This window comes from Notolepis coatsorum (assembly GCF_963971535.1).
Source record: "Notolepis coatsorum genome assembly, chromosome: 7".
NCBI lineage: Eukaryota > Metazoa > Chordata > Actinopteri > Aulopiformes > Paralepididae > Notolepis > Notolepis coatsorum.
The window spans coordinates 83561055-83633143 of NC_140171.1; positions in this window are offsets into that span (position 1 = coordinate 83561055).

Below are 72089 nucleotides of genomic sequence, written 5' to 3' on the forward strand. Positions count from 1 at the left end.
CAGCTGCCAGATGTTCATCAGTGAGAGAGGATCTGTACCTGGACTTGGTAAACGTCATGACTGAGAATGTCTGTTCACATATGTAGGTGGATCCAAAGAGAACCAACATCTTCTGAGCATGTCTCCTAAGCGTATACTATGCGTGTGAACGTTGACGTGAAAAAAAAAGTTTAAAAAAATATATATATATAAAAAAAAATATTTTATTTTATTTTTTAATTTATTTATTTTATTATCATGTAATCTTTCGCGGGCCGGTCAGAATCATCCCGCGGGCCGTATCCGGCCCGCGGGCCGTACAATGCCCAGGTCTGATCTAGGGACATCTATTATTAGGCTTGCTTAAATTGTGAAACAAAGGAGAATATGAATTATGATTTTTATTTGCATCTTTGACAGTGAATAACACCATGCGAAAAATGACCAGACATGAAAAACTGCCACTGATCCCGTTCAGTACCTTCTTGAGATCATGTGTACAAAAGATCTACGAAAATGAATAAAGGGAAGATGATTAAACAGAAGGTTTTGTAGATACAGTACTGAATTCTCCCATCCGGACCAATGCAATTTGAAATATTATTATAGAATAGCAGGCTTATATGTTACCTTATTATAGCCAATTCGCACATTTATGGATTGTGCCAAATCTTATATTGCAAATGCCCGAGATCAATTTGGATTTAGTATCACCAGGCGTGCATAAGAACAAATAATGGGCTTCCGGTATGAGAGCGGAAGAGTAGCACGCATGCGGTGAGGCTCCTGGTCAAAAGAGCGAAAAACGGAGAAATAAGGACCCGAAAAGTAATTAAAAATGAAGATGCAAACGAGAAGGAAGGAGGAGAAGACAAATATGAAGGAAAGAGAAATGGAGAACTCACAGGAAGAGGAGAGTTCGATGGAGCAGAACCCCCGAGGTGAGACCGAGAAGGAGCAGGCGGAGGAAGGGGGAGTCTCGGCTGAGACAGACAAGGAAATGCCAGGATGGGCCGTGCTCATGCAGGCCGGGATATTGGCGACCATGAAATTGAACTCAGACACGATGCAGGCGAACATGAAACTGAACTCGGACACGATAAGAAATGATATTGGGAAGTTACGGGAGGAATTGAGGAAGGAACAGGAGGTGAAATGAATACAGAAATCAAAAGGGTGGATGAGAAGATGGCGGAACAGGACAGTAACGTAACAGAGGTACAGACTAGAACGGTGCAGATGGAGGAATGGAACACAGAGATACACGAGGTGTTAACGTGTGCGATTCAAAAGCAAGAACAGATGGAGACAAAGATATCGGACATGGAGGGGAGGTCACAGAGAAATAACATCAGAATATGGGGATTGAAAGAAGGAGTCGAAAGGGGAATCGGTGATCCAATATGTGGAAGAGCTTATCAAGGAACAACTGAAGGAGACGGGACTGGAAAAAATGGAGATACAGAGAGCCCACAGGGCGTTGGCTCCGAGACCGAAACCGGACAGACCTCAGAGGGCGGTGATTATTAACTTTCTGAGGTTTGAGATTAAGCGGTGGCAATAACATGCAGGTCCTACGCGGGACTGAAGAGAATTCTGAAAGAAAACGGAATGAAATTCCAGTCACCCATGACCTCGCTAAGGATTCACTGGAAGGAAGGGACGGTGACATACGCGACGGCGCGGGAGGCGGCGGAGGAGATGACGCGACGGGGATGCAGATGGCGGAGGACGGAGAGGGAAGGAGACAGGAGGGCCAGACGCGGAGCCTGCAGCAGAGATTGGAGGGGGCACGCAGATGGACCAGAGTGGGAGATCGAGGCCCGGGAGAGGAGGGAGGAGAGAGGAGAAGGCCGAGGTGAGACGTGACAGACCGAAGGCGGAGACGGACGAGGAGGCCAGAGACGGAGAAGGAGGGGAGAGGAGGCGGGAGGAGACGAACGGATGAGTACACGCGCTAGAGATTGAAAAACTATCCAAATAGAGACAAAATATAGAAACTGAAATAACATATACATAAACACACATTCCCAGGTAGAGGCAGGATATAGGAACGAACATAACGTATACATGGACACATAATACACAGGCCGACGGAGGAAATAAATGGAAATATAATTAGGTATGATAGACGGAACACAGAACATATTGAAACAAGTACATAGACACACGCTGAGAGTAACACAGTTGGAAGGGATTAAGGGGATAAATGGACATCACATAGAAAATAGAGAGGAGGAAAATAAAATAAAAAGGGGTACACAGAAGACACCACACACGGGTTTGGGAGGAAAGAGGGACATTGGAACATATGAGCCGCATTGAGGGGGACCTAGGAAATGGGGGTCTTTGATCAGAATGAAGGACAGAGCGCTTTTGACCAGGAGCACGACAGCAGTAAAAACAGTAAGAATGCTGGACAAATATGACGAGCGGTTGGGGGCAAAGGTTTCAAACCCCCAAGCCGTCAGGAGGAGGCCTCTCACTAGGAGAGCAATTACTCCTCACCCACCAGCAGGGGACAGGGGGGGACACAGGGACCCCCCGAACGCCTTTATTTATTATTATTTATGTTAATCATTATATGTATTCGGTAAAGAGAGCGGAGGCTACAACCGGAGGGGGGAATGAATGTGACATGGGGGGGACTGACAGACGAAAGAAGAAGAAAGATGACAATGGTTAAAGGTATAAAAATGATGTCGTTAAACGTTAATGGAATGAATAATGCAATAAAGAGGGGCAAAGTGATGTTGAAATGTAAAAAAAGTTAGATGGAAGTGATTTTTCTGCAGGAGACACATTTGGTAGCACAGGATCATGAGAAACTGAAGAGATTTGGATATGAAAATGCATACTATAGTTCCTTTAAACGGAACCTGAGGAGAGGAGTAATCACGTTAATCAAAAACACAGTCAAATTTGAATTGATCAAGGAAGTAAGAGACAAGGAGGGAAGGTTTGTTCTGGTGAAGGGGAAAATGGAGGGCCAAATGGTTACGTTAGTGAATGTTTATGCACCCCCAGAGAGTGAGAGGGATTTATATGAGACCATTTTTGATATGATAGTGATGGAACTAGAAGGGATATTGATATGCGCGGGAGATTTTAATGTAGTACTGAATCACGACCTAGACACCACGAGTACTAGAAAAGGACATGCACCAATCAGTAGATATATGAATATTCAGATGACGGAAATGGGAATTACAGATGTTTGGAGGGGGATGCACGCCATGGACAGGGAATACACACATTACTCACACCCGCACATGACATATGCGAGAATAGACTACTTTTTGATGACGACGGGGGACAGTTACAGGGTACGGGAGAGCAGAATAGGAGTAGCGGACATATCGGATCACAGTGCCATATATCTGACAGTAGATCTAGAAGGGAGACGGAGGAACACAATCTGGAGACTAAATGTAGGAATATTAAATAACAAGGGGGTGGTGAGTCAGATCAAGGAGGAGATAGCCAGATATAAGGAAGAAAATGACAACGGGGCGGTAGATCCGAACATTCTATGGGACACACTGAAGGTGGTGATAAGGGGGAAATTGATGGAGAAGACAGCAATGCTGAAGAAGGCCAGAACGGAGACATATCACAATCTGATAGGGAAGCTGAAGAAGCTAGAGGGGAGACACCAGATATCAAAAGAACAGGAAACGCTCGGAGAAATCAAAGAAGTAAAGGCCAGGATAAATAGGGAATTATTGACGGAAATAGAAAAGAAAGCGAGGTTCATGAAGCAAACGTACTATGAAGGGGGACCAAAAGCGACCAGACTGTTGGCTAGGAGAATTAGGACGCAACAGAAGTTGAACACGATACACACAATAAGGGATACAAAGACTAATGAAATATTGAGAGACCCAGCTGAAATAGAGAGGACATTTAGAGAATACTATGAGAAACTATACACACAGCCAAAAGCAGCGGGAGAAGAGGAAATAGAAGCATATCTGGAGAAGCTAGAGATACCATCGATAGGGAAAGAACAGAATGAAGAATTAAATAAAATAATTACGGAACGAGAACTGGAAGAGGCAATTAGTAGAGCTAAAAACAACAAGTCTCCGGGGAGCGACGGATTCCCATCGGAATTCTACAAGACATTTAGAACTGAATTAGCACCCATGTTAGGGGCGGCGTTCAGACACACGATGGAAGAGGGAAAAATGCCCCCCTCGTGGAAGGAAGCCATAATCACCACGATACCGAAGGAAGGGAAGGATAGGGAATTATGTAGTAGTTTCAGACCTGTGTCCATACTCAACGTGGATTACAAGATGTATACATCGATAATATCAAAGAGATTTGAGACGTTTATGCCAGACATTATAGATGAAGATCAAACTGGATTTATTAAAGGAAGACAGACACAGGACAACGTGAGAAAGACACTACACATAGTAGAGGAGATACAAAAACAAGGTGGTAGCGCGGTAATGATTAGCCTAGATGCAGAAAAAGCATTCGACAGTGTGAGCTGGACATTTTTATATAAAACATTGATGAGGTTCGGACTGAACGGGAGGGCGATGAAGATGATCAAGGCGCTATATCAAGAACCGACAGCGAGGGTTAAGGTGAATGGCAGCTTGACGGATAGAATCAGATTAGAGAGGGCTACCAGACAGGGATGTTGTCTCTCACCGACGCTCTTCGCCGTTTTCATAGAACCACTGGCACAACTGATCAGACAGACCGAGGACATTAAGGGAGTAAGGATAAAGGGAACGGAATATAAACTAGGCCTATTTGCGGACGACGTGATAGTATACATGAGGCAACCAGACAAGAGCTTCCCGGCACTGATGGATCTACTGAAGGAATATGGCCACTACTCAGGATACAAACTAAACGTGACAAAGACACAGACCTTAGCATGGAACTATACCCCAACGACGGAAATTAGAGAACAGTACGGGATAAGATGGGACATGGACAAGATTAAATACTTAGGGGTGAACATCACGAGAGGGGTGGAGAAACTGTTTGAGGCGAACTATACACAGATAAATCAGAACATCAAGAGAGACTTAGAGAGATGGACAGTAATGCCCTTGGACTTCAATTCAAGAATAGAGGTCATTAAAATGAACATACTATCAAGGTTACTGTACCTATTCCAGTCACTACCGATACAAATACCACAGAATCAATTCAGGGAGTGGGACAGACTGATATCGAGGTTCATATGGGCGGGGAGAAGACCACGGGTCAGATATAAAACACTACAACTACCAAAGGAAGAGGGAGGGATGGCAGTACCCAGCCTACAAGATTATTACTATGCAGCACAACTGAGAGCAGTGACGTGCTGGTGTAACGACAGATATGAGGCAAGATGGAAAGACATTGAAAAAGAAGGGGAGGGATACAAGGTACAAGCTCTGGTGGGAGATAGGGAACTATTTAAAGAAAAAGAGGGACTATTAGATCCAATCACCAAATGCACCTTGACTATATGGAACAGAGTAGTAAAAACACACAAATTGGAGAAGCAGTCAGGGGTTCTGAGATGGGTAGCACATGACAAGAGATTCAAACCAGGGAGGTTAGACCATGGATTCAGAAGGTGGGAGAGGGGGGGGGCAACAGCGAAATGCAAAATGATAGAGAAGGGGGAAATGCAGACACTACAAAAATTAAAGGAGAAATTTGGACTAGAAAACAGGGACCACTTCAGATATCTACAGGTTAGAGACTACTACAACAAATAAATAAGGGGGGCCAAAGACGAAGAACAGAATGGAACAATAAAGATGATAGTATGGGCATACGAAGGGGGGCAAGGAAGAGTAATATCAGCAATATACCGGCCTATAATGAACAGCAAGGGACACACGACCGATTACATAAGGGAGAAATGGGAGAGAGAGCTAGAGATAGAAATAACAGGGAAGGAATGGGGGAACATATGCAAGGTGCAACATTCAACAACAGGATCGAGGATATGGAAAGAGTTTGGATGGAAAAACATAATCAGATTCTTTATAACCCCAGAGCTGAAGGGAAAATATACACCAACACAAAGAGCATGCTGGAGGATGTGTGGGAAGGAGGGGGCAAATCACACGCACATATTCTGGGGATGTCAGAAGCTGAAGGGGTATTGGGAGGAGATAGGGGAGGCAATGATCAGAATATTAGGATACGGATTACCACAAACAGGACTGGTGCTTTACTTAGGAGACCTGACACACGAGGGAATACAAGGGGGGGACAAATATTTAATAAAGATAATGTTGATAGCGGCCAGAAAAGCAATAACGTGACTGTGGTACAAGGAAGACCCACCGACAATAGCACAATGGGTAGGAATAGTGGAAGAGATACAGGATATGGAGAGGATAACACACATGCTGAGGTTACAGGAAGAGAAATTTGGAGAAAGATGGGGTAAGTGGGAGGATTACAAGGGGAACGAAAACGCCATCACAGAGGAAGAACCAAATACACCACAATAGGGCAAAGGGTAAAGGAGGAAAGAGGTTCAAAGAGGGTATCTGAACCCATGTCACACACTTAATGTTTTCTAATTTCATTTTGGTTTAAGGTATGACAACTGTTTTATGTTTTTTATTTGCTTAAGTCAGTATTCTTTATTTTTCGTCTTTTGGATATACATTTTTTTTATTTATTATTTATGTCTGATTAATAGTGTTGTTGATGTTATTGTATATGTCGTGTTGTTTGTCTATAAATGTTTAATAAAAAAAATTAAGTTTGGGGAGCTCCAGTAGCTCACCGCGTATCTCGGCGCTATTTCTGCATCGGGAGGAGCCGTGCTGCGTCACGGTTCTGGTTGACTCCGAGTTCGATTCCCGGACCCGCCGTCATTTGCCGAATGTCTTCCCCTGTTCTCCCTCCCGTTTCACTCTACAACTGTCGGTCATGCTTGACCAGAAAAGCGATAAACGCTAAAAAAAAAAAAGTAAAAAAAAAAAAAAAAAAAAAAATTAAGTTTAAAAAGAAAATAACAAATAATGAAATCTACTGTATGTACAGTAGCTTTTTTATTTTTGCCAGGTTGCCACCATTTTGAAACTAATTTCAAATCTAATTGTTGCTACATGCTAGAAATAGGGGAGACAAACTAACTGCACTCCCATATAAGCCAATAACGTTAAGTTTTGTGGTTTATTATCCAGAATGGCGCTGCTCCGACCGGCTGCCTTTCTGTTCGCTCCGTCGAGACTGTGCTTACTTTTGTTAATTTTTATAGTTTTAAGAGTTTTATTTGCACCAACTGTTGGTGCATTATATGTGTATGACCGTCAGTCACTCATTGACATTGGATTAAGGAAAACTTACCGACTGGATTGCTCTCTGGATCGGATTGCTGAACAACATCAGTGGCCAGCGGAGATCCTTTGTTGTGGCCGAGGCAAGGAAAAGGCACCACATTGCCCAGCATATTGTTGGCCAATGTGCAATCGATAGGAAACAAACTGGACGACATCAGAGCACGGATCCAATTCCAGAGGGACATTCGGGACTGCAACGTCCTCTGTTTCACAGAAACTTGGCTGTCTCCAGATGTCCCAAACCATGCAATAGAACCGGCAGATCACTTCTTCGTTCTCCGTAAGGACCGAACGGCAGAAGAATCACTAAAGACGAAAGGAGGCGGCATTGCTTTCATGGTAAACAAGGAGTGGTGCGATATAGGCAACGCAAAGGAATTGTCTAACCACTGCTCCCCAGACCTGGAGTTTATCACGATCAAATGCCGACCCTTCTTTCTCCCGAGGGAGTTAACGTCCATCATCATGATCGGAGTATATATCCCACCACAAGCGAACACTGGTGCCGCACTTTCAAAGCTACACGACGAGGTAAATAAACGACAGATAGCGAACGTTGACGCTGCCATTTTGGTTCTGGGCGATTTCAACAGCGCGCGTCTTAAAAAGGTGTTGCCGAATTTCTATCAGCATGTGACCTGTCCCACCAGAGGCGAGAACATATTAGACCATGTATACTCGCAATTTAAGAATGGGTACAGGTCACAGGCTCTTAGTCCTTTCGGCAAGTCGGACCACACCGCCATCTTTCTTTTGCCAAAGTATAAACAGAGTCTCAAGCGATCGCGAGAGGTTAAGCATTGGACTGTGACGTCAGAGGAGACACTCAAGGCTGCACTTGAATGCACAGACTGGAATGTATTCCGTGATAACACAGCCAATATTAACGAATACACTGAAACAGTGCTTGACTTTGTCTGTACTCTGGTAGAAGAAACAATCCCCTCTACCACAATTAGAATCTACCCAAATCAAAAGCCCTGGGTAGATAAATCCGTCCGTGAGGCTCTGAAAGTGCGCACCTCACCCTACAACACCGGGCTTGTGACAGGCAACATGGATGAACACAAGACGGCAAGATACAACGTCAGGAGAGCAGTAATAGAGGCAAAACGGCGTTACAGGGATAAAGTTGAACTTCAGTTTGAACAGGCTGACTCTAGAGGTATGTGGCAGGGCCTCAGAACAATGACAGATTACAAAGGCACCTCCCTCAAACTGAACAGTGACATCTCCTTAGCAAATTATCTCAATACCTTCTATGCGAGGTTTGAGGCTGTGAATAACAACACCAGCCTACAAGCCACGGCAATGGGGGGGGGGGGGGGGGGGTCTGCTGATGGAGACTCAGTGTTCAGGGTAACAGAGCATGAGGTGAGGCGGACCTTTAAAAAAGTGAATATCAGGAAGGCAGCAGGACCGGACGGCATCCCCGGCCGCGTCCTAAAAGTCTGTGCCGACCAACTGGCCCCGGTATTCACTGACATCTTTAACCTGTCCTTAGAACAGGCTGTCATCCCCACCTGTCTGAAGAAGTCCACCATCATCCCTGTACCCAAAAAATCTACGCCTGCTTGCCTCAACGACTACCGCCCTGTAGCTCTCACCTCCATAGCCATGAAGTGCTTTGAGAAGCTAGTGAAGGGCTACATCTGTTCCTCCCTCCCCATCAACCTGGACCCCCTGCAATTTGCATACCGCCCTAACAGGTCCACGGAGGACGCCATAGCCCATGTGTTGCACACAGCAGCATCACACCTGGACAAGAGGCAGGGGAACTATGTGAGAATGCTGTTCATCGACTACAGCTCAGCATTCAATACCATAGTCCCCTAAAAACTCATAGCCAAGCTCAGGGACCTGGGCTTGAACTATGACCTCTGCCAGTGGGTCTTGGACTTCCTGACGGGCAGACCCCAGGTGGTAAGAGCAGGCAACTGCACCTCCTCATCCATCACGCTCAACATAGGGGCCCACCAGGGCTGTGTTCTGAGCCCCCTCCTCTACTCCCTGTACACAAATGACTGCGTGGCACAGCGGAACAACAACACAATCATCAAATTTGCTGATGACACAGTAGTGGTCGGCCTGATCTCTGCCAACGACGAGAGGGCCTACCTGGAAGAGGTAGAGAATCTGTCACAGTGGTGTCAGGAGAACTGCCTCTCCCTGAACGTCAGCAAAACAAAAGAGATGATTGTGGACTTCAGGAGGTCGGGGGTCAAGGACTACAGCCCCCTCAGCATCGACGGGGCACCGGTTGAGAGAGTGAACAGTTTCAAGTACCTCGGAGCCCACATATCCGAGGACTTGACATGGACCACACACATTGACAGTGTTGTGAAGAAGGCACGACAACGCCTCTACTTCCTCAGGCGCCTAAGGAAGTTCCAAGTCAGTCAGAAGATCCTTAAGAACTTCTACTCATGTACAATAGAGAACATCCTGACTGGCAACATCACCTCCTGGTTTGGGAATAGCACTGCACAAGACCGTATCAGACTACAAAGAGTGACACGTTCAGCCGAACGCACAATTGGAGGGGGGCTTCCCACCCTCCAGAACATTTACAACAAGCGGTGCAGGGGTAAGGCTAAGAGAATCATCATGGACTCCAGCCACCCGAACAACTGCCTCTTTGAACTGCTGCGGTCAGGCAAGCGATACCGGAGTCTTAAGGCGAGCACAGAAAGACTCAGAAGAAGCTTCTATCCCCAGGCCATCAGGCTGCTCAACGAACAATAAACACTATGCAACAACCATCAAATGCACACAGCACACACACCCACACGCACACACTCACTTAAACAAACAACACACTGCAGCATCCACTCTCCACACTTTAGATCACCTAAACACACTTTACACTTTATATTTATTGGTAAAGGATTTGCACTACAACTCGTACACCTTACTGTAAATTGTACCTAAATTGTACCTCATCCCATTTCTGCTCTGCACTATATAGTATTGTATATTAGTACATTGCATAGTATATTGTATGGTAACTCAGTTACTTCTATTCTGCATCGAACATTGTACATATGTCTATACTGAACACTGTGACCTCTATTTTTACTTCTATTCTACATGCTATACTATTTTATTTCATACTTATCTTGTCTAGCACAGTCTCTGGAGCGTAACAGTAAGAAGCATTTTGTATAAAAGTATTCTGTACTTCTGTATGACAACTATTAAAGAAACTTGAACTTGAGATATTAAAGGTCCCATGTTTTGCTATTCCTTTCACTATTTGGGCAATGTTACAGAATTCCTGTGAGTTTATGGAACACATCTGTAAGGTTTTTTTCAAAACAATTTATTGTTTTGTATTTCTAATCAAGTACTCTAAGGGCTTGTGTCCATAGGGGACGTTTTATGAGTTGTCAGCTCCTTTCTGTCATTCATTTCTATGCTGGAGAAGCGTCAGGCGCGCTCCTCTTCCCAGCGACGCGCCTCGCGTTTTATGAGCTCTGGGCGGCAGCGTTTTTGGTCGGAGCGCTCTCAGCTCATAAAGTTGAAACTCGTTCAACTTTTGGGAAATGAGCACGCTCATCTAAGTAACTTCTTTTTCCCCAACCAATCAACATCGAGCAGGTGGGCGGAGCCGCTGCGGCGCGAGCCTCAAGCAGATTGAGCTCCATGTTAGACATCAAATTATTTTGACATCGTCTGCGTTTATCATTTGACATAAGAAATGGCTGATGAGAGGCTGATTGTTGCAGTGTCGGACAATCATTTAAATGACATGACAATGAAGGGGTATCATGACAACAATGTCAAAAATAGAGCCTGGAGAGATGTCTCTGTTCATTTGGGGGTTTCAGGTGAGAATTATTAATTGTATTATCATGTTGGGTTGCTGTTAGCTTGCTAATTTCTTTGTAGTTCATCATAATTTACCTCAATCAATCAATAAAGCAATTCAATCAATACTAACGTTAGCTAATAACTGTCAGTTCGTATTATCTTAGGTTGATGTTAGTTTTCTGTTTACCTTGTAGTTATGTTAACTAGCTAGCTGAGTTTTAACTGCCAGTTCAATAACGTTAGTGGTACCATGATTTGAAGGTTCTAACTGACATTTTTGACATTAGTTATTGTGTCCTAAACATTTTGTTATTGTTAAAAGTAAAGCTCTGACAAGTGTCCTTTATGTATATGACTGGTTGAACACCTCAAATTGTTTATTTAAGTAAGATATCTTTGTCTTATTATATCAACAGTTGAGGAGTGCAAGAAAAAATGGAAATACCTAAGGGACAAGTATTTGAAGGAGAGGAAGCAGGAGAAGGAACAGAAACGAAGTGGAGCAGGGGCCACTACCCACAAGAGGTGGAAGTATATGGCCACCATGGGGTTCCTGGCACCTCACTGCAAGGAGAGGGCCACAACATCGAACCTATTTTTTCAGGGAGGAGAGGATGCAGAGGTGTCCAGTGAGGTCATGGCCCTGCTGAGGCCAATGACGTCGCCCCAAAGAGAGGTAGTGTAGCAAGTGTTTAAAACATACCCTAGTGTATTACCGCTGGACTATTTCCCATATGGGTAAAACTCAGGTAAACTTAAAATGTTATCTTTTCTTTACAGGTTGAGGAACGTGAAGAGGAGGCAGCAGGCCCAGCACCTCCCCCAGAGGAGGAAAACCCTCCATCGACCTCTACCTCGGTTCCATTAAAAAGACCCAGAAAGGGCACACAGCCACTTACACACTATCAGGAGAGTCTGTTGTCAACAATAGACAAGGAGGTGGATGGAGACGAGCATTACATGCTGAGCTTGGTACAGACCCTCCGTAGGCTCTCGGACTATAAAAAGAGGCTAGCCAGAATTGGCTTTGAGAAATGACTCTTAGATTTGGAGTTTGGCCCCGAGATCGAGATGTAGATACATATTTTTTCCTTTTATTTATTAAGCAAATGCTAGGATGCAGTTGCTCTTGTCTTGTGTCATAGGAGCTCTAGTAACCTGGCGTTACAGATGCAATGTGACTCTGTGATCATTCCTTCCTTTAGCAATCCATTTTTGCTTGTTATTATAAAATTGGTTAGTGCAATCTTACTGATTGTATTTCATCACATGAATCTGACAGTTGCTGTGTGTGAAGGCATTTAATTAGGTAGGGATGTGTGTAGCAGCTGGTTTGCTGCCAATGGTAAGAAGCAGGGCACATTTCATCCAAGTATCTCATCTCTTGCTTGATTCTTGTCTGCTTCTGATATACTGTAACATTCCTAGGGCCGGCCGGTTATGAAAGGAACAGTGAACATTTCCTCTCTCCTAACATTGGTCTCCTACCTCCTGACAGTGGTCTCCTACCTGGTCTCCTACCTCCTAGTGGTCACCATCAGATGGGCCAGATGAGACAAGCCACCATTTTGTGTTTCTTTGTTATTGTTGATTTGATTGCTTCATGTTTGTTGTGCTGGCCTTTTCCCTTCCTTGTGTAATGGTCTTCCCCTTGTCTGGTTGTGGTTTGTGATATTGCCTTTGTTATTGTTGTGTATTGGTTTAGTCTAGTTTGTGGTGTATTGTTTCTGTATGTTTGGACTGGCCTCACCAGGTGTTGTCACTTATAATTAGCATAGTATTTAAGTATGTCGTCTTCCTCTGTTCTGTGTGGCAACATACTTCCTGTTCCTCCCCGTTCCTGCCCTCGTCATGTTGCACAGCACTGTGTTGTCATTCTGAGTAAGTGTTTTGTTGTTTACTGTTATTTTCCGTATTCTCAAGTTCTGTTTCACTAGTACCAGCACTGCTGCACCGTTTATGTTCTTTTGTTATTTGTAGTTTAGTCTTGCCTTCTCTCAGTTCTGAAATAAATAGAACACCACCTTTTGTGAAGAGCAACCACCGTCTCGTTCTCTGTCATTTTGTAGTTCTGGGCTCCTCCATCCTTCTGCTTACTGGGTTCTGTTCTCCCCCTAATCATAACAGTATACAGGGAATTAGCAGAATACATACTTCATAACATATAACATAACATGCTGGCATCTAAAATATATACATAACTAAAAAGATGCTACAGCATATTAGCAGAGGTAAAGGTCATATGTATTATGCATTATACAAACAAACGCAACACAAGGCGGCAAACCCCAAGTCATAATCAGGGAGATGTAGATTTTTTTTTTCAGGATTCAGTTATAGCTGTTTATACTTGCCGTTACAACCCTGATGAAGGACAGGAACCCTGGATCAGAGTAGCAGTTGGAGAGAGGGGGGGGGGGGGGGTTGTAAAGGCCAAATGGATTATTATTATTAGTATTTATGCGACCGTGGGGTGGCGCTTCTGTTTATATGAGCGCCAGGTACACCGACTAAGGTTTTGAGATGAGTAGATGGAGTCAGTTACCACCACTATGTGTTTTCTGGCATTTCCAGCCGTGTTAAACTTAGTGGTTATCCAGTGACATCATTTTTCCATCTCTCATCTTTTTTTATTTATTATTATATTATACGTTTTTATTAGAGGTTGCGTATTGTATGTACTTGTTCCCTCATCTAAAGAGTTGGGTCCATAAGGCTTTTCCAAACCATAGCGTCTTTGTGTTATGTCGGTTAGAATATTTAGTTACGTTTTTATTAGAGGTTGCGTATTGTTATGTACCTGTTCCCTTATCTACACAGTTGGGTCCATAAGGCTTTTCCAAACCATAGCGTCTTTGTGTTTTGGACATGTGGGTTAGGGTAAAGGTTATTTTATTGATTTTTTTTTTTATTTCGGGAGGTTCTATTTGTAGAGTCCGGGGGTTAAGTGAGTCATCCAGTTATGCCAGATGTGCTCTCCCGTTCTCTTGGTCCAGTGGATTCCATCCCTGATTGTTGTAAATAATCTTTGGTCTAGTTTGGGAAGGCAATCCACCATACCCTCAATTTTTTTCATTTAGGGTGTTACTATTTTGTTTATGGGAATGTCCCATGTTTGTGTCTGTGTTAATAAGTGCTGAGAGGAGGCTAGCACAGGGGAAGGCCGTTCGCGCGCTTGTAATTAGTTCTCTAAAACTCTCGTCTAGGCTTGCGGTGTTGTTCTGATGTTTGTTGTTAATGCCAAATGCCAGTATGACCACCTCGACGTCGCCTGTGGGTTCAGTTTTATTCTTAAGTATGTAGGCCGCATGCGGGTGGGCGGCTACGTGGCGTAGTGGGCAAGGCGCTCGCCACGAATGACGGAGACGCTGGCTTGCCTGTTCGAGTCCAGCGCTCCACATTGCTTTCAGTTTAGCTGGCTGTCCGTACTAATACACATTGGCCGTATTAGGGGGTGGGAAACTGATGGGTGGGGATTGGGCGTTGTGGACAGCGACTCCTACAGGTCGGTTGGTGCGCCTGCGCAGTAGAATCAGGAAGTGTCGGGGGCAGCGTGAGCCTCCCACGCGTTACTCCTCGCCACTGAGAGATCGAGCTGCGCAGGTGAAAAGATGCGACTGCTGTTACCTCAAATACCGGAGGGGACTTGTGCTATGTATGACTTAGTCCACATTGCAGCCGGCTTGTGGGAGGCAAGAAACAGCGTTCGTGACAGGGGAGGGTTGAATTGGATGATACGAAAATTGGGATGGGAGAAAATATAGAAAAATGGGAGAAAAAGTGGATAAAAAAAAATAAAGTATGTACTGTAGGCCGCATGCTTGAGATTTGCTCCCGGGTAGCAGTCGACCTGGACCCTTTTGTTGTGGATGGTGGGTAGGTTGGCCAAGTTAGAATCACCCATCACTATGAAGGGTCTGGTTGGTGTCAGGGTCCAGTTGGTTTTATCCCCGCGGTGTAGGTGTCTTGTGTATTTTGGTCCTATGTTATCGGTTAGGGGGCTGGGTTGGTGTGTTTTAAGTGGCAAGTGTTTGGTCTCAGGAATCCCTGTGTCTATGTGTGTTGGCAGGGGGGTGATCTGGTGTTTGGGGTTATTTTTTGGCGTGTGTGTATCTGTGTGCGTGTTAGTATTGGGGTTTGGTGTGGATGGCCGCTTTCTCTTTGGGGCTTCCGTGTCTGGTTTAGGTTTCGGTGTGTGTGTTGATTTTAGTGTTAGGACTAGTTGTGTAAAGTTTTGAAGTACCCCTGGAGCCATGGCTGCTAGTCTGTGTCTGGACCATGCTATGGTCACATCTGAGGCCTCTAACCAGCGCAGTGTGTTGAAATATTGGAGCTCCTCAAGGGCGGTTGCGTGGGCCTTTGCGTATTCTGAATTTAAGATTCTTATTTTGTTTAGGAGCCTATTTCTGCTGTTGCTGTATATACGTTCAGAGGTAGTTAGGGTCGGTGCCGATGTGTTAACTAATGTGAGTCTGTGTGCGATTTTATCCAGTTGTTGTCTGGCATTGCTCTCCTTCTTGTGTAGGTTGCAGTAGGCTATTAATAATTTTTGGAAGGTCTTGCATATGTAATGGATCTCGTCCCTGGGAGCAGGTTCCATTTTTAGTGTGTGTGTGTGTGAGTGTATATATATATATATATATATATATTAGGTTAAAGTTAGTGTTGAGGTTAGGCTTAGGTTAGGGTTAAGATTGAGAGTGTAGGAGAGGGAGAGAGAGTGTAGGAGGGTTAGGGTTAAGGTTAGGGTTAAGTTTTAGGGGTGTGCTTTTTGCAGTATCTGTAGAGAGGAGTAGAAGAGGAGGAGAGGAGGATTAGTGAGTGTATTTACATTTAGTCATTTTGATAGGCTTTCATCCAAAGCGACTTACAAGTTCTGTACGATTTTTATATATTATATATATATATATATATATATATATATATATATATATATATTTTTTTTTGAGATAATGGTTGAAGAAGTGCATCTTTAGTCGACGTTGAATATATAAGGAATACCCATCACCATACTAACACCAACCAGACCCTTCATAGTGATGGGCAAATATATAAGGAAGTATCATTAATTAATAGTTACTCTATTGCTAAACGTTTCTTGGTCCAACAGGAGCATTGTTCCCTAGTGGAGTAAACTAAGTAGGTGCTTAATTTAAATTTAGGGTAGTTAAGTTATAGTCTATGTAATTTCTAGGTGAAGGTCCAAGTAATATCTAGGTGATTTGACATACGGTAGGCTATTTGGAGAGACGTGTGGTGTAGTAATGTGCTGTAGTGCTAATACTTACCTAAGTATACTTACCTATACTTATGTTGTGTTTTTATATATTTAGTTACGTTTTTATTAGAGGTTAATACAATTTTGGGAGGTTCTATCAGAGGACGCTGTCCTGCCAAGGCACTCGGCCGTCTGGAGAGGAGAAGTAGCCTGTGAAGGTCTCTCTCACTGCAGCTGCTTCTCTGGAAGCATTGTTGCTGCCGACCCTTGGGATGTTCTGCACTGTAGTGTGGGGATTCTGGGGAACACCCTCTCCGTCACAATCCCAGCGCAGGAAGTTGTGGAGGATACAGGTGGCCTTCACCACATGCTCAGCAACCTCTGGGGACACTCCGAGAACCCTCCTGTAGAGCCTCCACTGGGCGGCAAGGATCCCGAAGGAGCACTCCACCATCCGTCTCGCATGCAATAGGCGGAAGTTGAAGATCCTCCTCTCGTTCTCCAGATGTTGGCCAGGGTAGGGCCTCAAGAGGTTCCTCCGAAGAGTTAACGCCTCATCTCCTAGGAAGACGTGTGGCTGGGGTCCGAGGTGGTCTGCTCCAGGCAGGGGTCGATCCTCTGGGAGGTTGAGGTTCCCACGCCGCAGAGCAGTGCCAAAGGCTGAAGAAGCCAGCGTGCCTCCATCGCTGCTCTTGCCATAGGCACCCACGTCCACCACCGTGCACCGGTAGTGGGCATCCACCACTGCCAGAAGCACAATAGAGAAGGTCCCCTTATAATTAGAATATTGGCTTCCACTGGATGCTGGGGCTTGTATTGCTATGTGCTTCCCATCAATGGCACCAAGGCAGTTGGGGAATGACCAGAGCCTCTCATAGTCCCCGCAATTTTCCTCCAGGCTTCAGCCCCTGGTCAGAGACCATACACTCCCATATGGCCTCACACACACTCTGCACAATCCGGGCTACAGTGCAGAACCCCACTCTGTAGCTGAAGGCGATAAAGCGTAATGAGTCTCAAGTTGACAGATACCTGCAACATAAAAAAGATACATTAGAGAAGAGAACACAAAGAGTAATACTAGGATACATTGCCGAGTGGCAGGAAAGAAAGAGGGAATATATAAATTAAGCTTAATGGTGGTCCAGAAACCGGAACCACCCACGTTATCTCCGAACGTTATAATGAAGACCTGACGAAGAGCAAACAAAAGATAGAAGGGTTAAGTAGCGACCACATTCCAACATTCCACACACACCCCTGTGACAGCCAATCAGGACCCATACACTAAGTGACAGCACTAAGTGACAAGGGAGACAGGTGACAGTAGCCAAGTGACAGATGACAGAATGGTGGGTGGTTCACAGACAGCAGTCAGTGAACCAGAACGTAACAGTACCCTCCCCCGACGAACGGTACCAGACGTTCACCTAGGGGCCTCGGGATTCAGCCGCCGGAAATCAACGATCAGGCTGGGATCAAAAATTTCCCTTTGAGGCACCCAAGAACGCTCTTCTATCCTGTACCCCTCCCAATCCACCAAGAACTGAAACCCCCTACCCCTCCGCCTACAACCCAGTATCCTCCGCACCGTGTAAATGGGCTGACCACCAATAAACCGAGGCGGAGGAACCGTAGGTAGTGGCGGGGCCAAGGGCGATGAGAGGAATGGCTTCAACAGGGACACATGAAATGTCGGATGAACCCTCATCGAGCTCAGAAGCCGTAGCCTGTAAGCCACAGGATTCACCCAACGCACCACTTTAAAGGGGCCTATGAAGCGAGGAGCCAGCTTCCTGGATTCCACCTGGAGAGGGAGATCCCGGGTGGAAAGCCAAACCCGCTGGACGGTAGACCAGAGCCGGACGGCGCTTGCGGTTAGCCTGCCGCAGGGTTCTAACAGAAACCTTCTGCAGGGCCGTTCGGACCCGCTTCCACGTCCTGCGGCAGCGAGCCACATGTGCCTGGGCCGAGGGTACCTCCGCCTCCTGCTCCTGCTCGGAAAACAGAGGAGGTTGAAAACCATATTGACACTGAAAGGGAGACATACCGGTAGAGGAGGAGAGAAGGGTATTATGCGCATACTCAGCCCAGGCCAACCTCCTACTCCACGTTGCCGGGCAACGTAACACCTCAAGACCCCCTCCAGGTCCTGGTTGACGCGCTCCGTCTGCCCGTTCGACTGCGGATGGAGCCCAGACGAAAGGCTGACAGAGGCGCCGAGGCCGGCGGCAAACGCCTTCCAGAACCTGGAGGCGAACTGAGGACCCCGGTCCGACACGATATCCACTGGAAGCCTGTGGACCCGAAAGACATGCTGTATCACCAGATCAGCCGTCTCTCGGGCCGAGGGAAGCTTGGGAAGAGGAATAAAGTGGGCCGCCTAAGAGAACCGGTCCACCACCACCAAAATGGTGGTGAACCCATCTGAAAGGGGGAGGCCAGAAATAAAGTCCAGGGATATGTGCGACCAGGGCCGTTTAGGAATAGGAATCGGCTGGAGGAGACCCGCCGGTGCACGGCGAGAGGTCTTACTGCGTGCGCACACCGGACAGGCCACCACAAAGGAACGCGTATCACCCTCCACTGTCGACCACCAGAACCTCCTACGGATAAATTCCAGGGTCTTAGTGGCCCCAGGGTGGCTGGTGAGGGATGAGGCATGTGCCCACTGCAGCAAACGTGAGCGTGCCGCCTTGGGCACATACGACCGCCCCGGAGGGCCCCCACCAGGATTGGGCTCCCGTGTCAGCGCCGATCTTACCACCTTATCTATGCCCCAAGACACGGGTGCCAAAATCAAGGCTGGTGGAATAATGGTATGGGGCTTCTCCTCCCGACCAGGAAGATCAAACTGGCGCGATAACGCATCAGGTTTGATGTTCTTGGAACCGGGCATATAGGAGATGGAAAATCCAAATCGTGTGAAGAATAACGCCCACCTGGCCTGGCGAGCGTTAAGGCGTTTAGCCCCTTATGATCAGTCCAAACAATGAAAGGATGTGCCGCCCCCTCTAACCAATGTCTCCATTCCTCCAGTGCCAATTTGATTGCCAACAACTCCCGATTACCCACGTCATAGTTACGCTCGGCCGCCGACAGACGGCGAGAAAAAAAAGCGCATGGGTGCACTTTCCCATCCTTTAAGCATCTCTGAGAGAGCACCCCCCCCCCCCACCGCAATGTCAGAAGCATCCACCTCCACAATGAAAGGAACCTCTGCATCGTGGCGGACCAATACAGGGGCGGAGGTAAACCGACGTTTGAGATCGCAGAAGGCCGACTCCGCCCTAGGCGACCATTCAAAGCCAGGGAGAGAGGACTTGGTGAGAGCTGTTAACGGATTGGCTAAGGCGCTAAAGTTGCGAATAAAGCGCCTGTAAAAATTAGCAAAGCCCAAAAAACGCTGTAACCCCTTGAGCGACGAAGGCCGTGGCCAGTCCAAGACTGCACTAACCTTGGCTGGATCCATGCGAAGATCACCCTTCGTCAACACAAAGCCCAGGAAGGAAACGGTATCAGTGTGAAACACACACTTCTCAGCCTTAACGAATAGTTGATGCTTGAGGAGACGGTCTAGCACCTCTCGAACGTGCAGTTGGTGTTGCACCATATCGCGAGAAAAAATTAGGATATCATCTAAGTAAACAAACACCGACACCCCAATCAAATCTCGCAGCACGTCGTTAACCAGGGCTTGGAAGACTGCCGGAGCATTAGCCAAACCAAAGGGCATGACCAAATACTCATAGTGACCATTAGGCGTATTAAATGCAGTCTTCCACTCGTCTCCTTCTCTAATCCTGACCAGATTGTATGCATTACGTAAGTCAAGTTTAGAAAAGACCTGCGCCCCCTGTAAGCACTCAAAGGCAGTGTCCATGAGAGGTAACGGATATCGGTTCTTGATGGAAACGTCATTCAATCCCCTATAATCAATGCACGGACACTGACCCCCATCCTTTTTTCCAACAAAAAAGAAGCCAGCGCCGGCAGGAGATGTGGAAGGACGTATGTGCCCCGCAAGCAATGCCTCCTCAATGTAGGTGTTCATGGCCACGGTATCGGGGCGTGAGAGAGAGAACATACGCCCACAAGGCGGGGAGGTACCGGGTAGGAGATTAGTGGGACAGTCATATGATCTATGAGGCGGTAGTGCTTTAGCACGTGTTTTGCTAAAAACGTCTGCAAGGTCCCAATAGATCTTAGGAACCCCTATCAAATCGGGATTAGAGGGTATGACAGAATCTGCGACGCTCCCCACCATCCTGGAGAGAGAAGGAGGAGACAAAAGAGAAGAGGGGGGGGGGGAATGGGCAAAGTCTCGCCGAAGACCGACTTCACGTCGTCCTCCGTTGAAAGTTCGCCCGTGACCCAGTTAATATGACGTTTGCAAGAAGCCAACCAGGGATGACCCAACACCACAACAGAATAGGGGGAGACAATAACAAACAATTGTACCCACTCCCACCCGCCACCCAGATGTGAACAGGAACTGTACGTTGAGTGACGCTCCCACTGCCCAGGGGCTGACCGTCCAGGGCGTAGATGGGGACAGGAACCCCCAACTCCTCGACCGGGATCCCCCACTCCCTCACCAACCCCAAGTGTATAAAATTGTCCGCCGCCCCTGAGTCAATGAGAGCCTTAGTTCCCCTAATGCTACCCCCACAGTTAACCGCCACCTCCAAAAAAGTGCGTGTGTCAGTAGGTAGTGCTGAGGTGAGCCCACCTGCTGGCGCCTTCTCAGGGCCCAGCGGGGCACCTCCCCTTCCCGACTGGCGCCGAGTCGAGCCGGCCTGGTCCCGACAGCTGCCGAACCGATGACCAGCGTCTCTCTTCAATGAAGCGCCGCCGCTCCTCGTCCAAGAGAGACAGCGCCCCAAGCTGCATGGATTCATCACCCAGTGGCCCACTCGTGTAATGCAGGAAGCTGTCAACACCGGGAGGAGAAGGGACACGTACCTGGGTAGTAGTTTCACGCTCCCGTTCTCTCTCCCGATGTCGATTGTCCATACGAATGGCCGTGTTGATGAGCACTTCCAGCTGCTCCGGGATCTCACGCACGGAAAGCTCGTCCCTCATCCGTGCGGAGAGCTCCTGGACAAACAAGACAACACAGGAAATCTCCGGCCAAGCTGCCTCCCGAGCCACGATCCGGAAATCAATGACGTAATCTGAGACAGTGCGGAGGCCCTGCCGGCAGGCGAGAAGCCGCCCACCGGCCTCAAAGATCGAGAGTACTCGGGAAGTGTCGAAGACTCTTCTCAACTCCCCGGTAAAGGCGTCCACACTGTTGCAGATTAACGACCCACTTTCCCATTTGGCCGTAGCCCAGGAGAGTGCTCGACCGGTGAGAAGGGTAATGATATATGCGACCTGGGATCTGGAAGAGGGGAATGAACGTGGCTGCAGCTGGAACACGAGTGAACACTGGGTGATGAACTCTCTGCATCCCTCTGGTGATCCCGCGTAGCGGCCCGGTGGAGATAGCCGTGGCTCCTGGGCCCGCTCCTGGTGCCCAAAAGCTCCCCGACCCTCTTCGCTGCAGAGCGCCGCTTCTCCCGGCACCGCCTCTGCCACCGTTGATCTTACTCCTGCCACCTCGCCTTGCGCCCTCTGGGCCGTGAGCAACGCCGAATGCGCTGTCTCCTGCGACGTGATGACGGGCCCGCCCAGCCGAACCAGCTCGGTGTTGACGAGTTGTTGATGTCCGTCCATTCGCTCCAGCGCACTCTTTTGTGCCTGGAGCATCTCCATGATTGCATCCATGGAACTCTGATGATGGTCAGGTCTTCTGTCAGGATGGAGGTAGGTGAGTTCCAGTTGTGGTATGCAATCAAGGAGACGGAGAGGGTGTACTCTTAATAGTAAAGAACACAAAGAGTAATACTAGGATACATTGCCGAGTGGCAGGAAAGAAAGAGGGAATATATAAATGAAGCTTAATGGTGGTCCAGAAACCGGAACCGCCCACGTTATCTCCGAACGTTATAATGAAGACCTGACGAATAGCAAACAAAAGATAGAAGGGTTAAGTAGCGACCACATTCCAACATTCCACACACACCCCCGTAACAGCCAATCAGGACCCATACACTAAGTGACAGGGGAGACAGGTGACAGTAGCCAAGTGACAGATGACAGAATGGTGGGTGGTTCACAGACAGCAGTCAGCGAACCAGAACGTAACACCAATCTGTGTTTTGTACATTTGTTGTCTTTGTTGTTTCGATTGTTTACACTGTTTTAGTGTTGTGTTCCTACTGTCTGTGATTTGTAAATGTGTTCTTGTCTTGTGTGTCTCAGTATTGTACATTTGTTTCTAGTTTATTCCCCTGTGTTTCAGTCTTGTGTTAGTTCTGTTACCACAGCTGTGTCCATTCAACAATCACCCTCTTGTCTCTAATTAGTGTTTGTATTTAAGTGTTGTCGGCCCAGCATCCATTGCTGGGTCATTATTTCCTGTTACCCTTGTTTCCGTGTTGTCATTCGTGAAGCTTCCCTGTATCCTGTGTTTCCTGTCATTCAAGTAAAGTCTTTGATTATCACTACGCCGTCTCCTGCCTGCTCTCTCCAAGCTCCCCTTGTTTAAATCTGCATCTGGGTTCCATTCATCATGCCATCTAAGCGTAATCGTAACATACATGGGTGTTCCAGGTTAGTGTGTTATCGACAAAAATTCCAAGATATTTATATAGACTCCTGGCTTTAGTCCCAGACCTAGGATCAGATTTCCCTTACATAAGCTTAACAATTCGTACAATGGGAAAATAACTGAACCTGAATCTGTGGCTAGTATCTCTCTGGTGATCATAACCATTCATTTCTAAAGCCAACCACCATTTTTAAAAGCAACAACCACATTATATAGCGTAGTGGCTCCCACTCTGTTCACTCACTGGAACATTCCCTATCACATACTGTGAATTTGAAAACTTTCCGCCACAATGCACCTACACCTGTCCGGCCACGCCCACATCCGTCCATGTATATAAGCGAGGGTTGTGACCGTACTTCCACTCTTCCCTTTCTTTCACCTCACAGAAGTCCGTGGCTACAGTGCACACTTCGCAGCGTTAAAGAAAGTTAGTTAGTTAGTTAGTCATTTTGTGTTGCTGTCTTTTTTCTTTTTGTCTACTCTCCCTTTAAAGGAAAAAGTTAAGAATGACATCACCACCGGGACCTGGAGATTATCGTTCAGGCCTCCACCAGCGCTTCACAGTCGCGACCTCCTCTGTGCGCCACGGAGGTTCCCTGACTCCACGTTTGTGGCAGGCAGGTGAGCGTCAGCGGCGCGCAGAGCTGGGCAAGCGTCGCCAGGCAGCCGTCGAGCACCCCTCCCCAGTGAGATGGCCTAGCTCCGGCTCCAGCGTCCCCGCCGGGAGACAGTCGGCTAGTCCGACGGTCTCTTTGGTGGGTGATGACTTGCGGCGCAAGCTCTCCGCTTCTGCCCGCTCCCGTCACTCGGCAGTGAGTGGCAGGGGTGGGTGGTCTAGCGGTTGTGTTGGATAGGCAGGGCCCGAGGCGTTCGGTTCTGCGGAACAGCTGGCTCCGAGCAGGGATTCCTCCGTTTCCTCTCCGTTGCATCCAATGGAAACGGAGGATTATATGGAGGGGGCTGGGGAATTCCTGTTCGACGCCCCAGCGGAATCAGAGCCACCTCCTCAGGGAGTTTCAGAGGAGGCTCTGGTTTCGTACTGGGAAGCCTCGTACTCCGAGACTGAACTAAACTTGCCAACTCCGAGACGAGACGCCCCTTCTTCAGCGTCGGCTCCCACCTATCAAGTGGTCTGAGCTACCCGTGCGCGAGGGATGCCAGCGAGGTGGAAGAGAGAACGCAGGGAGAGCTGCATGCTCTCTTTCCCGAGCTAATGGCAGTGGCTGCGCGAGCAAACAGAATACCGTTGCCAATGCCCCTGCCGACACCTGTTCCCAATGACATGATAGGCCATGTCTTTCAACGCCGCCCACAGAAGGAGCCAAGCGTTGTTTACCCCTTCTTCCCATCTATGGGGGCCTACGTTTCTCGGGAACAGGTGATCCCCCGCATCGTCGGCCTATCCCCCACCTACATGCCATTTACGCAGGTGGAGGAGTTGGTTCAGGGTTTAAGGGACGGGGTGCCACGGCTTGACAACCCAATGGCATCTGTCCTTTGCCCCGAGAGGGTGTGGGAACCAAAGAAGAAGCCGCTTCCGAAGGGGAGGTCGGCCCGGCAGCTGGCCTACTGGAGTGACCAGGCCTACATCGCGCTGTACATATCTCTTACCTACTCATTTACATTTTGTCATTTAGCTGACGATGTGAGTGGAGAAGTTTCAGCTGGTCGTCAAGGACAACACCAAGATTCTTGGCAGTCGGGGATGCGGCCACAGCTATATTCTCGACTGTGATGGAAAGGCTGGTCAGGGGGGAGGATTTCGCCATCAGGTGTTTGAGGTGGTTGGTCGTCATCCAGGCAGAGATGTTGGACAGACAGGTGGAGATCCGCTCAGAGACATGGATATCTGAGGGAGGAAAGAAGAGGAAGAGTTGGGTGTCATCGGCAAAGCAATGATACGAGAAGGCATGAGACGTGATAATCTTACCCAGAGATTTAGTGTAGAGGGAGAAGAGAAGGGGTCCAAGGGTGGACCCCCTGGCGACACCCGTCCGCAGGGGGCGGGGGGCCAACATGGTCCCTCTCCATGACACTAAGTAGGAGCGGTCATTGAGGTATGATGTCAGCACAGAGCCAGCCACTCCCATTCCTGCGAGGGACACGAGGAGGATCTGATGGTTGACTGTGTCAAGTCAAGTCAAGTCAAGAGTTTTATTTGTCACGGCATACGAGTATACAATGAAATGCGGGTGGTCTTGCCCGCAACGATGTGCAATGCAGTGGGTACAACATATAATAGAATCCAATACAAAAAAAATTGTGCAATAACAGGTAACAGGTAACATGGTGTGACATCAAAATCGGTATCTGTACATAATTATTTACAGAGCATATAGGACATGCTAGGTAGCTTTGGTAGTGCAATACACTGTTACTGTTGCTAATACTGATTTAAAGTGGCCTTTCCTTTTGGCAATAAGTGTGAGTGTGTGCGCATGAGTGTGTGCCCGCTCATGTTGAAGTGTTAAAGTGGCTGCTAGTGTGTGAGCGTGCACAGCGTGCGTGTCGTGTGTGTGCACATGTGTGCTTATGTGTGGATAGTTCAGTGTTCTCAATGTTCATTGTTCAGGACTCTGATGGCCTGGGGGAAGAAGCTAAGCCTAAGCCTCTCTGTCCTAGTAGCTGGGGTTCGCAGGCGTCTGCCTGAACTCAGCAGCTGAAACAGGCTGTTATTGGGGTGGTGGGGGTCTTTCATTATTCTGCAGGCTCTGGATTTGCACCTCTTGTTGTATAGAACCTGCAGGGGAGGTAGTGCAATACCCGTGGTACGCTCGGCTGAGCGCACCACTCTCTGTAGGGCCTTCTTGTCCTGTGCAGTGATGTTTCCGGTCAGGATGCTCTCTACATCCCTGATACTCAGAACTTCCTTAACTGTCTCAGGTGGTAGAGGCGCTGTTTCGCCTTCTTTACTACTGTGTCTATGTGTGTTGACCATGTCAGGTCCTCTGAGATGTGGACCCCCAGGTACTTAAAGCTGCTCACCCTGTCCACGGTAGCCCTGTTAATCATCAGTGGTGTGTGCGTCTCCTGCTGTCCTCTCCTATAATCCACGATCAGCTCCTTGGTTTTACCAATGTTCAGGAGCAGGCTGTTGTCCTGGCACCAGCATTCCAGTACCTCAACCTCCTCCCGGTAGGCCTTCTCGTCGTTGTCCGAGATCAGCCCCACCACCACCATGTCGTCTGCGAACTTCACTATGGAGTTGGAGCTGAACTTGGCCACACAATCGTGTGTGTAGAGTGAGTACAGCAGGGGGCTCAGAACACAGCCCTGGGGGGACCTGATGCTCAGGGTGATGGTGTTGGAGGTCTGACCCCCCACCCTGACCGCCTGGGGTCTCTCGCTCAGAAAGTCCAGTACCCAGGCGCTCAGGGCGGAGCTCAGACCTAGCTCGATCAGCTTGTCCACCAGTCTGGTGGGGACTATGGTGTTGAACGCTGAGCTGTAGTCAATGAACAACAGTCTCACATAGCCCCCCTTCTGACGGTCAAGGTGCGAGAGGGTGCTGTGCAGTACCTGGGAGACCGCGTCGTCGGTGGACCTGTTTGTCCTGTATGCAAATTGCATAGGGTCCATATCACTGGGGAGGGAGGCACAAATGTGATCCTTGACCAGCCTCTCGAAACATTTCATGACCACAGAGGTGAGTGCCACCGGTCTGTAGTCATTTGGACATGTTGGGGAGGGTTTCTTCGGTACAGGGATGATGGTAGACATCTTGAAGCAGGCAGGGACTCCGCCAGGGATTGATTAAATATGGCGGTGAACACTGGGGCCAGCTGGTTGGCACAGGACTTGAGTATGCGTCCTGTTATGCCATCTGGGCCAGCAGCCTTCCTGGTGTTCACCTGCATAAATGCTCTTCTCACACTGTGTTCCGACAACGAGAGAGCATCCCCGCCCCCCCGCGGTTGCCCCCCCCCCCTCCACAACAGCCGGCGCGCCAGTGACGTCACTAGCCGGAGAGCCAGCAGCGCCACTGTCTACACCAAACCGAGCGTAGAAGGTGTTGAGCTTGTCCACGAGGGAGGCGTCGTCGCTCCCCATTGAGGGGGCGCTGACTTTATAGTCAGTTATTGTCTTCAGTCCCTGCCATAATCCTCTTGTGTCGTTTTGTGCCATTTGTGTCTCCAGTTTGTCAGCATATGTCCTCTTAGCAAGTTTAACAGCCTTGCGTAGAGTATAGACTGAAGCCTTATTGTAACTGAGGGGTACAATTCCCTGACTGTATTGTTAGATATGATACTTACTACCACTACCTCTTGTACTTTAGACTCTGGCCACCCAGTACTAGGCATAAATAATTATGGTAAACACTCCCACGTAGATGAAACGATCCAACACAAATGTACCAAGTCGAAAGTCTGCGTTTAATAATAATTAATACATAGCAAAAGGTATGTAGAGCAATCACTTAATTACATTTATGATTTGAAATAGGATGCACTTTTATGGCAAATGAGTATTCGTTGGTATATCAATAGAGAACGTCCAATCTCTGGTGGCGCAGGCGGTAAATATACAACCTGGAATATTTAAGGAATAATAGCAATGATACTTTAATGATTATAGAACTGGATACACTAGGGGGGAATTCCGGTCGCTTGTAAGACAACTGGAGAAGGGGGGGGGGGTAGAGTCTGGCTGTATCCGTCTGGCCGAGGGTATCCTGGGAGAACCCACGGTTGTGCGGCTCGGTGCCTCAGCGATCCTCGATCCACAGATGAAAGCAGTTGGACTCTCTGTGGGCCGGCTTCCTCCGGTCCACGATGGAGAGACGTGAAGCGACCTCGTCGTGTAGAACGTCTCCTCACCTGTCGTCCTCTCCGGGGGGGGGGTTTCCAACACACGGCAGTGTTGGTCTTTATCCATAGAATAATCACTGTATACAAAGCATAATCCGTGCCTGGGAAGGCGGGCTGTCGTCGGTAGAATAATCCGGTATGCAGGTCCACTCGCTCGTCGGCTCTGGGGCTCCTCGGGTGCAGCCTCACATGGGGTCGGCCACCCTGGATAAGCAGCCAGTTCTACCCGAAACGATGGGGGTACTGACTACGATAGTATTCTCACCGCACGAAGCACTACATATGAATAGACTATTATTAGCTTAATAGACTACGTCCAACTCGACGATATAGTGCCAAATATGACTATTCAAATATTAATATACACGATGTCTCAATACCGATGGTAGGCCGAACTTGGCCTTACTCCCACACGTGGCGTCGCGGGGAGGCTTTACGTCTGTCACTCTATTGGAGGGTAAGAAACTGGACTAAAAAGGAAGTCCTACTTTAGTAGCGCAGTATATATACTCACTATGAACAAATAGTACCATTAGTGGTGCGGTAGCCAGATTCCTACGCGGAACTAGGACTTGTTCGTACATGTTGAGCGGTACGTTTGAACTGGGTCTGGGGGGTATGGCAGCCTGGCACCAAGGTCTCGACCAATAGTAGAATGGAGACTATTATGGGATGTTCAGTAGGCTAGAATGGATATTCAATGCATATTGTACAAGGAATATACAAGGGATATCAGGGAATATTAGAGAATATACAGATACAATTAAATATATATATATAAATAAATATATATATTCGGTTTAATCTGGCCCTTCACAACACTTATACTCCTCCATGTTTCCTGACTCTCTACCCAGGTTGTAGGCGGTGGTGCGAGAGTTCAGAGCTGCTCTAATAGTGCTGTCCACCCACGGTTTCTGGTTTGGGAAAACCCGCACCATTTTCGTGAGGACAATACCATCAGCTATTGTTGTTATGTAACTCACCACTGTGTCTGCGAGCTCGCTGACGTCACTGGCGCTTCCTTGGAACATATCCCAATCCGTGTCTGCTAACACGTCCTGGAGCGTGGCCTCTAATTCGTCGGTCCACTTCTTTGTCTCACGTGACACGACGGCGTCACGTGATCTTTGTTGATATGCGGGAAATAGCAAGATGGAGTCGTGGTCACTCGAGCTTGAGGGCCCCGTTAAGGGCGGAGCAGCTACTGCCTTGTAGCCGGCTCTGAACGGGGAATAACAGTGGTCGAGTGTGTTCTTCCCTCTGGTGGAGCAGGCGATGTGCTGAAAAAAGGACGGCATCACTTTCTTCAGGTTTGCCTGGTTGAAATCGCCGGCCACTACCATCGCTGCATCCGGATGTTTGATCTGGTGTCTGTTGAGGTGATCGTGTAGTTCTCCCAGCGCTTTGCCCGTATTCGCGTGTGGGGGAATATATACGGCGGTCATGATGACCGCGGTGAACTCCCTGGGGAGGTGAAACGGACGGCACAGGATAGAAAGGTGTTCCATGTCCGGGGAACACGAGTTCGAGAGAACATGCACCCCTTCGGGATTAACCCAGGAATTGTTCGTGAGGAGGCAGACCCCGCCGCCGATGCTCTTTCCTGAGGCAGCCGTTCGATCTGCACGTAATACGGTGAAGGCGTCCGAGGGAGAGACGCTTTTGTCCGGAGTCGCCGACGTGAGCCATGTCTCCGTGAGACACATGATGTTGATGTCTCTCATCTCCCGTTGGAACCGGACCCTCGCCCTTAGGTCATCCATCCTACCCTCCAACAAACGGGCATTCGCCAGAAAGATGGATGGAATTGCTGGGCGGTAAGCAGCTCTTTTTAGTCTCAGCCTAATACCTCCACGTCTCCCTCTGTGTCTCTTCCTGCCGTACCCTTTGTTCTTTTCCTTGCCGCCATTCTCCCGTCTGATTTCTGCTGGCCATTCTAGGTCTAAAGTGTCTCCAAACTCCTCTTTGAGCCCGGGGTTTAGGTCCATAAGTGTCTGACGGTCGTATGACGTACCCGCCAGTGTTGCTTTAAATAAAAAGGTAGAAAAAACAAACATAATAACTAAAAGTGTGTACATCGTTGCGGAGCTAAACCAGAGGCGTCTGACTCGGGGTCGCGTCCTCTCTCATCTCGAAGGCTGCAGATAGGTCTAGGAGAATGAGGACAGAGGAGAGGCCTTTCGCTTTTGCTAAGTGAAATGCCTCTGTGACCGCAATGAGGGCCGTCTCTGTGGAATTATTTTTTCGTGCAGAATTGTATTAAAAACTCCCAAGTTCACCCCTTCCCAAAATATTACTTGAGCAAAGGGCCGAATGTTAGTTCAGCCCACGCACAACAGCGAGAGATTACCTGTAATTTAGCATAGCCTCATAGTGTGGCGAACGCACACACACACCCTCTCTCTCTCAGTGCGTGAGGAGGATTGGTGCTAGATTGAGAAGGGGCTGTCTCTCGGCATATAGAACGGACATTCATACACATCAACGCGCTTCCAAACAAGGTGTGATAAACATGAATTGATATATTTTCCTTGGCATGAAACAGGAAATGGTATTTACCATTAGGGACCTGCATGACACTTCTTTCTCTGTTCAATATAATTTTACCCTGAGGGATGGTGGTCGCGGTTGTTGTTGTATTCAGTTCAATGACATTGCGTTTATTTTTTTCGATTAGAATATTCATTGACAGCCCTACTTAACAGTTACTGCATCACCCCTGAGTGGAACATGGAAAGCCAAATAAATAAACTTAAACTTTCCCCCACTGTACCGAAAACCCAAACCGAACAGTGACTTCAAAACCGAGGTACCTACCGAACTGTGGTTTTTGTGTACCATTACACCCCTACTGGCCAGTATGACATACTACCACAGTGTATTTGATACTACAACTCTGTACATGTTATGAAATTTAACTCCCAGAACTGTCACTCTCCTCCCTCGAATATCATGCAGTATCTGTCTCTAATCCTTTCAATCTCACCATTGTTACACTCTATCGCCCTCCAGGTCCCCTCGATCACTTCGCAGATGAGCTGGACATGCTTCTAAGCTCCTTACCGGAAGATGGTACCCCTCTCCTTCTATTGGGCGACTTCAACCTGCCTGACTCATCTCAGTCGGTCCCAGTGGTCTCCCTCCTACAACAATTTGACCTGACTCCCACTGCCATGCCTCCCACCCACAAAGCAGGCAACTCCTTGGATCTCATATTTTCCCATAACTCCAGCATCATTAACACCACGGTAACTCCCCTACATGTATCTGACCATTCCTTCATATCCTTCTCACTAACTCTCATGCTTAACCGGACGGTCTTCATCCCAACTCAAACCGTCTCACTCAGACGCAACCTGCCCTCCCTATCCCCCTCCACCCTCTCCTCTGACATAATATCCGCTCTACCTTTGATTGACACCTTCTCTGCTCTCCCCACAGAGATGGCAACCTCCACCCTCCTCTCAGCCCTTGCAACCTCCTTCGACAAGCTCTGTCCCCTCGTTGAGAAACCTGCCCGCCGTTCCCCACCCAGTCCATGGCTGACGGATGCAGTGAGAGAACAAAGACAGGTCCTGAGAGCGGCTGAGAGGAAGTATAGAAAGTCACGCCTCACTGCTGACATCGACACATACCACAACCTCTTGTTAACGCACAACAACAAGAGATTACCTGTAATTTAGTATAGCCTCATAGTGTGGCGAACGCACACACACACCCTCTCTCTCTCAGTGCGTGAGGAGGATTGGTGCTAGATTGAGAAGGGGCTGTCTCTCGGCATATAGAACGGACATTCATACACATCAACGCGTCTCCAAACAAGGTGTGATAAATGTGAATTGATATATTTTCCTTGGCATGAAACAGGAAATGGTATTTACCATTAGGGACCTGCATGACACTTCTTTCTCTGTTCAATATAATTTTACCCTGAGGGATGGTGGTCGCGGTTGTTGTTGTATTCAGTTCAATGACATTGCGTTTATTTTTTTCGATTAGAATATTCATTACTATCCTCCAATACCACAGAGAAAAACTGCACCCTCTTCACAACAAAAATCAAGGAGACGATGGCCTCCTTCTCTAGGAAGGGGAGCCAAAAAGTCAAAAAACAAACCCACCTCCCATGGCTAGATCACAGCTGCAGACAGCAATTGAAAGACAGGGACTCACTCCTCAAACAGAGCTTAAAGTCTGGACTGTCTATCGACAGACAGAGATTCACGCATGCTAGGAACAAGGTCACACAGACCCTCAGAAAGGCCAGAGCAAACTTCTTTATTAGTATAATTGAAGCAGGAAAAGGGAACGGCAAAAAAATCTGGCAAACCTTGAATAAACTCCTAGGCAAACACCAGAATCGGGAAAAAGACCCCCTAGAACTGAATGTGAATGACATACTAGTTAAAGACCCCACAGTACTGGCCTGCACCCTCAACGAACACTTCTTAAATAGTGTTCTAGACAGCACCAGACACTTTGCCCCCTCCAGTATCCTACCAAACCCAGTAACCAACACCCAGCCCCTCTTTGAACTGGAGGAGATAACAGAGCCTGAAGTGAAAAAGATCATTCTGGCTCTGAAAGGCTCCAAAGCCAAGGACGCCTACGGGCTCGACACTGATTTCCTCAAAACATACTCTGATGCACTCATTAAACCCATCACTCTACTAGTGAATCAATCAATCACCTCCAGGGAAGTTCCATCATCCTGGAAGATGGCCATGGTGACCCCTATCTTTAAATCTGGCAACAAGGCACTGGTGACCAATTATAGGCCCATCAGTATACTTCCTGTCATATCCAAAGTTGCAGAGAAGTGAGTGTCGAATCTCATGACTAAACATCTCGACTTGGGCCCCACCCCACTTAACCCAATGCAGTTTGGATTCCGTGCCCTTCACTCAACAGAGTCAGCCAACTGTCTGTTTGTTGAAAAGGTCAAGAGTGCACTAGATAGCAACAAGTATGTTGGTGCTGTCTTCTTAGACCTTAGCAAGGCTTTCGACTGTGTCAACCATAATATCCTCCTAACCAAACTAACTCACTTCAATTTCTCAGCTGCTACAATAGAATGGTTTAGATCCTACTTATCAAACCGAAAACAATGTGTCACGGTCAATGGCGCCAAGTCCCCATATCTAGACAACCATGTAGGTGTCCCTCAGGGATCAATCCTTGGGCCCCTGCTATTCTCCCTGTATATCAATGACCTGCCAAATGTGTGTCCCGAACTCAATGTACAGATGTATGCCGATGACGCAGTCATCTACACACAGGGCAAGGACATAGAGTTGATTACATCTAGGCTCACATGCGCACTAGACAAGGTACAATGCTGGCTAAACAGCACCTGTCTCCTACTTAATGCGAAAAAGACTGTGTGCATGTTCTTTAGCAAGCGTCCAGAAACCATCAAGCGGTCCAATGTGTTCCTGAGGAAGGAGGGAAGGAAGGAAGAACTAGAACTTGTTTCCCACTTCAAATTCCTTGGGGTCATCTTGGACTCAAACCTGACCTTTAAGAAACACATAAAGAAAGTGAGGAACACCATCAACTTCAACATTTCCAACTTCAAACAAATACGGCCCTCCCTAACACTTGAAGCCGCAAAGACATACCTACACTGTATGGTCTTCTCTCACATTGAATATTGCCTTCTAAACTGGTCATTTACTGGGGCCACAGCCATGAAACCCATAGAACAACTCTACAACAGAGCATTGAAGGTATATGACAGGAAACAGTACTCATACCACCACTGTAAAATCCTGGATAAGCATCAAATTTTTTATTTTGAAAACCTCAGACGTTATAAAAGTTCCTGCTTTGTATATAAATGCCTGCACAGATTAGCCCCTCCCCCTCTCAAGGAGTTTATCCACGAGAAAAGGAACACTGGATTAGCCACTAGATCAAACACCAGAGGGGATTGTGAGGTCCATTTTAGAAAGACCGCCTTCAGCAAAAATTGTCTATCGATAAAGGGAAGTGGAACATGGAACAGCCTTCCGGTCCCCTTAAGGGAATGTCCCACCCTGTCCACCTTTAAGGGCCAACTCAGGAAATGGCTGTTAGACAGCCAAATATGCACTCATTAGGGATGTTAGTGATGTTGTACTGACTGAATGTCATGTTAGTGTGGTCATGTCAGTGATGTCAGTTTTTATGAATGAACGTTGTATGGTCCGTTTTGTGTTTCTTTTATTCTATGTTAGGACTACGGGTGGAAATTAGCCCTGTGCTATTCCCGGCATATTTACGTCCTTATCATGCTGTGATGTTATGCATACACATGTAAATGATGTTCATTAATTTGCATTGTCCTTAATAAACAAATCTTAATCTTATTGACAGCCCTACTTAACAGTTACTGCATCACCCCTGAGTGGAACATGGAAAGCCAAATAAATAAACTTAAACTTTCCCCCACTGTACCGAAAACCCATACCGAACAGTGACTTCAAAACCGAGGTACCTACCGAACTGTGGTTTTTGTGTACCATTACACCCCTACTGGCCAGTATGACATACTACCACAGTGTATTTGATACTACAACTCTGTAGATGTTATAAAATTGATTTGGTTTATTATCGACCCTCCAGACGGGGTGGAGGCACTGGCCTCATGACATCTCCTTCATGGGCTACAAATGTAACACCACTCCCAGAACTGTCACTCTCCTCCCTCGAATATCATGCAGTATCTGTCTCTAATCCTTTCAATCTCACCATTGTTACACTCTATCACCCTCCAGGTCCCCTCGATTACTTTGCAGATGAGCTGGACATGCTTCTAAGCTCCTTACCGGAAGATGGTACCCCTCTCCTTCTATTGGGCGACTTCAACCTGCCTGACTCATCTCAGTCGGTCCCAGTGGTCTCCCTCCTACAACAATTTGACCTGACTCCCACTGCCATGCCTCCCACCCACAAAGCAGGCAACTCCTTGGATCTCATATTTTCCCGTAACTCCAGCATCATTAACACCACGGTAACTCCCCTACATGTATCTGACCATTCCTTCATATCCTTCTCACTAACTCTCATGCTTAACCGGAAGGTCTTCATCCCAACTCAAACCGTCTCACTCAGACGCAACCTGCCCTCCCTATCCCCCTCCACCCTCTCCTCTGACATAATATCCGCTCTACCTTTGAGTGACACCTTCTCTGCTCTCCCCACAGAGATGGCAACCTCCACCCTCCTCTCAGCCCTTGCAACCTCCTTCGACAAGCTCTGTCCCCTCGTTGAGAAACCTGCCCGCCGTTCCCCACCCAGTCCATGGCTGACGGATGCAGTGAGAGAACAAAGACAGGTCCTGAGAGCGGCTGAGAGGAAGTATAGAAAGTCACGCCTCACTGCTGACATCGACACATATCACAACCTCTTGTTAACATTCTCCAAAACCATTACGAATGCCAAAGCTTCTTTCTTTCACCATAGGATCGAGGCCTCTGCCAAGAATCTTCGCAAACTGCATGCTACCATGTCCTCCCTCCTCACTCCCCCCCCCCCCACCCCCTCCTCCCTCATCTTTTTCTGCTGAAGACTTTGCGATCTTGTTTGAGGAAAAAGTGGAGAACATCCGCAGCTCCTTCTCCCAACCCCCACCCATTCCAAACACTGAATCGAGAACCTCATCCTTCACTCTGTCATCTTTCTCTCCCATTACAGAAGCCGAGACCCTGACACTGGTAACGTCGAACCATCCGACTACATGCCAGCTGGACCGGCTACCCTCCCCACTCCTCCAGACCATAGCACCGGACATCCTCCCATTCCTAACTGCAACCATCAACTCCTCACTCAACTCGGGGGTGGTCCCCACCTCCCTAAAACAAGCCAGAGTTTGATTGATTGATTGATTTTTATTGTGGAGTAAAAGACAGCATCCAAGGGATAAAAACATGAGAAAGTGCAAGCACTTATTTCCATCATGGTCCCTGATTTTGGACATGGACAGACATCATAAAACATAGAGCATCATAATAAAACATACTAAAACAGAGCATCATAATAAAAACATAGAGCATCATAATAAAACATAGAGCATCATAATAAAACAAAGATCATCATAATAAAAAACAGAATAAAACATAATAGCAACCCCATACAAAAAAAGCACTTCCTACCCTCTCCTTCCTATGGCTATTCTATACTTCACTGGCTAGCCATTTCTTTGTGGCACGTCTAAAACTTCCCCCCTCTTCAATGTTTTTCAGGGCCACTGGAAGCTTGTTCCACTCCAGTGCTGCAGAATATAAAAATGTATTTGTGCCCATTAGGGAGTTAAATCTTGGCAGAATAAAATCCGTACTGCTCCTTCTAGTGGAGTATGAATGATTGTCACGGAATCGATTAAAATAATTAGATAGATATTTCGGACCTGTATTTTGAACTATCTTGTGTGTGAGACCTAATTTGATGTGAATTACCCTTTTATTGACCGGAAGCCAGTTTAGTTGCCTAAAGAAAGTTGGCCCTAGGTGAGTGCGTGGAGGTAGTTTAAGGACTACTCTAATTAATTTGTTTTGAGCTGTCTGAAGTTTATTTTTCAGGACCTGTGGAGCGCCACTGAACCAGGAGGTGGCAGCATAGTCAAAGTGACTCTGTACTAATGCGCCCGCTAGCATTTTAAGTGTTGCCTGGTCCAGTAGTTTCCCTTGTCTAGCTAGGAATTTCGTTTTCTGGCAGATTTTAGTGTGGGCTTTTTTAGCCATGGCCTCTCCTGTAAGGTGTTTGTCCAGTATGCAGCCTAGATATACAACAGAATCCTTGTTTGTTATTTGCTTCTCACCTACTCTTACCTTCATTTCAATATCTTAACCAAGCTGTTTCTTTGATCCAAACAGGATGGCCTCTGTTTTTCCTAGATGAAGAGATAGTTTGTTATCTGACAGCCATGTCTGCACATTTGATAGCTCCTCACTAAGGGTCCTCTCCACTACTGCCAAGTCCTTATGGGAGACCAGAATAGCTGAGTCATCCTCATAAAAAAAAAACCCTGAACCCCACCGTCATAGGCAACTATCGTCCTGTCTCTCTTCTCTCCTTCCTTTCTAAAACACTTGAACGTGCTGTATCCAACCAACTTACTGCTTATCTCTTACAGAATGTCACCCCACTTCTTAGGGACCTGCACTGGCTCCCCATTGTTGCACGTATCCGCTTCAAGGCCCTCGACCTAGCATACCGTGCGGCAAAGGGAACCGCTCCCGCCTACCTCCGGTCAATGGTCTCTAACTACACACCCTCAAGACCCCTACGCTCTGCGATCTTCTGGCCGCCTTAGACCTACTCCTATCCAAGCTCCGGGAGGGTCATCAAAGAGAAGCCGCCTATTCTCAGTCCTTGCCCCACAATGGTGGAATGAACTACCCACCCCAGTTAGGACAGCCGAATCCCGTCCAATCTTTCGCCGTCGACTAAAGACGCACTTCTTCAACCATTATCTGAAATAATATAAAAAAAATTAATAAAAAAAAAAAAAAATCGAACCCTAACTAACCTTACTGTCATGCACTTGTCCTAATAAACTAACCTACACTGTAACACGCAACACTTTGATGAACATTGTTACTCAGCTGATAGAGTTGTATCCTTCCTGATGACCTGTCGTACAGAACTTGTAAGTCGCTTTGGATAAAAGCGTCAGCTAAATGACTAAATGTAAATGTAAATGTAAATTATATAATTATGCAAATAATGTACAGAGCTAAAGAAAAGTTACTCCCGGGATGGCGTGTAAAGGTTTTTTTCAATACATGAAAGGAAATATGATTTGAGAGACATTAGTAAATGTACTGTTCAAAAAGTTCAAAAAGGGATTAAAAGGAGATGTATTTCTATTGTTGGGGTTAACTTGCTGATATACATTTAAGAATGCGTAATTCCCTTTTGGTTTTTAAGAAAATGGTTTGTATAGCTATTTTTGAAGATTACAAATATGAATAATAATTTTTTTGTTATTTTCTGTTGACAGAGTCAGCTATGGGGCGACAATAATATGTTCCATTTCGTGCCATTTCGTGCCATTTCGTGCCATTGTATGCACGAGGAAGGACAATAATGATGATCTAGTGTTGATTTCAGGAAGATTCGATTTTGTGTATTCCACTAAAGGGCTATTATCGCGTCTTTCTTTGGAATTACAAGAAATCACCAAAACTATACTCGTATTCAAAACGGTATAAAACGGAAATGTACCGATGAAAAAACAATCCGTTTTGTACATGTTGACTGCAAGCAACTCACTGATAATCGACGAGTGTATTAGACCCATAGCCATAATTTAAGATATATTTTAAGCACTCGCAAATCTCCCAGTCCTCCCATTGATTAAAGCAGTGGCGCCCTCTTGCACACTTAAGCGTGGCGGTCAATGAGTTAAAGGTCCCATGCATTGCAATTCCTTGCACTATTTGGGCAACTTTACACAATTCCTGTGAGTCTACGGAACACATCTGTAAAGTTAAAAAAATAAAAATGCATTGTTTTGTATTTCTAAAGAAGTACTCAAAAGCATAATTTTTCTAGTTCAGGATTTCAGGCTGTTCTTGGATGGGCTCCGCCCATAAGGGCTTTGAGTGACAGTCACCCACAGTCTACACTGGCACAGAGAGAGATAGAGAGATAGAGGTCAGGTTGTGTGTAAAATGCGTGTGTGTTATGAGCATGCTCCGGGAGAAGTCCCTCCACGCGCGGTCAGGTTGTGTGTAAAATGCGTGTGTGTTATGAGCGTGCTCCGGGAGAAGTCCCTCCACGCGCGGTCAGGTTGTGTGTAAAATGCGTGTGTTATGAGCGTGCTCCAGGAGAAGTCCCTCCACGCGCGCGATCAGGTTGTGTGTAAAATGCGTTTGTTTCCCCGACAGAAGCTCCTCTCCCTCTCTCTCTCCCTCTCTATATCTCTCTCTCCCTCTCTCTCGCTCGTTCTCTGCCTCGCTTCACTTTGAGGAAGTGAAGGTATTTCCACTCGCTCTGCTGTTGAGGGGGCAGGGATATGCAAAGCAGTACCTTATTCACGTCAGCAATACTGTCAAATCAGAATGGCTTAGTTGAGTGAGGGAAGATCTCGTGAACTCAAGACTAGACTGATGAGTCAATATGATAATTAACGACACAGACCACATTGATATAATCCCCCAGGAAACAATGCTAAACACTGGAAAAGGCCATTTATAATGGATGGGACCTTTAACCTCTTAACACATTGGTCGCCATAAACGAGTTATGCCGTTTTTTGCCGCCATGCGTTGAACGCCAACAACGGCGTAAGCCGTTTTTTAAATCAATATTAATTTTTTTGCCTGAATGAGATTGCAACGCCTCAATACCGCCGCCTAGTGGATGGTCGGACGAGTTACACTCTCAAAACCGGAAGTTGTGATCGGTGCGTCGAGGAAATTCCTCCGGCAGTAATATCTTGTTACGAGGGTCCAGACAAACACTGGCGTGCATATGGATCGCTTCCATAACGCAATAATCGATATGATTTCGGCGTTTATTGCTCCATACAAACCGGAAATGGATCTAGGCGATCGGCGTCAAATAATTGGAATCTTTTTCTTCCAGTCTCATCGGCGAACGGTAAGAGGATAGTAACGTTATTTTCAGCCTGATTGTGCGTTTCTTTGTTCGCAAACAATCTGATCAATATATCAACCCATACTACATAAAGCCGTTACTGACGATAAAGGAGTTATAGACGACCCCCACCCCCCCTTTCCTCCACGCATGATGAAGCATAATGTATACCGATTATATACATTTGAATTTTTTAATATAGCGTGTAAAGGAAAGAAACGGCAATCGATAATCTATCATATGCGTTTGGGCCTATAACTAGCGTTTTTGGAATTACAGCAGAAAAGCTTATAAACATACTTATATTCAAGACGGTATTAACACAACAATGTATGAATGAAAAAATATAACGTTCCCACATCCGGAACGATAGATAATCGATGTTGAATGGGCCATAGTAATGTCAATATAGCAATACAATTTTAAAAGTTATAGCCCTGCAAAGAAGGTAAACATCTCCATAGGGTTATAGTGCTGGCAGACTGGCTATATTGATGGATATAACCCATGTCGGACAATGTGTTAAGCCCAGAGCCCTATTTTCTGAAAATCCGCCTAAAATACATACCTAAGTAAATGGAATATTGCTCCACTTCTACAAGGCACATTTGCATTGGTATCTAGGGACATCTATCCTCTTCCGCCTGTGCGGTCCGTTGGCGGACCGCAAATGACATCTGGTCATAAATCAATATCTCCAGATCGTTCTATAAAAGTAGCGTTTTTATTTTCAAACATATTCAAGTATAAACATCATAACCATGTCACAACAGCATTTATAATGTATATTATCATCAATACGTTAGTTTAGGAATAGGTTAAAGTGTTATTAGATAGATTTTCCTTTTCGAAATGTCTGTTTATTTTGCGAGAGGCGACCATTTTTGAAAACCTTGAATCATGGGAATTGTAGTTTTTGTTGTGACCATTTTGTAGCGGAGATCCATAGCTCTGGATCTGCGTTGGAATTTTTCAAAACTACACTTCCTGAAAGGATCTATGGGGTTCAAGGTTCATAGTTATGTATGAATTTTTTTAATAACTCTTATTATTCGGGATAATATACCACAAAACGTAATGTTATTTACAAATATTGAAACGCAGTTAGTTTCTCTTCCCTATGGTTAGCATGCAGCAACAATTAGATGTGAAATTTGTTTCAAAACGGTTGCATCGTGGTGAAAATAAAAAAGTACAGTAGATTACAGTAGATTTCATTATCTGTTCTTATGCACGCCTGGTGATACTAAATCAAAATTGAACTCGGACATTTGAAAGATAATATATGTATATATATAAATGTGTGAATTGGCTATAATAAGGTAATTTATAAGCCTGCTATTCTATATTCTATAATAATATTTCAAATTGCATTGGTCCGGATGGGAGAATTCAGTACTGTATCTACAGAACCTTCTGTTTAATCATCTTCCCTTTATTAATTTCCTTAGATTTTTTTTGTACACATGATCTCAAGAAGGTACTGAACATCTGGTCATTATTAGCATGGTGGTATGCACTGTCAAAGATGCAAAGAAAAATCACAATTCATATTCTCCTTAGTTTCATCACAATTTAAGCAAGCCTAGTAATAGACACAATATTTCTGATACTGGGAATACATTCAATAGATAGATGTCCCTAGATACCAAGAATATGCAAATGAACCTTGTAGAAGTGGAGCAATATTACTTAGGTATGTATTTCAGGCGGATTTTCATAAAATAGGGCTCCGGGCTAAAGAGGTTAAACTGCATGGTTGAAAATCTCAACAACACCCTATCATATACACTGGATGCTGTCGCTCCATTGCACTTTTTTTGTACATTTTGTGCTCATTTTATGCCAATTTTGTGTCTGTCTTTTTTACTGACTGAAGTACTTTGAGCTGCAATTCTTGTATGGAAGGTGCTATACAAATGACGTTTATTATTATTATTATTATTATTATTATTATTATTATTATTATTATTATTATTATTATTATTATTATTATTATTATTATTATTATTATTATTATTATTACCCTGCCCATACCTGTACCTCCCCCCCATACTGCTATGATGCCCGACCGACAGAGAAAACCCCTTTCTCCACACAAGAATGCAAAAACTATTAGGTAGTAGGTGGCGATAATGTGTTATACAACACCAGAGAAGAACATTAAGAGCATGTGTATTGAACTAATATCTACAGAAGGGATCGAATGGATACGAAAGGGGGCGGTGTTCTGATCTACACTAGAGACACCATCCGTTGTAAGCAGTGACGGCTGCTGAATTCGTCTCCAGGGGGGGCGCTATACCAAACATTTTGCAAACATGTACCGAGGTATCACAATGTCACACACACACGCGTGCACGCATTGGCGAAACCACACACTGAGTAGCCTACTGTGCACGTCAGAGCTTCGGCGAAACCACAAGGTACGAATATTTAAGTAGGTAGAGTACAACTATCACCATTGCCATCAATCAATATACAGATCCAGCACTGAGAAATCAAACCTCTCCTGCACCTCTACCACTCCTCCACCACTCCACTCCAAACAGATTTTGTGACTCCTATTGTTCTGGACCAGGCCAGATTTCACACCTCCACTGTCTCCCCCAGGCTGGGGAGATTTTCATCTTAAATGTGTATTTGTCCGGGCGGCTAGGTGGTGCAGTGGGCAAGGCGCTCACCACCAATGCAGGAGACGCTGGGTTCGAGCCCAGCTCTCCGCATTGCTATCAGCTTGGCTGGTCGTTCATACTAATACAATTGCCAGTATTAGGGGGTGGGAAGCTGATGGGTGGGGATCGGACGTTGTGGACAACGACTCCTACAGGTCGGTTGGTGCGCCTGCGCAGCAGAATCAGGAAGCGACGGGGGCGACGTGCCCTCCAAACGCAGACCCCCGACGCTGAGAGATCGCACTGTGCAGGTGAAAAGATGCGACTGCTGCTTCCTCGAGTACCGGAGGGGACACGTGATGTAAGGCTTAGTCCACATTGCAGCCGGCTTGTGGGAGGCATGGCCTAACAGCGTTCGAGACAGGGGAGGGTAGAATTGGACGATACGAAATTGGGATGGGAGAAAAATAGAAAATGGGAGAAAAAAAAATTATTGTATTCGTCCCAAATGTCCCAGCCCCATCAGATTTCTTAACTTCTTTCACTGTTTACTTATCATGCATTGCAACACTATGGTCAGTACCCCAAGTCAGAGTGCCCATATACAAATTATCTTGGGGGTCTGAGGGCAGTAGCCCTCTGCTGGATGGGAGTGTAACTGCAACTGCAAGGTTGTTTTGGATTTTATTCCAAATTTGTAACAGAGGCTACATTTACATTTACATTTAGTCATTTAGCTGACGCTTTTATCCAAAGCGACTTACAAGTTCTGTACGACAAGACAGCAAGAAGGGTACAACTCTATCAGCTGAGTAACAATGTTCATCAAGTGTTGCGTGTTACAGTGTAGGTTAGTTTATTAGGACAAGTGCATGACAGTAATGTTAGTCAGGGTTAGATTTTTTTTTTTTTTATATAAATCATTTCAGATAATGGTTGAAGAAGTGAGTCTTTAGTCGACGGCGAAAGATTGGACGGGATTCGGCTGTCCTAACTGGGATGGGTAGTTCATTCCACCATTGTGGGGCAAGGACTGAGAATAGGCGGCTTCTCTTTGATGACCCTCCGGGAGCTTGGATAGGAATAGGTCTGAGGCGGCCAGAAGATGCAGAGCGTAGGGGTCTTGAGGGTCTGTAGTTAGAGACCATTGACCGGAGGTAGGCGGGAGCGGTTCCCTTTGCCGCACGATATGCTAGGTCGAGGGCCTTGAAGCGGATACGTGCAGCAATGGGGAGCCAGTGCAGGTCCCTAAGAAGTGGGGTGACATGGGCCGACTTCGGTAGGTTTGAGATCAGGCGGGCCGCTGCGTTTTGAATGAGTTGAAGAGGCTAGGTGGCAGTGGCCGGGAGGCCAGCTAGCAGTGCGTTGCAGTAGTCGAGGCGGGAGATGACTGTTGATTGGACGAGGAGTTGAGTGGCTTCTTTTGTCAGGAAGGGGCGTATCCTTCTGACGTTGCTCAGGAGGAATCTGCAGGTTCTGGTTGTCGCTGCGATGTGAGCAGAGAAGTTCAACTGGTCGTCGAGGACAACACCAAGGTTCTTGGCGGTCGGGGAAGCGGTCACAGCTGCATTCTCGACTGTGATGGAGAGGTCGGTCAGGGGGGAGGATTTGGCCGGCAGGTGGAGCAATTCTGTTTTGCTTAGGTTCAGTTTGAGGTGGTTGGTCGTCATCCAGGCGGAGATGTCGGACAGACAGGCCGAGATCCGCTCAGAGACGTGGATATCTGAGGGAGGGAAGGAGAGGAAGAGTTGAGTATCATCGGCATAACAATGATATGAGAAGCCATGAGACGTGATAATGTTACCCAGTGATTTAGTGTAGAGGGAGAAGAGAAGGGGTCCTAGGACCGAGCCCTGGGGGACACCCGTCCGGAGGGGGCGGGTGGCCGACAGAGTCCCTCTCCATGACACTTGGTAGGAGCGGTCGTTGAGGTATGATGTCAGCCATGTCAGCGCAGATCCAGCCACTCCCATTCCTGCGAGGGCCGCGAGGAGGATCTGATGGTTGACTGTGTCGAAGGCTGCAGATAGATCTAGGAGAATCAGGACAGAGGAGAGGCCTTTCGCTTTTGCTAAGTGAAGTGCCTCTGTGACCGCAATGATGGCCGTTTCTGTGGAGTGGCCAGTCCGGAAGCCAGACTGATTGGGGTCTAGGAGGTCATTCTGTAAGAGATAAGCAGTAAGTTGGTTGGATACAGCACGTTCAAGTGTTTTAGAAAGAAAGGAGAGAAGAGAGACAGGACGATAGTTGGCTATGACGGTGGGGTTCAGGGTTGGTTTTTTTATGAGGGGCGTGACTCTGGCTTGTTTTAGGGAGGTGGGGACCACCCCCGAGTTGAGTGAGGAGTTGATGGTTGCAGTTAGGAATGGGAGGATGTCCGGTGCTATGGTCTGGAGGAGTGGGGAGGGTAGCTGGTCCAGCTGGCATGTAGTCGGACGGTTCGACGTTACCAGTGTCAGGAATGGGTGGGGGTTGGGAGAAGGAGCTGCGGATGTTCTCCACTTTTTCCTCAAAGAAGATCGCAAAGTCTTCGGCAGAAAAAGATGAGGGAGGAGGGGGTGGGGGGGGAGTGAGGAGGGAGGACATGGTAGCATGCAGTTTGCGAAGATTCTTGGCAGAGGCCTCGATCTTATGGTGAAAGAAAGAAGCTTTGGCATTAGTAATGGTTTTGGAGAATGTTAACAAGAGGTTGTGATATGTGTCGATGTCAGCAGTGAGGCGTGACTTTCTATTCATGTCACAGAGCGAAGCGGCACTGCAGATTTACCCTACTCTTGGAATTCATTCAGATTGTCATAGGGGTGCTGTCTCGATAATGCAGTGTTATTAACAGCGTGTAGCCGACGCATGAACCGGTTGGGATTCGAATAGACGCGGCCTGGAAGCGTCAACGCGGAACTGGAAATCCGTTGGTAAAAAAAAATAGACACAGCGGCTGCGCCCTGCCTGGGATAGGTTTGGGACGCTGAATTCGCAGTAAAGGAATATATGAACAAGCCAGCAGAACAATCCGAGCCCCCGGGAGGGTGGTCGAAGACCTTTTGCATGTCGGCGATCATGTATGCGGGGAACGAATTGCAGAGGGAGGGCGCAACAGCCAGGTGGGGTAAGCTGGGCTGTGATGTGTGCATCAGAACGGTTACATTGTTTGTCTCGCGGAGTCAGAGCGCGGAGTTGGGCAGCGGTTTTGATTGAAAAGTTTATTAACAGATTGCAGAATGGGTACAGTACAGTACAGCTCAATACATACAATTGTTAAGGGGATGCAGATCAGAGAAAGACTTTCGTCTTGTTTACATCAGGGTCCCCCATTTTCAATTCATCATAGTATCCTCTAGTGAACGAGAGTGTTGGTTATGACGTGACAGACAGTGGAGCTGTTTGCAGATAGCAAGCATTTTGACGTGTTGCGTGGTGGCGATGTCTCGCAGACAATACAACTACAAGTATAATTATATAATATATATATTTTATAAAAAGAAAAAAAAATTATATATATATTTTTTTTTAATCAAAAACGATCGATATCTCAGCACCCCCACTTCCCGCGGACATCCCGCGTCCCTGCCACCAGCCCCTGAAAATTAACACCTGAGTGCTAGACTTAAGTGGCACACAAGCAATGTTACGACCCTGGCTCAAAGGGACTCAACCTATGTGCAAGCCGACACCAAAACCCGTGTTTAACTCAAAATACTACTCTAACAAGGAATTACTGGTACAAACTAAAGAACAAGAATGCGAGAACGTGACAACTCTCTGTTAACACACACTCCTTTAACCACAGACAGAGTGCATGTGTGTCTCAGAGACTGGTTTTAACCTGCCAGCAGGTATCCAATCAGCAGTAATTAGCTAATTAGCAGCCCTCACCTGCATGCCCAGTGACACAGGAGGGATCAAGCTCATGGTACATAACAAGCAACAACAAGCAGCAGACAAGCAGCAGACAAGCAGCAGAATTGGTTTGATTTTTGACCGCTGCGTCTGTATGATCACAGTCAATGCAGCCAATAGCGCCAATAGTTTCCAATAGCGCCTACACAAACATGCACGCCCAGGTCTCTCTCTCTCTCTCTCTCTCTCTCTCTCTCTCTCTCTCTCTCTCTCTCTCTCTCTCTCTCTCTCTCTCTCTCTCTCTTTCTCTCTCTCTCTTGCTCGCTCTCTCTCGCTCTCTCTCTCTCTCCCCCCCTCTCTCTCTCTCTCGCTCTCTCTCTCTCTCTCCCACGTGCACGCCCGTATTCAGATCCGTACAATAATAATCACAGATGTATATCTTGTCATTTGAAACAAGTTACCATTATATTGTCCCGGGTGATTATGCCCCCCTGCGGCGAAATTAATTAGTATCCCCCTCTATCTCTCTCTCTCACACACACACAGCATGACGTGGAATCCCAGCTATCGTTACACAAATTAGAAGGAACTGCAAATGATCAGACCTAGTAGTATGTAGTATATACCAAGAATAACTTCAGTATGAGTAAGACTTACATAGACTTACCATCACAAGAGTTGAAGGGGGCGAGATATTCAGATGTCCACAAGCCATAATCTACTTTTTTTTAAATCCACTCAAAAAGAAACTCCAGTAACAGTCCATACCATGGGCATGTTGCATCTGTCCCCGTCATTTTAAAAAGCAGGAATGGAAAGCAACGCTGCATCCAGCTGCATCCAGCTGCATCCAGCTAGCCATATAGCTTCTTGTTAGCCAAAGTACCACCAGCTAGAAAATGACAGAGTATATCGTCTTCCTCTGTCTGTTGATTGTTTCTGAATTGAGGAGATATCAGGCTGATGAGGTCGAAACTCTTTTACTCCAGTGTTCATCTCTCAAAAGGTATTGTTTTGAGGGATTTACCTGCATTCGAGGTTGTAATGTTCTGCCTCCATGATCCATGGTAGCTACTAATAAGCTAGCAAACTCTCCGTTCTGTGGACTGGGGGAGTGACAACACAGCAGGACCCTGCTTGCTTGGAGCGCTAGAAAAACGCGCCCCGATTACATCATATTTGAACACACTGATAGGCGAAATGTATTTGCTTGACCTATTTATTTGGCTGCGATGATACAGTGACGCGCACAGTGTGCATGCTACATCTATGTGCCCAGCTTTAGAGGTACTCATCTCTATATCAGACAGTGACGGCATGTGAATCACAAAACAATGATTTATATTTGATATATTAACATTATTGTGCATTTGAAACACAAACATACTTAAAATGAGTAAATATTATTCATTTTAATCATGTTTATTTTATTTTTAGGGGTCTAAAATTAAAATTATTATTATTATTATATATATTTTTGATCATTCTTTCCAAAAGAAAAGAGGCCTAGAAGCGTGGCTAACGCTAATGGCACGCAGACCATAGGCTAACTGCCTAAGAAAACAGGCACAGAGGCACTGAAAGAGGATTTCACCCATCTAATGAACATACTAGACTAGACAAATATCAAGATGTATCCATCAGTGGACCAATTGCATGCTTTTGCAGAGGACAAGAAGCCTTCAGTCGACTCCTTCAGACATTAACACATCTGGCGCCAATAACGTCGTACAACGTGTTTCAAGGTCATGCTAATTCTGCCATTCCACGGCGTACAACGTTATTGAGATCATAATAAATTTTTTCGCCATGGTATTCAGAATTCCCTCACCCAGCCTCGGCTGATACAGTGGGAGCCTGCAGAACTCTGCAATGCTTCAATACTGCCGCCTGGTGGATGATCTGCGAGTTACAACCGGAAATGGATCTCTGGAGATCTCTGTGCATCTGGCAAATGCGTCCGGCACTCACATATTGTTGCGGGACTCTAGACACACATCCGTGTATATCGATCGCTGCCATAACTCAATAATCGATATGATTTGGGCGTTTATTATTATTATACAAACCCGAAATGGATCTAGTAGGTCGCCGTCAAATAAGTGGGATCTTTTTCCTCCAGTCTCATCGGCGAACGGTAAGAGGACGCTGACGTCATTTTCAGCGTGTTTGTTTATTATTAATGCAAACTGCTCTGATCAATATATCACCCATACTACATAAAGCATTTACTGACGATCACGGAATTATAAACGACCCCCCCCCCGTTCATCCGCGCATGATAAGTCATAACGTTTAGGATCATGTACAGTTGACATTTTTAATATAGCATGTATCGGCAACAAACGGCAGTTGATAATCTATATATGCGTTTATGCCTATAACTCACGTTCTAGGAATTACTGCAGAAAACGATAAAAACATATTTATATTCTAGACTAGACTGTATTAGACTGTATTTTCGTATGAATCTATGAATGAAAAAGTATAACGTTCCTACATCCTGAACGATAGATAATCGATGTTGAATGGGCCATAGTAATGTCAAAAGTTATAGCCCTGCAAAGAAGGTAAACATCTCCATAGGCTTAGAGTGGTGGCAGAGAGTGGTATGAGACGGGCAAACTCCGTGGCAGTTAATGTGTTAAGCACCCCCACAGCCCAAATAATTGTTATTTTTTTTAGTCGACTAATAGTCAACTAACGGCACATTTTGGCCAATCATAGTCAACTATCCAAATCCTTAGTCGGGGACAGCCCGTCCATTAACCCCATGTAAACGTAGTTGTAGTTTGTAGAGCTAACCCTATATTTAATATTATAGCTATGGGTCTAATAACGCTGTCGATTGTCAGTGAGTTGCTTCCAGTCAACGTGCAAAAAACGGATAATTCTTTCATCCGTACATTTCCGTTTTATACCGTTTTGAATATGAATATAGTTTGGGTGCTTCTGAGTAATTCCAGGAAAAAGATGCGATAGCGTTTTTGTGTAATTCATTTATCACATTGTAATTTTTCGCCTGATCGAATCTTCCTGAAATCAACGCTAGATTATCGTTATTATCCATCCTCATGCATACATGAAATGTGGTTTCGACTGTGAGAAAAACGTAGTTCTACGTTTCCGGCACTCAACTGTCGGGCGACAGAAACGTAGCACTACGTGAATGGCACCCAAAGGGTTAAGAGAGAGGTCATTAAAATGGGTGACTTAAATTTGAACTGGGAAGAGAAGGCAACAAGGAAGAAGCTCAAGCAAATTACTGACAGTTTTAACTTAACTCAAATGGTTAAAGGCCCAACGCGAATAACAAACAGCACCAGTACTCAGATTTACTTAATATTCACTAATAGACCCGAAAGAATTACAAAAACACACAATATGATGACAGGGCTGTCAGACGATAATATGATGCTGATTCAAGAAAACTAACAGGCAAGCAAGCGGTTCAATACAAATGCTGGGAAAAATGTATCCTTTGGCATTCCAAAACACAAGCAAGAGGAGTTTAGATTAGCCATACAAAACTTAAACTGGAATGATCTACTGCTTGAAAATGACCTAGAAACAACTAGTCACGTTTTTACGGAAAAATTACAATCTACAATCAATACATTTTCAATTAGGATAAAACGCAGAAATAAGAAACAGACTCTCCCCTGGGCGAACGATTTGGTCAAGAAACTAATGAAGGAACCGGACATTGCTTTAAAAATTGCCATGATAGACAAAAATGTGTAATGTTGAGAAACAAAACAACAAGGGAACTGAGAAAAGCAAAAGCAGATTTCTTCATCTCAATTATTGAAAATGCCCACGGTAACTCAAAGGTTATATGGAGTCAGATCAAGAAATTAACTGGTCAAAACAAAGCTGCAATTAAGCCAATTGAACTGAAGGTCAATGACAAAACTTTACAGCAGGGGTAGGCAACCCTAGGCACGCACGCGGGGGCATTTTCATTGGCACAGAGGGCAGCATAAAAAAAAAAAAATATATATATATAGTATTTTTTTTGCTTTGAAATATTATAGTGAAATATTTTGCACTGTTGTCGCATTTATCTTGTTGAAATCCTCCCACAGGTTCTTTTTTTTAAGTCGAGTATATCAAGGAGGCTTTTCTCTGTAGCTCAGATGTTTTGTTTGAAGGCTTGCCAAACAAAGAGACAATCAAATCAAGGATAAAAGATATCCCCATGTCAGCTTGAAGTGTCGAGCGACGCATCAACGACATGTCAGAAAATATCAGAGAACAGCAAACACCTGGATTAAAAGATGCTCCGGTGTGCAGCTTAAAGTGACCAACTACAGCCCCCAGATAACGGAGCTCAGTAAAGCAAAACTGTTTGTCTGCATTGCACCCCCGCCCCAACTCAGATTTAGGGTTGATACAACCATCATAATAATATTGTTAATAATAACAATAACAATAATGATGTAATAATGTAAAAATTATCATTAAAAATACCTGATTATGAGAAATGTTTTCTACGATGCATGGAATATTGTTGAGGCACACTAGTTACAACTATATTTCAAACAGGCACTTCATGTCAAAAAGGTTGCTGACCCCTGCTTTACAGTATCCGTCAGACGTAGCACCGGCCCTCAATCAGTATTTTGTAGAGTCTGTGTCTGCAATAGCCCAAAGCTTCGCAGTTCAGGACAGTAGTCCTAATCTGCCATCTACTGTCAATATTAATGAACCAGCAGTCGTACCAAAATCAGTCACTGAGATAGAGGTTGCAAATATAATTACATCCCTCAAATCCTCAAGAGCTAAGTATATATATGGCTATATATGGCATACCTATCATTCCGTTCACAACTTGTCAAAATTGAAAATCATAAATCTACTGCCATCTGTCTGTCAACTGGTGTCCCACAGGGCTCTGTCTTGGGTCCAATCCTGTTCAGTATGTACATTAACGATTTGCCTTCTGTGTGTGGCCAATGTGATGTATTGATGTATGCTGATGATACTGTGATCTTTACACACTTAAAACCACAGAAGAGGTTGCAACCAAATTGTCTGATGTCATGGTGAATGTCACATCCTGGCTTAAGAACAGTTGTTTACAATTGAATGTCTCTAAGACTGTCTGTATGTTCTTCTCCAAGGGCCACAGAGAAGTTGCAGAGCAGGATATCTTCATCTCTGGACAAAAATTGCAGGTCGTTTCAGAATACAAGTACTTAGGAGTACACATTGACCCAAACCTTAGTTTCAAAACTCACATAAAAAAAAGTCTGCAATAAGGTTAAGTTCAGCCTATCAAACTTCAGATACATTAGAAACGTCCTTTCAACCGAGGCAGCAAAGCTATACTTCCACTCAATGGTTCTTTCCCACATTACATACTGTTTGATAACCTGGTCCAATTCACATTCCACCATTTTGAAACCACTTCAATCACTATACAAACAAGCAATTAAAATTCTAGACAATGGGGTTCCGGTTCCGGGTCGGAAGGATGTGAGTGTCTTTGAGCCACGCTGCCGCTCCCAAACTTTTATTTTACTTTAAAAAGCCTATTTTTTTTATTTTTAAGGTGATTGAACCACTAATATACAACATCCGTATCTAAGACTGTACTATTCGACCCAAAAAGGAAAAAGAATAACGAGCGTGATGACTGCACAAGTCTTGAGAAGCGAGACCGCCCCTGTGGATGGGGCTACCATGGCTAAGCTAATGGATGAGCTCAAACAGGCCTTCACCACGGAGTTCAGAACGTTTGCTGCCTCGCTCGAGACTAGACTCGACGGCTTCCAGCAGGAGGTCGCAGACCATACCCAACGCCTGACCTCCGTGGAGGACGGCATGGATAGGTGGTCGGATAGGATGGTGGAGCTAGAAGTCAGATGCACAGCTCAGGATATATCGACAAGCTAAGAAACAAGCTAATTGATGTTGAATCACGTAGTCGGCGTTCTAACATTCGCATCCTGGGCCTGGACGAATCCCTGCACAGCAACCGTCCCAGTGTCTTTTTCGCGGAGGTCCTGGTGGAAATCATGGGGAAAGATGTCCTCGCTACACCACCGGAGCTTGACCGTTGCCACAGGACGCTAACACCCAGACCAGCACCAGGCTCCAGGCCTAGGGCCGTAATTGCCCGCTTACATCACTACAAGATCAAAGAGACTATTATCCTGGAAGCTCGCAAGAGGAGGGGGAATCTGACATACAGAGGGAAACCAGTCGCTATCTTCGAAGATTATCCCCCCGAGGTGGTCGAGCAACGTTCACAATACCGTGATGTCATGGGGCCCCTGTACAAGCGCGGATTTAAACCATCGCTCCAGTTCCCTGCGAAGCTAATCATCCGAACCAAGGAGGGCAGGCTGCATCTACCATCGCCCAAGGACGCCGTGGACTTCCTGAGGGCCCGACCCAGAGGGACCTCGACACCGGCTTCGCCAGGGCGAGACGCAGACCCGACACCGGCTTCACCAGGGCGAGACGCGGGCATGACGCTGGCTCCACCAGGGCGAGACGCGGACCCGACACCGGCTTCACCAGGGCGAGGCGTGGGCCTGATGCTGGCTCCACCGGGGCGAGACGCGGACCCGACACCAGCTTCACCGGGGCGAGACGCGGACCCGACACCAGCTTCACCGGGGCGAGACGCGGACCCGACGCTGGCTCCACCGGAGCTGAACGCGGACCCGACACCGGCCTCATCAGATCCTGACGGGGTAGTAGCGATGGAGCGTTAGCATACTGCTACGGCTATCACACAGAAAGGGGTCGCATTTGGTATCTTATTACATATGTGAGTATGGATGAATACTTGACATTAGGCCTCGCCTGGAAAGTTATCTATTTATTTTTCTCATTTGACATAAGGGGAGGGGGGGGACAAGTATGTTATGACTGTTGTACTGATGCACGACCATAGCCGCGGGCTAGGTTGCTAACTGTTAACGTTTCGGAAGGAGCGGAACCTATTCTATTCCATAACTGTGTAGGGTCGAGCCAGCGTCAGGGGAGATAACAGTCTTGCGGACAGGGTATCGCCCCCTCCCGGCCTGGTGGAGGTACTGTGCGCCTGTTTTGTCGCAGCATGCCTGGCAGATACACCCCCCCCCCCCTTTTTACCGACAGTTCTGGGTTCCAGCCGTTGACCTTACTATTGGCTTATGGTTCAATTTGATCTTTTTTTTTTTTTTTTTTTGCTTTACACTCTGAGGCACTTTTGTATACAGGGAAATGTGGCAGTTGGCCATGGAGATGGTTCTACGAGTGGTAGGTTTGAAGTCTCTGGAAATGTTGGTGAGTCCCTGTGATGTTGGGGAAAGACCCACCGGTCCCACACATTTATATGTTTTTTATGTCATTATTATATGTTTTATGTATGGCTCGAAATACGTGTGCACAGTGTTTAGGTTAAGTGAATTCTACATGCCCACAGGCTTGCCCAGGTCTGCCCCACCTACACGCCCTTCAATGTTCTATGGCTACGGCTAACTCTGAGAGCTTCAAGCTCTGCTCCTGGAATGTTCGAGGCCTGCAGAGGTTGGCTAAGAGGAAGGCGATTCTGACCTTTTTAAGGAGGGAGAATGTGTCGATTGCTCTTTTACAAGAAACTCATATGGGGCCCAACGACACTGCTAAACTCCAAAAGAGCTGGGTAGGACAGGTCTTTGCTACAAACTATTCTACATTTAGTAGGGGCGTGGCCATATTGATCAATAAAAATCTCCCCTTTAGACTTATAACTTCCTCTGTGGATAGCCAAGGTCTCTATGTGATTATCAAAGGGGTTCTTAAGGGTAAAGAAATGACATTTATGAATGTATACTGTCCCCCAGGCTATACCCCTGACTTTCTATCCAAGATATTTGCTGAGTTTAATGGCCTGGCCTCTGAGAACGCCTTTGTGGGCGGAGACTTTAATTGTCACCTCATACCGTCTCTTGACAAACTCCCACCCAGTCTGGCTCCCCCCTCTAGGCAAGCAAGGACGCTCACCTCCCTATGCGAAGACACTGGATACTCAGATGTCTGGAGAACCCTTTGCCCATCAGAACTGAAGTTCACCTTTTTTAGCGGCCCTCACAAGAGCAACAGTAGAATAGACTATTTCTTCAACCCTTCCTCTAAGCTCTTTCTAGTATCGTCCTGCACAATCGGAAGCATCGTTCTATCGGATCACGCCCCTATATACCTGGTCTACTCCCTGTCAGAAGAGAGAGCGCTGTCGAGGCGTTGGCGCCTCAACCCATACCTCCTCAAAGATGATATATTTGTCTCCTATTTCGAATCGGAATTTAAAATGTTCTACTCAATTAACTTTCGCTCTACGGATAACCCGTCTCTACTCTGGGAAACATCTAAGGTCTTTTCTCGTGGACTGATTATATCTTATGTATCATCCAAGAAGCGCAAGAAAAATGAACAATGTAAACTTCTTGAATCCAAACTAGCCGACCTTGAAAATCAGCATGTTTCAAACCCAGCCCCGTGAGCCCAGCCACCAGAGCGGCGCTAAACACTCTTCTGATCCAGGACGCCGAATATTCTCTTAAATTTGCCAAACAGAGAATGTACGAACACGGTGACAAGCCGGGTAGGTTCCTGGCTAACTTGGCATAAAAAAGGGCTGACACCCAAGTAATAGCCTCAATCTCCGACTCCAACGGGGTCAGGTCCTTTGACACCAAAACTATTAACAAAGAGTTTGCCTCTTTCTATGCCCAACTCTATAGGACCGAGCGACCCGATGGTGCTCTCTCTGACATGCAGGCCTTCTTCGCTGAATTACACCTCCCTAAGGTATCGAAAGATCAGAACTTGCTCCTTAACGCCCCAATTACGAAGGAAGAAGCTCTGGGCGCCCTTAAGGCTATGCCATCTGGTAAGGCTCCGGGCCCGGACAGTTTCGGATGCGAGTTTTATAAAGAGTTCGGTCATATTCTATTAGATCCCCTGCTGGCAATGCTTAATCACTCCGCTGAAGTGGGAATACTGCCCCAGTCTCTACGGGAGGCTAATATCTGCCTTCTCCTTAAGAAGGGTAAATGCCCTGAGGAGTGCGCCTCCTATAGGCCTATAGCCCTACTCAATTCGGACCAAAAGTTGCTTTCCAAGATCCTGTCCATGCGCCTGGAAAAAGTACTCCCTTTTATTATTAATGAAGATCAGACCGGTTTTATTAAGGGTAGGAACTCTACCGACAACATGAGACGGCTCCTCAATATCATCCAAATGACTCGTGAGACAGACCACCCCGCGGTGGTTCTGTCTCTCGACGCGGAGAAGGCGTTTGACCGTGTAGAATGGCCGTATCTATTTTTAACCCTCGCTGAATTTGGCTTAGGTGACACCTTTATTGACTGGGTCAAGGTTCTTTACAACTCGCGAATGTCGGCGGTCCTGACTAATTAGGTCTAGCAACTTTCCTCTGCAGCGGGGGAACCCCCAGGGGGATCCTCTTAGCCCTTTACTATTCGACATGGCCATAGAACCACTCGCACAGGCCGTAAGGCAGTCAGCCGAGATCTCAGGTATTAGAGTGGGCGGGAGGGAGCACAAAATCACTCTTTACGCGGACGACGTGCTGATCTTTGTGTCTAAGCCTGACTCTTCAATTCCATGTCTAACCCGCATGATTTCCACATCTGGAACCTTCTCGGGGTACAAAATAAACTTTTCCAAGTCCGAAGCAATGCCACTTGGGACACTTAAATCTATCCCAATACTGCCCGAGCCCTTCCCATTTCGCTGGTCGCCCTCCGGCTTCGTTTACCTAGGAGTATTTGTGACACCCACCTATGATACGTTGGCTAAGGCCAATTTTCCCCCTCTTTTAGACACCATAAGGGCAGACTTAGTTAGATGGGCCCCCTTACCGATCTCCTGGCTGGGTAGGATTGCCCTCGTCAAGATGAACGTACTCCCCAGACTGTTGTACCCTCTTCAAATGATCCCAGTGCTGCTGACAAACAAGGTTATCAAGGTGCTGGAAGGCTGGCTAAGCTCATTCATTTGGAATGGGAAGAAACCGCGTCTGAAAATGGCCAAATTACAGATGGACAGTGAAGATGGGGGTCTAGACCAAGTCAAGTCAAGTCAAGAGTTTTAATTGTCACGGCATACAGGTATACAATGAAATGCGGGTGGTCTTGCCCGCAACGATGTGCAATACAGTGGTACATATAATAGAATCAAAAGAAGGAAACAACATTGTGCAGTAACAGGTAGCAGGTAACATGGAGTGACATCTCGGTATCTGTACATAGTTATTTACAGAGCATGTGGGACATGCTAGTTAGCTTTGGTAGTGCAATACACTGTTCCTGTTATTCTAATTTAAAGTGTCCTTTCCTTTGGCCATAAGTGTGCGTGTGTGCGACATGAGTGTGTGCCCGCTCATGTTAAAGTGTTAAGTGGCTGCTCGTGTGTGAGCGTGCACAGTGTGCGTGTCGTGTGTGTGTTCATGTGTGCTTGTGTGTGGACAGTTCAATGTTCTGAGCACTCAATGTTCATTGTTCATGGCTCTGATGGCCTGGGGGAAGAAGCTGAGCCTAAGCCGCTCTGTCCTAGTAGCTGGGGTTCGCAGGCGTCTGCCTGACCTCAGCAGCTGAAACAGGCTGTTATTGGGGTGGTGAGGGTCTTTCATTATCATGCAGGCTCTGGATTTGCACCTCTTGTTGTATAGAACCTGCAGGGGGGGTAGTGCAATACCCGTGGTACGCTCGGCTGAGCGCACCACTCTCTGTAGGGCCTTCTTGTCCTGTGCCGTGCTGTTTCCATACCAGGCAGTGATGTTTCCGGTCAGGATGCTCTCTACAGCTCCTGAGTAGAAGGACTGGAGTATCTTCCCCGATACTCTGAACTTCCTTAACTGTCTCAGGTGGTAGAGACGCTGTTTCGCCTTCTTTACTACTGTGTCTATGTGTGTTGACCATGTCAGGTCCTCTGAGATGTGGACCCCCAGGTACTTGAAGCTGCTCACCCTGTCCACGGTAGCCCCGTTAATCATCAGACCTACCTAATATTAGACACTACCAACTGGCGGCACACCTTAGGGTGATGGTCGGCTGGTTCAGAGCAGACCCACTGTCAATATGGCTGGACGTTGAATCCTCGCAATCTAAGTCCCCCTTGTGGAACCTACTATTTATCAAAGACTTTAGGTCTGTGAGGAAGGTGTGCTCCAACCCCATCACATTATGTTCCGTCAAGGCCTGGAAGACTGTCCGTAAGGTGGAGGGCCGAGCCAAGCTGACCTCTCCTCTTACCCCGATTGTAGACAATCCCGACTTTAAGCCAAACCAAGTCGGCGGCGGCTTCAAGACCTGGTATAGGCAGGGCATAACCGATCTTGGCCACCTGTTTGATGGCCGGACCCTAATGTCCTTTACACAGCTGCAGCAGCGATATGGCCTATTGAAAGCGGAATTTTTTAGGTACCTACAAATTAGGCAGTTTATCACCAAGGACACCTCACTTTTAACTGACATCTCCACCTCGCAGGTGGAGAAAGCCCTCTCCTTACAGATACCCAAAAAACAAATATCTATCTTCTATAGTACTCTGAACCTTAATTCATCTTTATCTTCCTATGTTACTAAACAGTCCTGGGAGGAGGATTTGGACATAGAAATCACAGATGCAGACTGGCAGGATACGTGGACCTACGCAAAAAAAATCTCGGTTTGTAACCGCACCAAGGCCATCCAAATTAGAATATTGCATCGCATTCATATTACCCCCGCCCGTAAAAGTAAAATGGATCCCAATACGTCCCCACTTTGCTTTAAATGCAAGATAGAGATTGGAAATCACGTCCACTGTTTTTGGACCTGTGTAAAACTACAGAGCTACTGGTACGACGTTGTAGAAGAACTGTCTGACATATTTCACACCCCCATCGAGCTGGATCCCCTCTGCCTTTTGCTGGGCCTCCCAGATATTCATGTTACCAATTCCAAACATAAGAGACTGTTCAATTTGTTGACATTTGCTGCTAGAAAGAACATTCTGTTGTTTTGGATCAAGGACGAGGTCCCGTCAATGAGGTCATGGCACAATATCATAATGGAATGTATCCCCTGTGAGTATATTACGTGTATGCTGCATTCCAAGTTGGACACTTTTTATGAGATCTGGGACCCCTATCTGTCGCATATTGGGCCTGCACTGTCCACCACTGTACTCGCCGGATTTCCCCATTACCAGTAACCTCCCACTGCTGCCTTGTTTTGTCTACGGTACTGGCATTGTAAATACTGTACATGTCCTATTGACTACAGTGGCACTGTACATGTTCTCTTGACTGCGGTAATACTGTACATGTTCTCTTGACTACAGTAGTGCTGTACAGGTACCCTTGACTACAGTAACACTGTACATGTCCACTTGACTACAGTAGTACTGTACATGCCCACTTGACCACATTGATACTGTACATGTCCTCTTGGCTACAGTAGTACGGTACATGTTCTCTTGACTACAGTAATGCTGTACATATACCTTTGACTACAGTGACACTGTACATGCCCTCTTGACTATAATAATACTGTACAAACCCACTTGACTACATTGATACTGTACGTGTCCTCTTGGCTGCAGTAGTACTGTACAGGTACTCTGGGCTACTAGGGTATACACGGTCATATGCACACGTTCACAAAAAAAAAAAAAAAAAAACTGTCACATTCTAAAAAAATATAATCTGCTCAGTTGGGAAAACCTGATTCTATATCAAAACTTCTGTCTAGTTTTTAAAATAAAGTGTGGATTGGCTCCTCCTCCTTTGTCTGGTTTCATCAACCTCAAGTCTGCCTCAACCAGGAATACTAGAGGTGCGGCAAGGGGGGACTGTACAATCCCTTTAAAAAAAAATTGCATTTGGCCAGGCCGTCTTTTCATTTAGAGCATCCCACCAATGGAACTCAATACCTCAAACAATAAGAGTGTCCACATCATATCACTCATTCAAGTGCAGGGTTAAGGAATGGCTCATTGATAACCAGCATTGTCAACACTGAGGTGTGTGTGCGTGTAGGTGTGTGTGTGTGTGTGTGTGTGTGTGTGTGTGTGTGTGTGTGTGTGTGTGTGTGTGTGTGTGTGTGTGTGTGTGTGTGTGTGTGTGTGTGTGTGTGTGTGTGTGTGTGCGTGCGTGCGTGCGTGTGGATATGGTGCGTTTGTCTATGCCTGAGTCTTCTAATATGTCATGATGTGCTCTGTCCTTGTGTCCATGACTGTATTGTGCCCTGTATCCCTATCAGGCCCGGACTGGCCATCGGGAGCACCGGGAGTTTTCCCGGTGGCCTGGCCTGCACAGATAAAAATAAAAAATAAAATTATATAAAAAAAAAAAAAAATTATATATTTTTTTATTATAATTTTTTATTTATTTTTTGCCAGGCCATTGTTTCTAGTGGAGGGGTTGGGGGGGGGGAATTGTACAACTGTTAAATCTGACATTACAAAAAACAATATGTGGTGGTTATGATTGGGGCTGAAGTTGAATAAACAATGTATGAAAGAGAAAGTCAAAATAATTCCAAGATAATTCAAAGATTACACACCTTTGCCACATTGGCTACAAACATAATCACTGCAAAGTTATCAAAAAAAAAATTATGTGAGGATTGGTTCTTTCCCCACCACAGGCTTCTTAAAGTACTGTGATGATTGGTCCGTTCCCCGCCACACGCTCCGTTCCTTTAAGGTACTGTGAGGATTCTGTGATTGGTCCGTTGCCGAACGCACACTTCTAAGTCAAGTATCAATTACCATCACGCACCTGATGTGTGTTCTAATCAGCGCCCCAGAGGCTTCATATACTCTGACCTTCTGTCATTCGATGCCGGGTCATTTTGTGTACTACTGTTCTGGAATACAACTGCATATACCTGCTTTTCCCCGTCACTGTTCCTGTCTACCTTCTCTCCAGGACCTTTTGTGGAGAACCGCTGTGAAGAACCTGGTTCCCCTCTTGGAGCTGCGCCTCGTTATCTGCCCGCTTTACGCGTTGCGCTCTGGTGAGTTTTTGGAAACAGTCTCTTTGGATTATCAGTTTTTTGTGTGTTTGGTGAACACCGAAGATATCCCGTTTTGTTTGTACTGGACTCACCTAATTTTTGTGTTAGGATATCACTGAAGAATTCCTTTTTGTTTCGCACTGGACTCAGCTATTTTGTGTGTTAGATTAACACTGAAGATTACCGTGTTGTTTTTCACTGGACTCAGCTAACTTGTGTGTGGTACACCGAAGATCAAGTCACTTGGGATAAATACTGGACTCAGTCACCTCTCTGCCTCTGTGTGTTCGTTGGGCTAACTCTGATTCTCTCTCTCTCCGTTTCCACCATGAGTGAAAGCTGGGAGTATCTGCAGAGCTGCTACAACGTCACATGCCAATTCCTCATCACTATCTACTGGGAGTATCTGCAGAGCCGCTACATCGTCACATGCCAGATCCCCGTTTGTTTGATTGCTGTACCTCATCCATCTTGTGACTCTGTAAATAAATACGCCCTAGCTTTTGGCTAACTCTGAACTTCCTCTCTGTGCCGTTGCGTTTGAGGTCGGTTACAAACCATAACATACAATCATGTACAGTTGAATTTTTTAATATAGCGTGTATCTGCAATAAACGGCAGTTGATAATCTATATATGCGTTTATGCCTATAACTCACGTTCTATGAATTACTGCAGAAAACGATAAAAACATACTTATATTCTAGAAGGAATTTTTGGAAGAATCTATGAATGAAAAAGTATAACGTTCCTACATCCTGAACGATAGATAATCGATGTTGAATGGGTCATAGTAATGTCAATTTAGCAATACAATTTAAAAAGTTATAGCCCTGCAAAGAAGGTGAACATCTCCATAGGCTTAGACTGGTGGCAGTGAGCCTACATTGATGGATAGAAGCGTGGCAGGGAATGTGTTAAGATGACTGGTGTCAGCGGTCAGGTGGCGTAGCGGAGATTGTGTTCGTCCCCAACACCGGAGACACTGGATTCGCCTGTTCGAATCCAGCTCACAGCTCCGGCGTTGTCACCAGCTTGGCTGGCCGTTCACACTAATACAATTGGCTGTATTAGAGGGTGGGAAAGCTGGCGGGGTGGGTCCGGGTAGTTGTAAACAGCGACTCCTACAGTTCGGTCGGGGCGCCTGCTCAGCGCGGATAGGATCTAAGGGGGGTAGTGTGATCCTTCCACACGGTACACCCTCTCAGTGAGAGTCCGCGCTGCCAGGTGAAAAGAAGCGGTTGATTGGCTAGACGTGTGTCGGAGGAAGCACGTGATTGTCATAATCACAGCACGGGCCTACTTCACTCCCCCTCCTTTTCCCCTCACGTCCTCCACACGCTCCTCTTCATCCCCCTCTATATCCACTGCGCACTCCTCATCATCCTCTCTTTCTTCAGTCACCTCTTCCTTCACCCTCATTCAACCAGCTGTATTCCATCCCCCTAATTCACACACGGGCAAGCACCCCACTCTCCCCAGCTGCACCATATCCTCCCCTGATGAGGGGACTATATCTACACCTCGACGCTGACAAGAAGCTGTCGTGGTATTAATTACCACTGTCCAGGACCGCCGTCCCTGTCTGGACGTCACCTGTTCCCGAAGAGGAACACCTAATCTCCCGCTGCCACCCAGCAGCTCCAGCGTCCCTGTCTGGACGTCACCTGTTCCCGAAGAGGAACACCTATTCACCCGCTGCCACCCAGCAGCTCCCCCGACAAGCACCAGGACCGCTTGCTTGCTCACTGCCGCCGTGGCAGCCACAGGACAGAACATAACCCCGTTCTATTTTCCCCCAATTCCTGTGTTGCTCAATTACCATTAAACACCCTTGAAACCGCTCCTTTCTCTTCTCGTGTATTCAGCAATTGGGCTGTGCTCCAGACCCCAGTTCTCACAGTATACCACGACCAAGATGTCAGCACCAGCTGTACTCGAGACCGAGGAGGAGGATACACCTCCATCACGTAAGAGGAAGTTTCAAGGGGAGCCCGTGAGTATTACCGACGACCAGAATGCTCGGGTAGACCAACTCGCTCACTCGTTGGATGACATCATTGCTCAGCTTACCGCTCTCGCACACGGCTCTGCGGAGCGAGAAACACAATATCGCCGTATTGAGGCACACCTGGCACAGCAGGCCCTACCAGCCGCTTCCCCCGCTGCACCAAGCCCCCCGCATAGAGAACCCCCTGTCCCCGCACCAGAGCGTTACGATGGAAGCGTCTCCAAATGCCGTGCGTTTTTATTCCAGTGCTCGTTAGTGTTCGAACAACAACCCCACACGTTTCACAGCGATAGGTCTAAAGTAGCTTACCTGTCGGCGCTGCTCACAGGCGCGGCGTTGAGATGGGCCACCGCTCTCCACTTTAATAATTCCATCCTCTGTACTTCGTACTCCGAGTACGTCGACGACATGCGTAAAGTGTTTGACCACCCTCCAGATGGCTCAGAGGGGGCCTCCGGCCTGTTTTCGATCCGCCAGGGAAGCCGCAGCGTAAGCGAATACGCTATCGATTTCCACATCCTCGCCGCCGGCTCCGACTGGGGGGACACACCGTTGCGAGGCGCATTCCGCCAGGGCTTGAACGACGCTATTAAAGACGAGCTTGCGTCCAAAGAAAGACCCACCTCCCTGAGCGAGCTAATCCATTTGGCCAGGGAACTGGACCTGCGTCTTCGGGAACGTCGTCGAGAGAAGGCTAGCACCGCTCGTTCGCCTATACCCGATCCGCCTCGTCGCGCCGCCCGCGCTGAAGAAAATAGTTCCTCCGAGCCCATGGATCTCGACCGCTCACGTCTTCCCCCCAGCGAGCGCCGACACAGGCTCGCCACAGGAGCATGCCTGTACTGCGGCCAAACAGGACACTCTATTGTCTCATGCCCGCTTCGCCCCAAACGACGGGGCTCGACAGTAGCGCTGGGCGTCTGTTCGAGTCTAGATGTCGCTCCCAGCTCTGGCCCAAACATGTTATTCCGCGCCACGCTGTGTCTGAATAACCAAACACTCCCGTTATCTGCCCTGGTTGACTCAGGGGCCGACGAGAACCTCATCAACGCCGGAGTAGTCTCCCGTTACAACATCGCTACTGACGCCCTGCCGATACCCCGCGACGCCCGGGGGTTAAACGGGAAACTACTTACACGGATTACTCGCCACACCGTACCCCTTCGCCTTCTGCTATCCGGGAATCACAGCGAGAGTATTCGGTTTCACGTTACCAACTCTCCCCACAATCCCATTGTCCTTGGCATGCCTTGGCTCAAGTTACACAATCCCGTTATCAATTGGCCTACCGGCCTGGTGACCAGCTGGAGCGCCCACTGTCACGTCGCTTGTCTACAGTCGGCTCGGCCGCCACTAGAGGGCGCCGGTTCGTACCCCCCCAAAGAGAACATAGATCTGTCTGCTATTCCGCCGGCCTACCACGATTTGAAGGCAGTTTTCAGCAAACAACAGGCTATCTCCCTGCCTCCCCATCGCCAATACGACTGCACCATTGATTTACTCCCCGGGGCGCCACTCCCTGCTAGTCGTCGGTTCAACCTCTCGCGCCCAGAGAGAGAATCAATGGAGAAGTACGTTCACGAATCCCTGGCCTCGGGCATAATCACCCCCTCTTCCTCTCCTGTCGGCGCAGGATTCTTCTTCGTTTCCAAGAAGGATCGTTCCCTTCGCCCCTGTATCGATTACCGGGGTCTCAACAACATCACGGTAAAGAACAAATACCCCCTACCTTTAATCGACTATGCTTTTGAGCCCCTGCAAGGTGCCACCATCTTCACAAAACTGGACCTCAGGAACGCCTACCACCTTGTCCGCATGCGGGAAGGAGACTAGTGGAAGACGGCCTTCAAGACACCACTCGGCCACTTCGAGTACAAGGTAATGCCTTTCGGTCTGACCAACGCCCCTGCTGTCTTCCAGGCCCTCGTCAATGACGTTCTCCGTGACGTACTCCACCGCTCCGTATTCGTCTACCTAGATGACATCCTGATCTTCTCCCGCTCCATGGAGGAGCATGTCCAGCACGTCCGCCGGGTCCTCCAGCGTCTTCTAGAGAACAAGCTGTTTGTCAAGGCGGAGAAGTGTGAGTTCCACGTCTCCTCCATCGGCTTCCTTGGCTACATCATAGAGGGGCGGCAAGATCCGGGCGGACCCCGAGAAGATCAGAGCGGTGTCCGACTGGCCCCGTCCCACCAACGTTAAACAGCTCCAACGCTTCCTGGGATTCGCCAACTTTTATCGGCTCTTCATCAGGGACTACAGCCTGGTCGCGGCGCCTCTCACCCAACTCACCTCGCCTTCGGTGCCCTTTGTCTGGTCCGACGCAGTGGACTCCGCCTTCGCCGAGCTGCGCCGGCGCTTCACCACCGCTCCCATCCTCCTCCAGCCGGACACGTCCCGCCAGTTCGTGGTGGAGGTGGACACCTCCTGCACCGGAGTAGGGGCGGTTCTTTCCCAGCGCTCTGCCACCGACCAGAAGCTGCACCCCTGCGCCTTTTTCTCACGCCGCCTAACCCCAGCCGAGGTCAACTACGACATCGGGAACCTGGAGCTCCTGGCGGTCAAGCTAGCCCTGGAGGAATGGAGGCACTGGCTGGAGGGATCGGAGGTTCCCTTCCTGGTTTGGACGGACCACAAGAACCTCGCCTACGTCTCAACGGCCAAGCACCTGAACTCCCGCCAGGCTCGCTGGGCGCTGTTCTTTGGAGATCCAGTCCGTCGTCAGGGAGGCACAGCGTGCCCAGCCGGACCCAGGTAACGGTCCACCTAACCGGCTTTTTGTCCCTGACCTCGTCCGCTCCCAGGTGCTCGAGTGGGTTCACGCTTCCCGGTTCGTGTGCCACCCGGGAATCGACCGGACACTATCTCTGCTGAAGAGGCACTTCTGGTGGGTCACCATGAGAGAGGACACCCGCGCTTTCGTCCTGGCGTGCACCGTGTGTGCTCGTGCGAAGGCCTCCCACCGACCGCCAGCCGGACTCCTTCGTCCACTCCCAGTCCCCGGTCGGCCCTGGTCGCACGTCGCCCTGGACTTCGTCACCGGCCTTCCCCTCTCACACGGTAACACTGCCATCCTCACCATTGTTGACCGTTTCTCAAAGGCTGTGCACTTCGTTGCTCTCCCCAAACTCCCCTCTGCTGCAGAGACTGCTGACCTGATGGTACTCCACGTCTTCCGGCTCCATGGGATCCCAGCTGACATCGTCTCCGACAGAGGCCCTCAGTTCATATCCCAGGTCTGGAGGGCTTTCTGTCAGGCTCTGGGGGCCACGGTCAGCCTCTCCTCCGGGTTCCACCCTCAGACCAACGGCCAGTCGGAGCGGGCCAACCAGGACCTGGGATCCGCACTCCGCTGCGTGACAGCCCGGGACCCCTCCGGCTGGAGCGCCGTCCTGCCGTGGGTGGAATACGCCCACAATTCCCTCTCTTCGGCGGCCACAGGTCAGTCCCCCTTTGAGTCATCTTTGGGCTACCAACCCCCGCTGTTCCCTGCCCAGGAAGAGGAGATCGCCGTGCCGTCGGTGCAGGACCATCTCCGTCGCTGCAGGACGATCTGGGAGGAGACGAGGGCTGCGCTGCTCCAGACTGCGGACCAGAACCGGCGCTTCGCCGACCGCCACCGGACCCCGGCTCCCGCCTATGTACCAGGTCAGATGGTATGGCTCTCGTCTCGGGACCTGCCACTCAAATCCGTCTGACGAAAGCTAACCCCCCGTTTCGTGGGGCCCTACAAGATCCTGTCCCTCATTAATCCCTCTGTTGTCGAGCTCCAGCTCCCCCCCCATATGCGCATTCACCCTTCCTTCCATGTCTCCCAGCTCAAACCGGTGGTCTCCAGCCCCCTGTCTCCCCCTGCTCCAGAGCCCCCTCCTCCGCTGGTGATAGACGACCACCCGGCCTACGTGGTCCGGGAGTTGCTGGCGTGCGGCGACGCGGCCGCGGCTTCCAGTACCTGGTTGACTGGGAGGGCTACGGCCCGGAGGAGCGGAGCTGGATCTCCCGGCCAATGATCCTGGACCCAACTCTCGTCCAGGACTTTCATCGGGCTCACCCTGACAAGCCTGGGCCGCCGGGAGGCGCCTGTCGAGGGGGGGGTCCTGTCATAATCACAGCACGGGCCTACTTCACTCCCCCTCCTTTTCCCCTCACGTCCTCCACACGCTCCTCTTCATCCCCCTCTCTATCCACTGCGCACTCCTCATCATCCTCTCTTTCTTCAGTCACCCCTTCCTTCACCCTCATTCACCCAGCTGTATTCCATCCCCCTAATTCACACACGGGCAAGCACCCCACTCTCCCCAGCTGCACCCTATCCTCCCCTGATGAGGGGACTATATCTACACCTCGACGCTGACCAGAAGCTGTCGTGGTATTAATTACCACTGTCCAGGACCGCCGTCCCTGTCTGGACGTCACCTGTTCCCGAAGAGGAACACCTAATCTCCCGCTGCCACCCAGCAGCTCCAGCGTCCCTGTCTGGACGTCACCTGTTCCCGAAGAGGAACACCTATTCACCCGCTGCCACCCAGCAGCTCCCCCGACAAGCACCAGGACCACTTGCTCGCTCACTGCCGCCGTGGCAGCCACAGGACAGAACATAACCCTGTTCTATTTTCCCCCATTTCCTGTGTTGCTCAATTACCATTAAACACCCTTGAAACCGCTCCTTTCTCTTCTTGTGTATTCAGCAATTGGGCTGTGCTCCAGACCCCAGTTCTCACAGTGATAGCCTCCACTCTCCCAGACCGACTGTGGGGGGTAAGTGCGCAGCGACCAGGAAGGGGATTGGTAATTGGCATAACGACTAACATTGGGATGGGAGAAAATCGGAGGAAAAAGGAGGGGGAAAAAGATTAAAAAAATAAATAAAAAAAGATGACTGGTGTCACTGGTATAAACCAAAGGTTAATCAATTCAATGCATGTATTGATGTCCGAAAAAGATTAAAACCTGATTAATAGTGAAACTGTATAGCCTCCAAGCCTCTCTGACACGTTATTTCGGGGGTCGCGCCTTGAAAACTTTGGGAACCATGTATTTATATCAGTGGAGGCTGCTGACCAAATTTTTAGGTGAAGCACAAATTATTATATTATATTATATATTAAATTATATTTTTAAAACATCCCCCACTGTGTGTCAGTGGTCAGTGGACACAGATGAAAACATATTAACATTAGGTGACAGCGGACCTGACCAGATGAAAACATATTAGGTGACAGCGCACCTGACCAGATGAAATCATATTAGGTGACAGCGCACCTGACCAGATCAAAACATATTAGGTGACAGTGCACCTGATCAGATCAAAACATAATAGGTGACAGCGCACCTGACCAGATAAAAACATATTAGGTGAAGGTGACAAGGAAGCCACAGACTCATACCCCCCCGACACTCAACTAACCGCCTCAGACAGTCCTTCATACCAGTGGCCATCAGGCTCCACAACAGTGGGCAGGGACTGCTGCCAGACATCGACCTAGAACTAATAGGAACCCAAGTAGGACAATAACACTACCTTATGCATACTGCACCTTATGTGGATACTGTGATACTGTGAATAATGAATAATGTATATTTCAGTTAGTTAGATAGTAAATTATAACACTACCTTATGCATACTGCACCTTATGTGACACTGTGAAAATATATTTCAGTTAGTTAGATAGTAAATTATATTGACCTATTTGTTTACACTGCTTGTGTTGTTTTCACTACCTGTACCCCCCCCCCCTTCCCCCATGCTGCTATGATGCCTGAATTTCCCCAAGGGGATCAATAAAGGAATATCTTATATTATCTTAAAAGGAAAGATGAAATTACCTACCTGGATTCCATCCTATAGAGGCAAATCTTTCCTGTGACAAAATGGGATCCAATGTAATAAAACTAAGTCAACCAACAAACTAGATTCCTGTAAACAAGAATACCTTGAAGACTCTAACAGGAGCACTCATTCAAGGGTACTACGACTATGCTTGCACCTCATGGTACCAAAGCACCTCAAAGGCACTAAAAACAAGATTACAAACATCACAAAACAAACTGGTCAGACTACTGCTTGACCTTACTCTTAAAACCCACCTCACCCCTGCCCACTTTGACAACCTAGGATGGCTTAGAGTAGACGACAGAGTACAGCAACTTGCATTGGGCCTGGTCTACAAGATACACTACACCACTAAGATACCCATGTGCATGTCGAAATACTTCCCAAAGGTCAGTGAATACCACGACCACAACACCAGAGGGAGTTCCACAAATCATGTTCAACCCAGATCAAATAATTAAAAAAGTTTAAAAAAAAAAATTATAACTTTTTTTTTAATAAAAGAAAAATCGTCATAACTTAGAAATGAGATTGCATAGGTCTATGAATCGATATCGTGATTTTTTCCATTAATTGCCCAGCCCTACAGTGTGTACAGTAAGTTAGCTTGGTGATCATCATTGTGATGTAGGCTAAGCTGGCTAGCTACTGTTAGCATACAAGCTTTTACAAACACTGTAGCTGTAACTGAGGGGTACAATTCCCTGACTGTATTGATAAGTATGGTATCATTAAACCACTACCGCTTTATGTACATTAATTACTGGCCATACAGTACATGATATATAAATATGATGAACACTTCCCACAATGAATCGGTTCCACACAAAGTGGTAATTAAGTATTTATTGCAGCAAAAGGTACATAATATACTTCTCTATTTTACTTTGGATGCGCTTATAAGGCAAAGGAATGTGCGTAGGCAAATCAATAATGAATGTCCATTCTCTGGTTACGCAGGAGGTAATTATACAACCTGAATCTTAGGGAATTATATCTATGGTACACTAGTAATATATAGCGGGAGATACTGGAAGGGTCCCCCCGGTTGTAAGCCAGCAGGGGTAGAGGATCTGTCGGTAGTAGAGAGTCTGGTCAACGATGACTAAGGAGACTCCAAGTACAGGAGACGGTGCAATAGTCTCTTGATCCACAGACGAATACAGCTGTTCTCCGTAGACTGTAGCTCCACAGTGAAGAAAGCTAGCCGGCCTCAGGCTCTCTGAGGCGCAGACTCGACGTGGCTCCTCACAGGGTAAATCCCACACGTGTAGGCGTCGGCGATTCTCCGCTCCATAAATCACAGGACCAAAACAAATATAATCCAGCCGCAAAGGGCTATGTAGTCGTCGGGTAGATTAATCCAGTGTACATGTCCACACGGTTCTCGTCTAGGTCTCCTCGGGTGAAAGCGCCATGAAAGCAGCCCAGACTGGATAAGCACTCTAGCTGATACGAGGAAGCGTTGGTGATGCTGGTCACTGTAGAACTTTAGCCGCACGATACACTATACACAAATAGACTATTACTGACTTAATAGAAATATGTCGCACTCGACGGTATAGCGCCAAACTCTGACAATTCAGTTATTAATTCGCACGCGGTCTCAATGCTCTATTTGGGGCCAAACAGGCCATACTTCACCGCACAGAGTATCGTGGGTGAGGCTTCAACTTATTGGGTAACTCTACTTCTGTATTCACCTGCGCCATATTTATATGCACGGCGAACAATCTAGTGCCAACCTCATTTCTGTCTCGTATTCCTGGGCAAGGCCGGGCATGTACAGACATGTCTTGACGGTGGCTTTGAACCTGACTCCGGAGGCATGGCCCTGGCGCCTGTGGACCGCTGTCCAATAGGAGAATGAAATATTATGGTCTGTACTAGGCTAAAGGGATATTCCGTGTATATGTACAAGGAATATACAAGGGATATCAAACGATATACAAATACTATGCAATATATATCAATCAATAAATATATATATTCGGTTTAATCTGATCCTTTGTAACAGCCGCCTCCTAATTAGTCCCACCTAATTAGCTAAGCAGAGACAGATTAACCGCACTGTCCACTACTCAATGTCTGTTGTGAGGGGTCGGGCAGTTCACAAAGTCATGGGGTCATGGTCGTCATCGATAGTATCGGGGAGCCTTGGCAGTTCTATTAGCCTCGCCACGGGTCGGGTGTAGATCCGTCCTTGGACGAGCACTTCGGCTGCTCGGACCTTTCCGTCGGCACCGGTGATCACTTTGCTTACGCGGCCAGCCGGCCACATAGCTCGGGGTAGTGACTGGTTGATAATCATGACGACTGTTCCTTCTGTCAAATTGTCTCTCTCTTTCACCCATTTCTGGCGGGTCTGTAGAGACGGTAGATAGTGGAGTAGGAAGCTGTTCCAAAACTTGTCAGCCAATACTTGACTGTACCTCCACATTCTTCGGCCGTTCGCTTCTTCAGGCCTGTACATTGTCTGTGGTAGCGCGGGGTCCAGCCGCCCCATCAAGAGTGTGTTGGGGGTGACTGGGTCGACATCTGCTACATCACTTGAGACGTAACCGAGGGGCTTTGAGTTCAATACTCCCTCGATCTCCGTGAGGACTGTCATTAAGACTTCTTCCGCCACGGTCTGGGCCCCAAGCACGGCGTACAGGGCTGTCTTTATTGAACGTACTTCTCGTTCCCAAGTTCCACCGAAGTGAGGTGCGTTCGGGGGATTAAACTGGAAGTCAATCTGGGATGGAGCGAGGTGGGTCTTAAGTTCTGGGCCCATAGCTTGGAAGCTCTCTCTCAGCTCTCTTTCTCCGCCTTTGAAGTTTGTCCCGTGATCAGACAATAATATAGACGGTTTGCCTTTCCGCGATGTGAATCTTCGGAAGGCCATAAGGAATGAGTCTGTGCTCATGGTTGGAAGGAGTTCTATATGCATCGCTCGGGTGGTCATGCATTTGAATACAATACCCCACCGCTTCTCGGTTCCTCTTCCTTTCTTTATATACAGCGGGCCGAAACAGTCCATACCGGTGGAGTGAAAAGGCTTGTCGCCGAGTCGGAGGCGACAGGGAGGTAGGTCAGCCATCCGGGGTATACTGGGCTGCGCTCGCCACTTACGACAGTCTAGACAGGTTTGCTGGAAGCGCCGCACTGCTTCTCTCCCTTGCAGTATCCAATAACGACGTCTGATCTCCGCGAAGACTCTCTCTGCCCCGGCGTGATGCACATCCTCGTCGTATTTCTTTATGATCAGCTCTGTGACCTTGGGTCGGCTGTTTAAGACTATCGGGTACTTGACGTCATCCGGTAAGTCTGGAGCTCTCCGCAGACGACCACCCACTCTGATGAGACCATGGGCGTCGCTCTCGGGGGCTAGGTGGAGCAGTCTGCTGTCTGATGGGACGGGCTTTGCTCCCTGTAGACAGTCTAGCTCATCGGGGAACGAGTCTCTCTGGGCTCGTTGTAGTAGAAGAAGTTCTGCTTCTTCGTAGTCAGCTGCTGTAATGTCAGTAGTGAGCTGAACCTCTGGGTGGTGCCACAGGAATGTCTTTAGCTGCGCACTCTCTAGGGTGAGGCAATCGTCTATGTCGGGGTCTGTGGAGACGAGTGTGTTCAATCCACAGAACATAGATTTCTTGTTTTCGGCCTCCTCTTTACTCGCTTCCCGTGGGGTGGGTGTAGGCCACTCTTCTTCCGGGAGCTTGAGGAACTCTGGCCCGTCACTGTATAGGTTGTGACGGGTGAGGTCATCCAGGGACATTCCCCGGGTGATGACGTCAGCTGGGTTGTGTTTTGTGTCCACATACCTCCAGCTTGCTACTTCTGTTAAATCTTGAATCTCTGTGACTCTGACTCCCACGAAGACCTTGTATCTGCACGAATCAGACCGGATCCATGTGAGTACTGTCGTGGAGTCTGACCACAAGATTGTTCTTTGCACCGGAATGGTGAGTTCACGTTGGATTAACGTGGCGAGTTGCGCTCCTGCTAGGGCTGCGCAGAGCTCTAGACGCGGGATAGATTGTTGCTTTCGTGGGGCTATTCTTGAGCGAGCCAGGATGAAAGCAGTATGTATTTCTCCTCCCTCCTCTCGGGCACGCAAGTAGGCCACCGAACCGTAGGCTACTTCGGAGGCGTCGCTGAAGACGTGCAGGTCCATCTGGCACGTCTCCGGCCTCACTGTGGGTGGGAAGTAGCTGCGGCGTATGTTGACACCTGGGAGTGAGCTGAGTTCCGTCTCCCACTCTCTCCATGTGGATGCAAGGTGTTCGGGTATGGGGTTGTCCCAGCCCTGGTCCTTGTCCCATAACGCTCTTACAATCATCTTTGCCCTGGTGGTGTAAGGTAGAATACATCCCAACGGGTCATATTGTCTGGCGAGTGTTCTGTATACACTCC